Here is a 72,089-nt window from a genome sequence, read left to right as displayed (position 1 = left end):
GGAGCCACGGCCGTCGCTCTTGCGCCGTGAGAACGGGAGGTAAGTCAAAATAAGATACATCGACTTCAGCTACGGTATTCCCGTAGCTGAAGTTGCGTATCTTACATCGACCCCTCCCCCAGTGTAGACGAGGCCTTAGGGTACATCCACACTCCGAGCTGGGGGTGTAGTTTCCAGCTCGAGGAGGCTTACCCACACCAGCTCCGTAAAAACAGAGTGTAGCCCCCAGCAGCACAGGTGATGGGCAGGGCTAGCCACCTGAGTACATACCCATTATCTTGGTGCCACCGTGGCTACGCTTCTATTTTTAGCTCGGGTGTGTCTTCTCCAGCTGGAAATTATGCCTCTCCCTTGAAGTGTGGACATGCCAAGGCCTTCCTGTGCCTGATTTTGTGATCTCTAAACAGAGATCTCCCTCTCTGATGCAGCCCCAGGAGAAAAAACAGCACTTGGAGCTCATGTCTTAATTAGCCGCCAGAAGAGTCAGACCAGGTGTGAGACAAGCTGTGGTCAGAGCTGAGGGACCTTGCACCACAACACAGGTGATGTTTGCCTAAGTTCACCGAATGTGGGAACTGCTTCAGTCATAAATACAGACTTGTGGCAGAGCAGCAAAGCCACGGGGTGGGACCACGGCACCACCGAAATAGCAGGAAGCCTGGGACACAAACACCTCTGCATACCAAGCAAACAGTGGTGCCAGGCATCTGGTTTTTGACCAGAACGCCCAGTCGAAACGGAACCCCAGCACCTCCGGCCGGCACTGCCAACCAGGCCGTTAAAATTCTAGTTGGCAGCGCAGTGGGGGACCAGAGCTAAGGCAGGCTCCCTGCCTGCTCTGACTCAGAATGGCTCCCAGAAACGGCCGCCAGGTCCCTGCAGCCCCTGGACACATGGGTGGCCAGAGAGGTGCCGCACATTGTCCCTACCTCAAGGGCCGGCTCCGGAGCTCCCATTGGCATGAGGGCAGCGCACACAGCTTCCCTGGCTGCCCATGTGACAATGACTTGTTTATATTGCTCTATATACTATACACTGAAATGTAAGTATAATGTTTATATTCCAATTGATTTATTTTATAATTATTTGGTCAAAATGAGAAAGTAAGCAACTTTTCAGTACTAGTGTGCTGGGACACCTTTGTATTTTTATGTCTGATTGTGTGAGCAAGTCGTTTTTAAGGGAGTGAAACTTGGGGGTACACAAGACAAATCAGACCCCAGAAAGGAGTACAGTCGTCTGGAAAGGTTGAGAGCCACTGCTCTAGGCTACGCTATCTCCCTATTCAGGAAAGGCATTCTAAGCCCTAGTCTACACTGGGGGGTGGCGGGGGGGTCAACCTAAGATACGCAACTTCAGCTACACGAATAGCTGAAGTCGGCGTATCTTAGGTCGACTTACCTGGCTGTGAGGACGGCGGCGAGTCGACGGCTGCCACGCCCCTGTCGACTCCGCTTCCGCCTCTCGCGTGCTGGAGTTCCAGAGTCAATGGGGAGCGCGTTCGGGGATCGATTTATCCACGTTTAGATGAGACGCGATAAATCGATCCCCAGTAGATCCATCTCTACCCACCAATCCGGTGGGTAGTGAAGACCTGCCCTAAGCAAAGTCTTAAGGGCTCTCCCTAGCTTGGGAGAGCAATTACTTAAACACTTAAACCCTGACCCTCTTTTCTTTTCCTTTCTTCCCCCCACGGAATTGGAATTCTACCTAAGGAAATTGCTTTGCTGGTGGCATGAACAGCATGTGGTGCCTATTAAAGAAGAGGCGAAGAAATGAGACTATATTACTCAGTGGTGGGTTTTATTTTTTCCGGTAAAAGTGCTCTTCTGAACTTGTGGACAACGGCAGTGCGTGTGGAATTCTTTGGCAGCGCTAGCACATGCCGCTTCCACACAGATCGTTTCACTCTGAGCCTTCAGCTAACTTTGCTCCCTTCGCTTTAAATGCTACTTTCCTTGATTTTTATTTCCTAGGAGGACTTTATGGGGTGAAGAAATGGCAAAACAAGGACATCTTAATTACAGCCCGCTTTTTGTTTTCCTGTATTTCTCCTTTTGTTTTACTTGTCTCCAGACACTGAACAAGTTTAATAGCTGATGTAACTGGGAAAAACTAAAAAACAGAATCATTTGATTAAAAAAAATAGCAAAGGCCAACCTAGTTTGGCCAAACTCTCTAAAAAGCTCCATTAAAATGATCTGATGTTGGTTATGGAAAGAATTTTCAGTCGTATAATAGAAAGTTTGGATAGGCGTTATCGGAGATAGCAGAAGAATGTCAACAATGGAAAGGGACTCATCAGACTCCCATTAATTATTATTTATTCTTTGTACTATCATCGGATCACTTAGCCTAGTCATGGAGCAGGGTCCCATTGTGCTAGGTGCCGTACAAAAACCATACCATTAAAGTCAATGGAAAGATTTCAGTGGAATGGGAGTAGTATCAGACCTTTATAGCAGAGGAGAGGGAGCCACGTCTGCTGGATTCTATTCCTGGCACTGCTGATGCAGAGCATGACCATGGGCAAGTCGCCTAACATACCATACATCAGTTTACCCGTCTGTGAAATGGGATTCTTAATACTGGCCTACCAGTACTGGGGCATCGGAAGACTTCGTTAATATCTCCATCTTACACTGCCTACTATGGCTTTGGGAGAGAGCAGGATAGATCTCTGTGTTGGCAATTTACAAACTTAGGTACCTGATGTTAGGCTTCTAAATCCTTACTTAGGTATTTAAATAAATGGCCTGATTTGAAGAGGGGTTCAGCAGCTGCTGGATTAGGATCTGGGGCTGCACAGCACTTCTGAAAATCAGGCTGCTTATTTTAGTGCCAAAAAATTGATGAAGGTGCCTGCCTTCGGGTATTCAAGTTGGTAAATTCTGGCCTGTATTTAGCTCCTGTTCTGAAAGGAACTAGCGACACAAGAATTGCTAGATTGGATCAGACCGGGGGTCCTTCTAGCCCAGTATCCTAGCTCCGACAGAGCCCAGTACCAACTGCTTCAGAGGATGGTGCAAGAAATGTTAGAATAGGCAGTAGTAGGATAACCTGACCCTACAAGATGTGTCTTCCTGACCCCCACTAGTTAGAAGTCAGCTGAAGCCCTGAAGCATGAGGGTTTCACGCTGAGGTCATTCTGATCTCTTCCAGAACTGAGTTTCATGGTCACAGGCCAGTAACCAAGAAAGCTCCACCTCCTGCACACACAAGTCTGACTGTGGAGGCTGGCCTTTCCATCACCCCAGTGGAACATATCTGTCATGAAAGGCAATGATCCTGCAGGGTGAGGTGGTCCCTCTGGGAACTTGGGCCAATCCTCTGGAAACCTTTGAAGGTGAGGCCCAAAATCTTGACTCTTTAAGACGTGAAAAGTGCTTTGAGATCCTCAGGCAGGGCCGGCTCTAACTTTTTTTGCCGCCCCAAGCAAAAAAGAAGAGCGCTGCCCTGCCAACCGCCCCCGCGAGCGCTGCACCGCCGAAACCCCGCCCCCGAGCACCACACTGCCCGAAGCCCCACCTCTGAGTACTATGCCACCCAAAGCCCCGCCCCCCACCGCGCCATGCCAAGCCCCTGCCCCCCCGAGTGCCATGCTGTGCCAAGGCCCCGCCCCCCCTCTGAGCACCACACTGCCCCAAGCCCCTGCCCTGCCTCCGAGCGCCACACCAGCCCCCGCCCCCCCGCGCACCACGCTGCCCGACGCCCCACCCCCCTCCAAGCGCCGCACTGCTCCAAGCCCCCACCCCCAGCACCGCACCACGCCCCGCCCCCCCGAGCACCGTGCTGCCCCCCCCCGAGCTCCCCGCCGCCGAAACAAAAAAAAAACCCTCCAGTGCTGCCCCGACGAACCAAAAAAAAAAAAAAAACCAAGCGCTGCCCTGTCCCAAGGTGCCACCCCAAGCACGTGCTTGGTCGGCTGGTGCCTGGACTCAGCCCTGTCCTCAGACAGAAGGTTCATTATAGGTGCAAATTATTACTATGATTTAATTAACATGCAAATATTTTCATCTTAAAATTATCCTTTTTCAAGACTTATTAAGAAAGAAAGAAAGAAAGAAAGAAAGAAAGAAAGATCTCATAGGGAGCAAAATAAAAAACAGTGAAATTCAATTACTTCTTCAAATGTGACTGCCTGAGGCATTGCATTACATGCTTTACTAAGATCCTGATACCTCACAGCCACTGAGGTCTCGTATAACAATGGAAAACTTCCCCAAACAGAGGGAAACAGCTTATTATGGAGAGAGCAAGCAAAACCAAATAAGAATATTGATCAAAGGTCCAGGAGAACAATTCTAATAGAGATCAATAAGAGGCTGGTGGAAGTGGAAAGCAGGGGGTGGATAGCTGCTGATCAAAGCTTGGAAACACTGTAAGGAGGGGGAACCCACTTAGGAAATTGTTCCTGCCCTGGCAGCAGGCAGTTCTTCTCCTGTCCTCCTCGCAGTGGGAATGAAAATATACCAAAGGCATTATTCAGAAAAGAGGGGGGGATCGTGTTTTCCTTCCAGTACAATTTAACAGGAGTGCTCCCAAATAGTCTTTATGCTATAGCCAGGATGTGCCTGTGGTAGAACACCTCAGATGTCATGGTGTGCCCACTGTTGATAATTTATGAACAGCCACCAAATATAGCTATAAATCTCTCTATAATAGTAAAGATTCCATTTGTTAAAAAAAAAAACCCTGTGTTAGAAGCCAGTTTGCTCGGCTAAGCACTTGAAAGTCAGGAAGTACCTGGTTAAGGTTTTTATTATGAGAGATGAGCAAAAATTTTCATCCAAGCCTTTTTTCGGTGGAAAATGCAGACTCGGTGACACGGAAACATTCAGCGAGTTCATGTCAGTTTTGCCAAATTGTTTAGGGGAAAAAATCTGAAAAACAAAAACTGTTTTAAACGTTTCTGTTTTTCAGTTTGAAACAACTTTGTGTTTAAAACTGGTCCTTTAACTGAAAAGTCACCAACACTGAAAAATGGAAAAAAAAAATTGAAAGGAGATGTTTTGAAAAGATTAAAATGAAAGAGTTCCTTTGAACTCAAACTAATTATTTTTCAACTTTTCAATTTGTCAATAATTAAAAAAAAATTTGTTCTCGGACTGACCCAAAATACGCCCCCCCCAAAAAAACTTTTCAAAATTGCCAACGAAATGAAAAATCCACTATTGGCCCAGCTCTGATTATTATTGTTGTTGTTGTTTCTATTGTCGTAGGGCCTATAGATCTCAGTCATGGCTCCATCGTGCCAGGTACTGGACGCTCCCGCTACCCCAAAGAATCTCAATCTAGTATTTAGACAATACACAACCGGAGACCAGCCACACGCTGGTTTACATAGCTGCACAAGTGAGTGACGGGACGTATGGTGTTCCTTTCCTTGCATGGGCTGCCCGTATGACAAGCCACAGTGCCGCTGTTCCCCCTCCCACATCGGTGGGCAGGGAGTGAGTGGAACTTTGACCGTGCCACACCCCTACGAAGGGCCAGCCGGCTCATTCAAGGTAGCATGGCGCGGAAAACTAGCTGTGCCAGGAAAAGGGCTGGCGCAGATTACTCCACCCGGAAACAGCCCCATCTCTGTTCCTGGGTCAGCCTCGTTATGTGCCGCCCGCCCCCTTACTCAGGGAAGGGAGCCAGGCGCCAATCTAGCCCCAGATGGGGAGGAAGGGTGAGGACAAGACAAGAGGTGAGAATGCGCATGTTAAGTCAAAGTGATCTCTGTAGTCCCCAGTGGTTGCTGGCTATCTCACTTCACACCTGCTCTGAAGGAAAAGCCGCTTACAGCTGGATTCTGTCACTTTTTGCCTGGCGCTGGAGGAGGTAGGGTGACCAGATGTCCTGATTTTATAGGGACAGTCCCACTTTTTGGGTCTTTGTTACATAGGCTCCTATTACCCCCCACCCCCTGTCCTGATTTTTCACACTTGCTGTCTGGTCATCCTAGCAGGAGGAGAGATTCAGGGCCTTTATTCCACAGCCTTAACATCGCTAGTGTTAATCTGAAATATGTGATGATCTATGCCCAGAGTTGTCTCCTTTCAGACCAGCACCTTCCAGGCACTGTGGAGCTCCAGAGCAATTTGCTTCTTGACCTCTTAAACCCCGTACATTAAATTAAATCAACACTCTGGCTCTACCAGCCTGGCAGTGGACCAGCAGTGGGTTTACACCAAGAGCCTCCGTTAAACTGGCATTCTTGTTTTAGCAGGGGCGGGGGAGAAATCAAGATGAAAAATAGAAAATTGGCTTCACAGGCTGAAGTTCAGCTTGGAAATCAAAGCTGACTTCAGGATATTCAAACAGCACCGGTAACGCCCTTCCATTTTACTGCATCTCTGTGGGTTCAGCTAGTGGAACCTGCTGCAGCAATCTGCACCGAGCCTGTTCATTGTGTCAGTGGGGGAATGGTTTTTTTTCATTAAAAAAAACCCAACCCAATCATCATAAAGAAAAGGCAGAACAATGCACAGGGCTTCTCATCCCGCACCATCCCCGGGTGCTGTGCAGAGGGTATGTAAAGGGATCTCTGCGACTGAAATGCAGCCGTTCTGCAATGGAAGGTGATCACCACTCAGGGCCAGTGGCACCAAGCAGTAATGCTGTAGGAGAGGAATGAGGAATACAGTTGAGTGAAGCATCTGCAGTGAAGATTATATTCAATAAATTCAGGATGCAGTACTGCAAAGGGTTACATGCATGCAGAACTATAGGCCCACGAGTAACTCCCTTGACATGCTCGGAGGCAATGTGGCCTAGTGGCTAGGACACAGGCCTGGGAGTCAGAAAGCACAGGTTCTATTCCCAGCTCTGTTTGTGAGCACTTGGTTACTCTTTGCCCACCTTGTCTATTTGGAGTGTACTATGTATGTGTACAGCGCCTAGCGCAATGGGGCCTGTGTCTGGTTTGGGGCCTTGTGGTGCTTTGCTGTGAAACAAATAATAATGAATTCACTCCTCCAAAACACAGAAGCTGGCAAGTGGAAGGATTCCTGGGTATGTTTGGGGGACAAGGCTGGGGTGTGCATAGGCCCCCAAAGATCCATAACTATCTACATAGCCCCTGTTTAGAGCAGCCCAAGGGTTTGCTGGGGACTAGGACAGGATGCAAATGGGGCATGAGGGTGGCAGAAGCTAACTGGTTGTTTGCATTTCAGCCCATCTCCAGGGATGAATTGCACCTTGGATGTGGCGTATAGTAAAATGGTCATCAAGGCATTAACAGGGTGACTCAGAGTATTATGAGTTGAAGCCATGCAACACCCCCTCCCTTACTGCCTGTTTAGTTAGTGTGCGTTTTCCCTACACGTTGTGGGTGTCTAGTTGCATAAAGCAGCACGTTCCCAGCCTGTGGCACTGTGGATCGAGGGCATCTCTTGTGCACCTACCACCACCTCTACAAAGTTGGCAAGGAGGAAAATCACAAGAACGGCAAGTTCTGGGGAAATTGAGGCTTTCAAGGCAGCAAACGAGGATTGGCAGCGAGATATCGAAAAGCCGGCACCACAGAGAACAATTTTTCTTCATGTCTATAGCAGTAAAAACCGTCTCCCTCTTATGGAGTGTGTCACAACGTCAGAAGCCAGAGCCAGATGTTTAGAAGACCTGCAAAAGATCTTAATAGAGCAAAGCCAAATATTATGGTAGCAAGTTTCATAGCAGACTAAGGAGGCAAGGTGAAAGTGCAGCTGTAAATGGTGGAGTCTCTGTCTCTTGAAGTCTTTAAACCATGATCTGAGGACTTCAGTAACTCAGCCAGAGGTTAGGGGTCTGTTACAGGAGCGGATGGGTGAGGTTCCGCGGCCTGCAATGTGCAGGAGGTCAGACTAGACAATCAAGATGGTCCCTTCTGGCCTTAAAGGCTAGGAGTCTTCGAGCTGTGCATGTGACGGAGCTAAAAAGAATGTCATTTGACCAGCATCCGGAGCCAATGCCCCTCCCACCATGAAATCCTTATGGCTTTTGGTTTGAAGGTCGTTCACACCCTACCACCGTGAGTTTCAACCTTTTTTCGTTTGCGGCCCCACCCAAAAATTTTGAATGGAGATGTGGACCCCTTTGGAAATCTTAGATATAGTTGCTGGACTCCCAGGGTCTGCGGACCACGGTTTGAAACCCACTGCCCTCGCATCACAAAGGGGCACTGATTCAGTGGGAAGGAAGGGCGCCCCCTGCTGAGCTGTGCTCAGATTTGTTCCAAAAAGAACTCCCCTTGCGCTGCTGCTGAGTGGAACAACATCTTCCAATTCAAACTAAGTGGGACAACCAGCAGGAATTCTCTCTAAAGCGAGGTGCCAGCATGCAAGATGAGCCGTCTTGCATAAAATCCTTGGAAAATAAACCAGAAGAGTTGAATGGGAACCAGAGAAGCAGTATTTTCCCTTGAACCAGAACGATAATTTTGTCCTACCTATTGAACCTGAACTGGAACTGGTCACTGGTTAAAATAAAGGTTCTGCATCTTTTAAGCTCAATATTTTAATAAACAACTGTGATCTTATTTTGAGTATAAAACAAGACATCAAACAGGCCTGTGCCAGCTCCCAGAAAGGCCTTGTCCCTGTATAAGGAGCTGAGAATGAAACTAGAAGGAGGCCAGCCCACAATAGTAGAGCAGGAGAAGGGAATCTTGGAGAGCTGCCTGCACACGACATGACGCAACCAGGGCCCCTAGAGTTAAATGAACCATCTCAGAGACTCCTCCTAGGGGAGAGAAGAGGTGAGATGCTCCCTGGTCCCAAAAGTTAAAATCATAGAACATAGAATATCAGGGCTGGAAGAGACCTCAGGAGGTATCTAGTCCAACCCCCTGCTCAAAGCAGGACCAACACCAAATAAATCAAAATAACTCCTCAAGCCCCAGGAAAAAGGAAATAGCTCCCCAATCCTCCTGCCCTTTAGACAGGCCTCCTCCCACCAACCCCAACCCCTGGGGCAGGTCCTCCTCCAGTTACCCCACTTGAGGCAGGGGCCCCCAGGCTCCAAACTCAAATTTATCCTCTCACCACAGAGGTCCAGTTTGACGGAGCGACTATGAGAAGATGTTATTTTAGTTCACTCGAACAAATCGTTCATAAAAAAGTCATTGGGTTTATTTAACAAATACAAAAACCCAAAGAAAAGATCATGTAAAGTTAAAAAATAAAGAGTCAAAAATCAAAATAGTGTCAATTTTAAGTTTCAACTCTCTTTTCTTGAATTTACCTCCACTAAGATTGAAATTTGATCTGAACTGGTTCGAAGTGGGGGAGGATTGGGGCGGTGGGGCTGGGGGTGGGGAGGCAGGGCTTGAACTGGAATGGAACCCAAACACACTGAATGCAACCTAACCTGAACCAAAACAAAATAAATACCTTTTTCGACTCCCTGAAACAAACCCACCTATAGGAAAGACTGCTAAGTAAAGGTGACCTAACGTAAATTCTCTGCTGATGCAGCTTCAGTGACTTCAGAGGAGCTAGGCCAGCCAACCCATGAACCATTGTAGTCAGGTGTCCTTGAAGCAATTCAGTTTTACTCAGCTTCTTACACCACCCATCATCATTGCATCTGAGCAGCTTCCAAGAATGCATTAGGCAATGTGTCATGGTTTATTCCTTCCCTCTCCTACCCTTTTCCCAGAGGGCATTTAAAAGATGGTTCGCCAGTCTAAAAGGATTGCCACTGGGAAACACATGATCAAGGTATACGGCGTGGCAACCCGTGTTTTAAACACAACTATGGAAACAAGCCTATAAAAGCGACAGACGCATAAGCACTGATATTTGCAAATGATTAAGGCGCAAGCGTGATCTCAGACCTGGGAGATACGGTTCCGTTGTACTGGTCAGATTTCAAATGGAATATATTGGAAGCCAAGCAGCCGGCCTTCAAATAAACCCCAACATCTAGGAGACGGGGGAAAGAGAGAACTGGAAATTTCCATCTTGGTTTTTAAAGTGAAAATCAATGTCAATCAATGGGAGAAAGCAGCAATAAACACCATATCCACCTGCTGTTTACAAGGGGTGTTTTCCCAGTGGTGTTATTCAGCAGGAGACCTGTCAAAATAAAAACTTGTGCTTGGTGCAGATTTCAGTGCTCTGGTGACATCCTCTGATAGTATTTACCTAAATCACAGAGTGCAAAAGTGCACTGAGCAACAGGAAGAAAGGAGAGTCTGTTTGACAAAGCGATTGTGAGACTGCTTGCTCCTTTTGTTTTCAGCATAGGTGGCAGATAGCAGGATTTCTCAGATCGGGGCCCGTAAAACGGCCTGCGATACATATTTGTTTCTGGCTAATGTGATGCGTTGATTTACACAGCCCCAGAGACATGCAGGCAGTAAAGCTGACAGATCCCTATTCAAAGGGTGGACACTGTCATGGCCAAATCTGGATCACTTTAGTGGTGTCAATGGACCCCTTGCAGGCCATGGGAGCATTGGAGAGCATCTGATGAGCCGGGTTTATCCATCAGGGCCCAATTCAGACCCCATTGGGTGGATGGGAGTCCTTCCATTGACCCCAGTGGGTTGGTTCAGGCCTCAGGGCCTGATTTTGCAATCACCCATTTAAGTGATCCTGATATTTTAATTGGTTTTAGCCATGTCAGGTTCTTTTGAGCTGGTAGACCAAGGCTTGTAACATTGCTGGAGCCTGTAAGCAACATGGGCCCAGCTAGGGTGACCAGACAGCAAGTGTGAAAAATCGGGACGGGGGTGAGGGGTAATAGGAGCCTATATAAGAAAAAGACCCAAATATCAGGACTGTCGCTATAAAATTGAGACATCTGGTCACCCTAGGCCCAGCTAACAGCTCAGGCACTGTCTCTTCTTAATCCTTGCTGTCTTTATCCAGTTTGCTTATCCGGACCCATTGTGTTGCCTTCCCGTTAGCTTCCTAACAGCTCTGCTGCTAAACTAAAAAACAACCCAATAAGCCAGTGTAGCCACAGAGTAACTGTCCCAATGAGCCAATCACATACAGTATTCAAAGCTTATCACAGCTCAGCCTCGCACCCTTCAAAGCCTCATCCTCTCTGCTAAGGGCTGAGGTACCCATCAGTCCTGCACCATTCCCATCTCTTGTAAAATCGGAAGATGCCAAGGGAGACTCAACCACTTGAAACAGAGGCATGGTGTCTCCTCTCGGCACCCCTAAACATCCCTGTTGAAAAGCAGTCGCCACTGCCTGGCAATGCTATTTCCACTGGGGCAGGTCTCAGCACCCAGAATGCAGTGCAGTTCCAAACCCTTTGAATTTTATTGCTCCCATAAAAGCATTCCCTCGGTCGTTTTAGGATATATGACCGCCCTTGGAGGTGTTCAATAAAACGCTGTGTGGGTGGCAAGCTAGACGAGCTTTGTAAAATGTATGTAATTTATGGCATGCAGATAGAAGGGACTGGCTGGCTCAAGGGGTTGGTAAATCAAATACAGGACAGGTGTTCAACTCTAGGCAATGTGTAATAGAAAATGATAAGAAGGATCACGTTTGGAAGTGGGCAAAATGCCAAATATTGTTGGTTCTGCCTATAAATATGTCTTCAGAATTGTCACCAGGTGAAAGACTGTCAGACACCAGGGAGGTTCCAGTTCTTCACCATTCAAGACTACGTCCTAGGGACAAGTTCTAGATAACACAAAGTTAAAACAAAGCCCCTTCTTTTAGATACAGCTTCTCAGAGTAATAAATATCCACTGTTTATGCTTCATACCTCAACAGACATCCAGAAGTTACTAAGGAACTAGAATGAGGAGTACTTGTGGCACCTTAGGCCTGGTCTACACTGGGGGAGAGGGGGATCGACCTAAGATATGCAACTTCAGCTTCTCGTAGCTGAAGTCGACGTATCTTAGGTCGACTTACCTCGCGTCCTTATGGCGCGGGGTTGACTGCTGCCGCTCCCCCTTCAACTCCGCTTCCGCCTCTCGCCAAGCTGGAGAACAGGAGTCGACAGCAGAGCAATCAGGGATCAATTTATCATGTCTACACTAGATGCGATAAATCGATCCCCGATATATCGCTCACTACCTGATGATCCGGTGAGTAGTGTAGACGTACCCTTAGGGTACGTCCATACTACCTGCCCGGGTCGGCGGGTAGCGATCGACTTCTCGGAGTTCGATATATCGCGTCTCATCTAGACGCGATATATCGAACTCTGAACGCGCTCCCATCGATTCCGGAACTCCACCACCACGAACGGCGGTGGCGGAGTCGACGGGGAAGCCGCGGACTTCGATCCCGCGCCGTGAGGATGGGTAAGTACTTCAAACTAAGGTACTTCGAGTTCAGCTACGCTATTCGCGTAGCTGAACTTGCGTACCTTAGTTCGAACACCCCCCCCCAGTGTAGACCAGGCCTTAGAGACTAACAAATGTATTTGGGCATAAGCTTTCGTGGGCTAAAACCCACTTCATCGGATGCATGCAGTGGAAAATACAGTAGGAAGATATATATACACCGAGAACATGAAAAAATGGGTGTTGCCATACCAGCTATAAAGAGACTAATCAGTTAAGGTGGGTTATTATCAGCAGGTGAAAAAAACTTTTGTAGTGATAATCAGGATGGCCCATTTCCAACAGTTGACAAGAAGGTGTGAGTAACAGTGGGGGGGGGGGGAAATTAGCATGGGAAATAGTTTTACTTTGTGTAATGACCCATTCACTCCCAGTCTTTATTCAAACCTAATTTAATGGTGTCCAGTTTGCAAATTAATTCCAATTCAGCAGTTTCTCACTGGAGTCTGGTTTTGATGTTTTTTTATTGGAACATTGCGACTTTTAGGTCTGTAATTGAGTGGAGTAATAGAATTACAGGCCAGCCAGAACAATTCCACTATAGAATTCTCTCCCTCTTCTCTCTCTCTCTCATTCACTCCTCCCTCTATCCTCCCTAGAAGACAGTTCAGTATGAAGTGTCAAGGTTCAGAGTATGACGACCCTCCAGTCAGAGGCGTGACTGCAGCACTGCTGTGGCTTCACTGCTGCTGTTGGTCAAGCTAGCTAGATCAAAGTTGGCATGGGTGTGTCAACATGTGTGACACTCACACCTCTCTGATTGCGGCGTTGACATACCCACCTTGCGCCAGCCCCCTGAGCTAATGTTCACCAGCATAGCTCCACTGTCGTCAATGGAGCTAAACTGATTTATACCAGCTGAGGCTTTGTACATCTGCAGAGCTGGATCGACGCAGAGCCCAGGCTCATCGTGATTCTGAGAGGGTGTCCTCCGAGGGTCCCAAAATAACCATCAGAGCTTTCACAAGGTGACCCTGCACGCATCGGGATGACATTGCATCTGAACTCATTCAGGGAGGGGAGTTCATGAGGCTAAGTGACTGGCCCCTGCATTTGGAAGGTCGTTCCCAATTCTCTTGACATTCCGGGAGTCAGACTAGAATCCGGCTCACTTTGAGGGGCTAATCGGCAGACAAAGCAGTAAACACTTAATTTTGTCACTACATTAAGTAGAGGAGACTTTGAATACATAGAAGGAGGCTGAGCAATTGAGTGATAAGTTACAATATTTAGAGTCACTTGGACCATAATCATATTTAAATGATGACCAGTTTTAAGAACCTCATTTTCTCATCTCATCTGAATGACAGCACTTGCTGTCCAAAAGGGGGGACATATTATCAAAGCCAATTTTCAGAACAGACCTGTGCTGTATAGACACATACAGACAGGCATTTTACTGGGAAAACTATGTTGGTTAAGGGTATGACTTGGGATTGGTTTTTTTTACAACATAGTTATGCCAGTAAAAGCTCTTGAGTGGGTCATCAAACTGGCATAAGCTATACCAGTGTTTAAATAGAAGGATTCCACCAGGCTAGTACATCACTGTATCTGTATCAGCAAATAGAACTGGGCAAAATTGTTCACAGACACACACAAATTGGCAAAAAAAAAAAAAGCAGATTCAGTGACACCAAAATGTTTCACAGATTCACGTCAGTTTTGCCACGTTGTCCGTTAAAAAAGAAAATCCAAGACAAATCTAAACATTTTGTTTTGACTTTTTCTAAACAAAAGTGTTTGATTTTTCGGTTGCAAATGTCTTCTGGTTTCAAAATGTCCTTGAAGTTTATCTTAAAAGATTCCAACACATTTTAAAATTGGCCAAATCAAAATGAGACAAACCTCTTCATTCGACCCAAAATGAAATATGTCTGGACTTTCTGAGCCAACAAGAATGTTCGGTTTTGGTCAGACCCCAAATTAATTTTTTTCCCTCCAACTTTTTGAAATTGCCAATGAACTGAAAAATCCATTTTTCACTCATCTCTGCCAGCAAAGCTCTTTAAGCGCAGGCTTCGTCTTAAAGAACTGATTCATTTTGGTTCCTTGGAATGCTTCCTTTCCTTGAATGGAGTAGCGAGGAGGAGCATGTCTCACTTGTCTGTTTCAGAGTAGCAGCCGTGTTAGTCTGTATCCGCAAAAAGAACAGGAGTACTTGTGGCACCTTAGAGACTAACAAATGTATTTGAGCATAAGCTTTCATGGGCTACAGCCCATTTCTTCAGATTCACTTGTCTATGTGTATGTTCTACAAACCAAGAGACGAAAATGAGCCTATTGCACGTTCAGGTTCAAATGCTAAACTGGTGTAAATTATTGAATCTCCTTGGATTTTAATCACACAGTTTACTCCAGCTCAGGATCTGTCCCCCACCCCATTTATTGAGGTTGCAAAGCTCTGTTGAGTAATTTCCTCACACTTGAAGATTTCTTTGATTGCCGTCATCTCACCAGTAAATCCATGGGGGGGTTGACATTGCAGGGTGCGGTGTGTCTCCACAATAGGGACTTACAATGACAAACGGACACTTGTTTTCCTGGAGGGAAGACAGAACACAAGCCAGCAGCTCACAGAGGGAGGCAAAGAAGCTGACACTACACAAAGGGAATGGAGTACCAATGGAGGAGAAAGTATCTAGAGAGCATCAAATGGGATTACTCCTCAGTTGCTAGAGCAGAACCAAATTTCCTAGCCTGTATGGGCCTGATCCAAAGCCCACTGGAGTCAGTAGGAGTCTGCAGTATAGATTTGAACTGAGAGGAGGGCAAAACTTACCCTAAAGTCTCTAGCACTGAGCTGCCTCTCATTGGCGTAGATTTTAAAGTGGATGGAAAGGTTATGGGTAGGGCCCTACCAAATTCATGGCCATGAAAAACACCTCACAGACCCGTGAAATCTGGTCTCCCCTCATGAAATCTGGTCTTTTGTGTGCTTTTACCCTGTACTATACAGGTTTCACAGCGGAGACCAGCATTTCTCAAATTGGGGGTCCTGACCCAAAAGGAGGTTGCAGGGGGATTGCAAAGTTATTTTAGGGGCGTCACAGTATTGCCACCCTTACTTCTGCGCTGCCGTCAGAGCTGGGTGGCCAGAGAGAGGCAGATGTTGGCTGGGCACCCAGCTCTGAAGGCAGAGCCCTGCCAGCAGCATTGCAGAAGTAAGGGTGGCAATACCAGACCATGCCATTCTTACTTCTGTGCTGCCGCTCTGCCTTCAGAGCTGGGCTCCCGGCCAGCAGCCGCCGTTCTCCTGCTGCTCAGCTCTGAAGGCAGCACCGCTGCCAGCAGCAGCACAGAAGTCAGGGTAGCAGTACTGCAAGCCGCCCTACAATAACCTGGGAACTACCCCCCCCAACACACACACACACACACACACACACACATATATACAACTCCTTTTTGGGACAGGGACCCTACAAAATTTGCAATTTTTAAAATCCTATGACCATGAAATTGACCAAAATAGACCATGAATTTGGTAGGGCCCTAGTTATGGGCCATTGAGGGACTCTGCACTCAAATAGATGGGCCATAGTTTAACACCCTGCAATAAGATAGGGGGAGGTAAAGGTATTTCCATTTCTGACTGTCCCATCTTAGCCCTAGTGGTCTTGGGCCTGCATCTCATTTGCATTAAGTATCGGGGGTAGCCGTGTTAGTCTGTATCCACAAAAACAATGAGGAGTCTGGTAGCACCTTAAAGACTAACAGATTTATTTGGGCATAAGCTTTCGTGCGTAAAAAACCTCACTTCTTCAGATGCATGGAGTGAAAATTACAGATGCAGGCATTATTGCTGTCAGTATATTTATGCCTGCATCTGTAATTTTCACTCCATGCATCTGAAGAAGTGGGTTTTATACCCACGAAAGCTTATGCCCAAATAAATCTGTTAGTCTTTAAGGTGCCACCAGACTCCTCGTTGTTCATTTGCACTAAGGCCGCTTCACACTGCTTTGGCAGCATAAATCATCTTTACATCCATTTTAAGGATCCTTACCAAGACTAGGGCAGAGAAAATCAGCCTTAGTATAAACTGAGGCTCAGGTCCCTTGTCCCTTTAAATCAAAGGCAATTTCAGGGCAGCATAAATACAATTTGCGCTCCCTTTAACGGCCCTTTACACTGCTGGAGAGGTGCATAGTGTAAAGGCGCAGGAGTCTTCTAATATTTATCCTTCGCAACGGAAAATTGCCTTTGCCCTCCTGTGTTTTACAACGGCCCTTCTCTTGTACGTGCATTACAGAAAACGTGTCAACACCTTGCGGCTGGTTTGCTAAATACTTTAGATTGATAGGAAAGAGTCACGATTGTTTTTTTTTTAAATCTAACTCCCTCACCCACCCCTCCAAAAAAAAATACATCCAGTTGTTTTAAAAGCGGTTCCCTCTTCAGTTTTCCAGTTAAGCCATGTCGTCGCTAGGGAAAAGGTCAGTGTAAATCCTAGAGTCCCACATAGTGTTTAATTCAACCTGCTAACTCATGTATCAGAGGGGTAGCCGTGTTAGTCTGGATCTGTAAAAGCAACAAAGAATCCTGTGGCACCTTATAGACTAACAGACGTTTTGCAGCATGAGCTTTCGTGGGTGAATACCCACTTCTTCAGATGCTAACTCATGTGACTCCTACAAACTGCCTTGACTTCACTTGGATTTTACCGCATGTTAGTTAACTATAGATTCATAGAGTTTTAAGGTCTGAAGAGAACATTAACTCATCTAGTCTGATCTCCTGTATATTGCAGGCCATTAAATTTCACCCAGTTTGCTAACTCATGTTAAGAACACACCTTTTTTCCTAGTGAAGACAAGGCCATAGAGACTCAATGATCTGGATAAGCACAAATAAGCTGCCCACAGGTGAGCTAAACCTTGGCTTTCTGGGCTAGGATTTACGTGGTTTTAGGAGCGTGTTATATAACCATGCTCATAAAAGCTCCCTTTTCACACCAGCCAGGGAAGCCATGTTAGAACCGTGCCAGCAACCACGGCATCTAACCTCAGTTGCAGCTAGGCCCATTTCTGAGCCAGCATGGGCAGAGCATCAGTATAAAATTTCAAGAGGTGCCAATGGGTGTGGGTGTCGGGGGGAAGAAAGCATTGGAAAAGCAGACGAGATAGCCCGAGAAAGGCGGAAGAAGGATGTCATTAAGAAATAAAAGCCACTAACGGGAATTAAGGGGGATGTTTTTAGAACTTAAGAGGGGGAAAAAAAACACCAAAAGAACTGAACATCTCCTGGTTTGGTCGAGAAGCGCTGCACAAAGACGGCCTTTTTGGAAGAGGAAGACAAAGCGCAACCTTTTTCTGGAATTCGAGGATAAAGACGTCTCTTTCTGGGAATTGTTTACACCTGGACACCAGGGAGCAGACTGAACAGCCAAAAAAGACTGAGGTAACTTTGAAAAAATCCGTGCTGGGACTGTGGGTTTTGTTTTATATTATTTGTTTATTTAAATACGTAAAAAAATGAAGCAGCTAGTGTATGGAGAGATTGAGCTTCGGGGGACCAAGGTACGTTTTTAGGTTAGTGGTAGCACTATTTATCATTTTAAAGACAAATTTGATTACCCTGATGGGAATTCACGTCTTCGGGGAAAGCTGCCCAGTTGTCATATTAATCATTGCGTTTAGTGTTTTCATTAGGATTTTGGTTTAGTTTGGGATATTCATTTTTCCCCCCTTTAAATTCAGCTTCCACTTGCCCGGGGGCTTTGGCCTAGTAATCTTTACGGAATGTTTTTACTCCATTCCCCTCCAAGTCAGGAGTTTTATGAAGGTGATTACCTGTTAGTGCTGCTGTACTTCAGGGTCTGTAACTCTTTCCACGATCAGGGACCTACATTCAAGTGCTTCTTTCTTGGAAGAAACTTAACGCCAGATAACACTGAACATTTACTGTATCAGCTCTGGAGCACAGGGTATGTATGTGCGTGTTAGTAATTCAAAGATTTTTAGAGGCCAGAAGGAGCCATTGTTATTAGTTATTAATGATTAATAATAATTTATTTGTATTCCTGTATCACCTAAGAGCCTCAGTTATGGCCCAGGACCCCATTATGCTGTGATCTCTATTATTATCTAGTCTGACCACTATGCTCAAGTGAGTAGGTTCCATTGAGAGTATTGGAACTAGTCACCTGAGCAAAGCTCATGAATTCACAGACAGGACCATGCTGATTGTCTGGTGTGGCCTCCTGCATTACACAGGCCAGAAGTTTGCACCCACGAATTCCTGCATCAAACACAAAAAACTTCTTGCTGAGAATAATTAACCATTAAGACAACTTATCAAGGGATGTAAAGGAGTCTCCATCACTCTAAGTCTTTAAATTTAAATCTAAGTTTGAATGTCTTTGGCTATGTCTACGCTATGGGGGTAAGTTGACCTAAGTTATGCAGCTCTACCTATGTGAATGACGTAGCTGGAGTTGACGTAGCTTAGGTCGATTTACTGTGGTGTCTACACCATGCTGGGTTGATGGGAGATGCTCTTCCGTCGACTTCCCTTACTCATCTCGTTCCTGTGGAGTACCGGAGTCAATGGGAGAGCGATCTGCAGTTGATTTAGTGGGTCTTCACTAGACCCGCTAAATTGACCCCTGGTGCATCAATCGCCACAGCGTCGATCCCTGGTAAGTGTAAACATGACCTTTCTAAAAGATATCCTCTAGTTCAACCACAATTTATTGGGCTGGATGCAAGAATCACTGGTGAAATTATCTGGCCTGAGTGTTATAGAGAAGGTCAGACTAGACAATCATGATCCCTTCTACAAATCCATGAACTTTCCTCAGATGACTACATCCATCAACCTCAATGGAATCCACTCACCTGAGCAAATTGACTCACCTGTGTGTTTGCAAGATCAGTCCCAAAATCAGGCTTGAATAGAATGACTCATCTGAGCCAAATCAGATGTATATTTGTGTATGGAAGTCAGGGCCCTTTAGGCTGCAAACTCTACAGGGATGGAACCATGCCTTTTTATTTTGTTCAAAAACTTAAAATTAGAGCTGGTCATAAAATTTTCAGTGGAACAGTTTTCCACCAGAAAATGCAGTTTTGTCAAAATTGAAACATTTCAAAAGAGCGTGTCCATTTCCAACTAAGGTTTAGCTGGGAAAATGTTAAATTTTCTCATTTTGGTTTGATAATGTTCAAATGTTTTATTTTGATAAGGTTAAAAAAATAGTTTTAACTTTATCATTTAGATTAATTTTGGTTAAACTTTTATTTTATATTAAAATATTAATATTCATACTAGCTAATACTTATATGTTATATTTGATATTAGATATTATAATATATTATGAAGTTTCAACATTATCGGAATGAAACATTTTTATTTTAGCCAAATGAAACAAATCTGACATCAAAACAAAATATTTCAGTATCTCGGGCAGTAGCCTTTTGCCTCAGTTTCTCACTTTTTGGGGTGTGCAAGTCCAAAGGGTCAATGCCCTTTCAACACTCCTTTGCTCTTTCCCTCTATTGCACCCCACTCATGGTTAGTTGTCTGAGATCAGCAAAGTCCCAGAATTCAGGAGCCCATTCACCTCGGTTCACTCGCCTCCTGCTGCTTCCCGCAGCTCCCATTAGCCAAGAATGGCGACATAAACAAAACGTCTCGCAGCCCACCAGTGGATTACCCTGATGGGCCGCGTGCTGAAGGTTGCCGACCCCTGACCCAGGCAATGTAGGTGTGTCTATGCAAATACAGTCTGCTCCTGAGGTGTTTTCCTCCAGTTCACCAGGGGTGAGCTTATTAAGACCCTGGCTTACATGCATCTTTAGGCACCTAAATACCTTTGTAAATCAGGCTCATAGGGTGTGTCCACACTGTATCTGGGAGCCAGTCTCCCAGCTCAGGTTGACAGACTCGTGACAGCGGGGCTAGTGTGCTTGAAAATAGCTGTGTAGACATTGTGGCTCAGGCTGGAAGGCTTGCGAGGCCAAGGTCCAGCCAGACATCAAAGCAGTATCTACACAGCTGTTCTTAGCTACAAGTGCAAGTCTATGGAACCGGAGTGAAAAACTCACTCCCAGACGCAGTGTAGATGTAACCAGCGTGTAAGCTGGTCAGTATCTTCTTTTTTACCCTGTTCCATCAAATGAAGACAAGAGGTCACTCCGTAAAGTAACTAGTGGATACATTTAAAAGAAATTAAAGGAACATCCCTCCAAGTAGAGTGGATAAGTCAATAGCCTATAAATGTTGCATGCTAATCTAAAACTTGTGTGCACCTCACAGTGGTGTTGTGAGGATAAACACATGAAATATTTTTGGCGCTCAATAATAGGAGGCATATGCAGAGGTGAAAGTAAGCCAGTACGGTCTGGTACTGCGTACCGGCAAGAACCAGTACGCCAAGCCAGACTGGACTGGCTTCCGTGGTGGTGATTTAAAGGGCCCGGGGCTTCGGCCACGGCGGGGAGCCCCAGGCCCTTTAAATCCCCACCGGAGCTCCGGCAGCCAGGCTCGGGCAGGAATTTAAAGGGCCCAGAGCTCCGGTTGCTGCGGGGATCCCCGGGCCCTTTAAATCCCTGCCAGAGCTCTGGCAGCCGGGCTCAGGCGGGGATTCAAAGGGCCCGGTGCTCCGGCCACTGCAGAGCGCCCCAGACCCTTTAAATCCCCACCGGAGCTCCGACAGCTGGGTTCCCGCGGTGATTTAAAGGGCCTAGAGCTCTGCGGTGGCCGGAGCCCCGGACCCTTTAATTCACCTCTGAGCCCCAGGGCTCCCAGCTGCCTCTGCAGCTGGTAGCTCTGGGGTGATTTAAAGGCCCCGCCTCTTCCGGTTGAGGCCACGCCTCTTCCAGGTGAGGCCACATGCCCGCTCAGGACTGCGGCGTACCAGTAAGTCCTTTAAGTTACTTTCACCCCTGGGCATATGAAGGACCTTAGGCAGCTAGCTGTAGAATCACATACTAAGAAGTTTTTCTCCAAACAGTGTACAATGGAAGGCTGGGAAACTAAGGGAGTTGGGTGCTCAAATCCTACTGAACTTCAGTGGGAGCCTAATTCCCTTAGGGGCTTTTGAAATTCCCTTCCTAAATATACAAGACAAAGAAGGGAAGTATTTGACTTATGGGAAATTAAAGCACAGAAAGATTAAGTGGCAGACCCAGCGCCACAGACAAAGTCTGGGGAACACTAGGAATAGAACTTCACTCATCTGGGTCCCAGCCCTGAGGTTTAACCACAATACCGTCTTCCTGTTCTACTGCCCAGGGAGCCTTTGACAGCTGTTTTTATGCAGGGTTATCAGCATCTGAAGACCCATTATTAAGTTACAGTTTGTTCATTTATAGCACGTTAAATGTTTGTGTGTTAATTTACAGTCAAGGTCATGTTGATAAGAAGCATGGCTGAGCAACCACTCATGCAGATAAAATTAAAGGGAGCTTGGATAATTAAAGGCATGTGCATTAAAAACATCACTGACCAAATTCATCACTGGTGTGGCTTGCCACCAGGACGCCAGTGATGTCACACAAGTTTGATTTAATTATCACTTTTTTAACACAATGATTGATCTTCCTGGTTTTGAAAACCACGCTGACTGTGAATAGAAATTGTGTTTTAACCAAGGCCTTGCACAATAATAACCTCATTAAATTTGATTCCCAATTGTACCTCATTCTTAGCAACAGGGTTGAATCTCTTATTTCCTTTTTTCATTGCAGCTGCTAAGAGTTCTATGTCAAGATGGATTCCCCCCCCCTGTAGTAACTCCCACATTCATTTTCTGATTAGCTGTGACATCTGTGATACACCCTATGGATCTGTAACCCATACTGGCTCAGAGTGGCACTCTGTTCCACTCTAGTGGTGGCTAGGTCAGCTAGAGATTGATGAACCTGCTGCAACCTTGACTAAGAGAGATATGTCTTTTAGCTCATGCATTAAGCTCAAGTGGTCCCAGGTTTGATCTCTGCTGCCGACACCCCTCGTTGGGTTACACGTGTGTTATCTCCCCTCTACTAGCTACAGCAAATGACATTCGCCGGCTATGTATCTATCTGAGCTACACAGTGACATCACTCATCTACTCTGTCAAAACCAAATCCAGACCTCGTTAAAGCCAGGGGGAGTTTTTACTTTGATTTCAGTACAACCGGGATCTGGTTATAAGTCATAGTGAATGCTTTGACCTTTTTTGGTTACTGTGGCTGGTAATTACAGTGCCTTCTCCCTGAAGGCCATTGTGGCATCATAAAATGCTCCTTCCAGTTTTGGATTTCTTCTTCTTGACTTCAGTAATTTGCTTCCTGTGCCTATGGAAGATTTCAACAGATGACCCCTCACCCACAACCCATCTTTCAGAGTGCTTTGATACTACTGTGATGGGAACTGGTCCAAACCCCTCACCCAGACAGAACAATAGCCCATGCACATGCCAAGTTTATAAAAGGAGCTTGGAAGAAATGAAGGAGAAAATGGAGGAGATAGGTCAGTAAAAATAGTTGGCCAATTCCTCAGCTGGTTTAAATCGCTGTAGCTCCATTTAAGTCGGCGGAGTTATGTCAATTGACACCACTGGAGAACACCAGCTCAGCGCAGATTTCAAACATTTAGACTTGCTCTAAATCAGGGGTCCCCAACGTGGTGCCCGTGGGTGCAATGGTGCCCGCCAGGGCATCCATGTGCGCCCACTTACTGGCCGCCGGACAAGCAGCTGCCAAAATGCCGCCGAGAAGTGCCAACGTCAAGAAGCGCGACCGCCAAAATCCCGCCGAATTTTGGTGGGATTTCGGCGGCGACGCCTCTTGATGACGCTCCTTCACGGTGGCATTTCAGTGGTGACGCCTCTTGATGTTGCTGCTTCACGGCGGCATTTTGGCGGCTGCTTGTCCGGTGGCCACAGTCCTCGGTGGCTAGTTGTCCGGCGCCCACCCCACGGAAAAGGTTGGGGACCACTGCTCTAAATTCTCTCTCATTTAGAGATCAGGATAGGATGGGAAAGGGGATATTTAAAACAAGAAAGGACAAAACACTGGAGCATACACTAAAAAGAACAAACATGCACTGGCACTGTGTGATGTGGTAGAGGAGACCTAACAGGGCTTTTCCATCTCTAAAGAGCAAAGAGGAACTAGGGAATTATAGACCAGTCAACCTAACTTTGATAGCCAGAAAGATACTGGAACAAATGATTAAACAATCTGTTTGTAGGCACTTAGAGGATAATAGGGCAATAAGTAATAGCCAATATGGATTTGTCAGGAACAAGACATGCCAAACCAACCTTCATTAACAGTGCTATGGACTTAGTAGATGGGGGTGAGGAAGCAGCCGTTGATGAATCTTGATTAACAAGACTTTTGACACAGCCCAATACTACAGTGTCATAAGCAAAGTGGGCTAGATGAAATTGCTATAGGAGGGGATCACAGTTGGTTGAAAAAACATATTCAAAGAGTAAATATCAATGGTTTGCTGTCAAACTGGGGGGATGGGGTCCTGCAGGCATCTTTCCTGAATCTGATACTATCCAATATTTTCATTAATGACTTAGATAATAGAGTGCAGAGTATGCTTATAAGATCTGCAGATGACTCCAAGCTGGGAAGGGTGGTAAGCACTTTGGAGGATGGGATTTGAATTCAAAATGGCCTTGATAAATTGATGAATTGGTCTGTAATCAACAAGATGAAATAAAATGAATGGGGAATAACTGGCTAGGCAGTAGCACTGCTGAAAAGGATCTGGTGGTTATAGAGGATCACAAATTGAATATGAGTCAACAGTGTGAGGCAGTTGTAAAAAAAGGCAAATATAATTCGGGGATGTATTACCAGGAGTGTCGTATGTAACGTCTGTATGTACGCAAAGTAATTGTTCTAGTCTACTTGGCGAGGCCTCGGCTGGAGTACTGTGACCCGTTTTAGGTGCCACATTTTAAGAAAGATGTGAACAAACTGGAGACAGTCCAAACAAACATGATAAAAGGTTTAGAAAACCTGACCTATGAGAAAAGGTTAAAAAAAGGGGCATGTTTAATTTTAAGCAAAGACGACTGACGGGGGAGCTGATAACAGTTTTCAAATATCCTAAGGGCTGTTATAAAGAGAATGGTGATCAATTGTTCTCCGTGTCCTCTGAAGGTAGGGCAAGAATTAACCAGCTAAATCTGCAACAAGGGACAGTTAGGTTAGATATCAGGAAACAAATTATACGGGTAGATAAATCCTGGAACAGGTTGACAAGGGAGGTCACAGAATCTCCACCGCTGGAGGTTTTTAAGAACAGGTTGGACAAACACCTGTCAGGGATGGTCTTGGTGTACTCCGCATGGGGGTATTGACTAGCTGACTTCTTAAGGTCCCTTCCAGTCCTCTAAACTCACACCAGCCATATTCGTTACACCAGAAGAGCTCTGTGTAGACTTGAAACCTTGTCCTTCACCAACCAAAGTTGCTTCAAAAAAAGATGTTGGCTCATCCACCTTGTCTCGCTAATATTTGAAACAGGACAACATCAACGCAAACTAGGTACCGTTTAGTTCACACCAGCACATTGGAGGGCTCTAATGTTCACACTTCCATAGTCCAGACTGCAGTGTCATTAGGCAAGTCCACAGTAAAGCAAAATATCCCACAAGCCGGATCAGTCAAAGTTTGACACATACTGGACTCCTGGACGTATATAATAAACCGGGTCCATCTTAGTTTTACTCTTCCTGCAGCAGATAATTTTTTCCAAAATGACATTTTTTTAAGTCCCTGATGGGATCCAAAATTTACTTGCAAAGCATATTCCATAAAACTGGGCAGACAAATCATTAAAGAAAGCCATCCAATTTCCTAAATGGAAATAGAAATGACTTAACAATATTTATTCATCAATGAGTTCTTAGAGGTTGGGTGCGATGAGAAGTAACAAGAAAACACCCTCTCGACAGCTAGGTAAATAAGCTTCTTCCTCTGCAGCTACCAACATTCATGGCATTTGGGGTTTGTTTTTTTATTTACTATGTAATTTATGGTTAAAAATTGTTGCAGAGCATCAACATGTGACATGAATATTGAATAAATACCAGTCTTCAAAGTCGTGTAATTTTAGATGCATTTGAAAGATGCCAGCATTTCGCAACTGGAACAGTGAAATCACCACACTCGGGTTGGTTAGATATTTAAAGTAATTTTAGAGCTGCTGCAAACAGCCAAGTAGACAGTCTTTGGAGACAAAGACTGAGACCCTCAACTGCTCTCTGCCCCCTTTTATGCCTGGTGGGGGTCTTAAAGCAGAGTTACTGTGGAAGAAAGTCTACGGCTGCCTTCTTACAAGGAGAACCGGATGATTTTTTTCTCAGCAAATAGTTTCTTCACCCCAAAAAAATGCATTTTTCAGTCAAATAAAACTATTTGTGACTTCAGGTTACATACAGTGAATAGTTTTGGCCAAATTAAAAAAAGAAAGAAAAACAACAGTTGAAAGAGCTGAAACAGTCATCTTGACACTTTCAAAACAAGAAGCTTTGCCTTTTCGTTTTGAAATTTAGCCAGATTTGTGCGGGGGGAGGGAATAAAAGGGGTTAAAAATGTAATGACATGAAATGAAAAGACTGAAACAACATTTCATTTTGGGTCAAAACACATTTTTCTTTTCAGTTTTTCATTTTGGCAAGGAAAACCTAAACCATTTCAGATTGGGGTCACCCCCAGATGATGTTTGTCTCTCTGATTTTTTTTTTCAGTTTGGCCACAGAGTGGGATCCACTGTTTGAGACCGTTTTGACACCTTCCATGGGCTCCCGGATCATGGCCCGGATCCTGTGAGGTTCTGTGCCACACTGTGAAAGGTATCAAGTCTTCTCAACTCTCACTGAAGTCAGCGTGAGTTGAGGCAATTGATGGCCTCCCTGCATCAGGCTCATGATGATGAAACGGTTGAGCAAATAACTAAGGAGCTTCACGGAGACTAAAAAAACCCAGATGTTCAAGACGTGCCTTTGCCAGACTGGAGCACACAAGTCAATGGACCAGTGGATGTTTACACATCCATATTGGGAGTGGAGGGAAGATTTTAAACTACCCCAGTCCACTCCTTACCCTGCGCACTTCCCCACATGTACACCCACTCAGACCCAAGCAGACAAAAGCCATCTTTGTACTGTCACTTGCTGGAAAAATGAGTCTTGCAAACTCGACAGACAGCACATGGCCCCTCAGCCATGCTCAGGTGCATTTGGAGCTCTGTGATATAGTTAAGCTGGTTTGTTTGTTTATTATTTAAAACAAGACAGGAGCCCTGGGATGGAAAGACAGTCTAGTGGTTTGTGCACTAGCGTAGGCTGTGGGAAACCTGGGTTCTTGCTCCGCAACAAATTACCCATGGGGCAGGGCACTTAGTTTCTCTGGGCCTCAGTTCTTTACCTATAAAATGGTGATAATAGCAGGGTGTTGTGACAGTAAATGCATTAAAAGACTGTGAGGCACCCAGATACTCTGGTGAGGGTCACGTAACTGCTGAAGATAGATGGACTGTAGTACGCTGAGTCTGTTTTGCACATAAACAGAGGTTTCCAGGGCTGTGAATTTGGCACTTTTTGCCAGCATTATAATCACACTTGGAAAAAACCCACCAGGATCTTGTACAGGTGGCTTTGGAGGGGTTTTAAGCATAATATTAATTAAGGAGTAGATTGTGCCTTTAGGTTAAGCACTGAGCAAGGGGCAGTATGGAAGCCGCACTCCCCAATAGGCACCCCCGGAGATGCTGTGTGATACCTGTCTGAGTCACATTCCCCTCTCTGCTCCTTCCTGGGAGTTACTGATTTGTTGCTGATCCGTAGCAGCATTAAATTACTGGTAGCCCAGTACTAGCCCAGCTGTGCTGGTGAGCAAGTGGGGTCAGGGTCCCAGGGAGGAATGGAGTCACGGTTCTACCCATTCCCTGACCACCTGCTCCAAGGAGGAAGGACGCTGGCACATTTACACCTGTAAAACTGGGGTGTAAAAGGGAGGTTCTTAACCCCTTGTCTGGTTGCAGAGTCCAAGTCACAAGGCAGCCTTGAATGAATAAAGGGGGGACGGCTCTTTGCAGCGGGGAGTAGACTCACAAGGGTTGTCTTTCCTGCCTGCCCAAATCACAAGCCAATTGAGTCAAAGATCCAGGGCACTATTGAGATGCTCACTGCTCAGCTACACAGGCAGATAACCAACCGCCCTGTTCGCACACATCTGACGCAGGAGGTGACTGACAGGTTGAATGGCAAGTACAACCCATGCGACCGTTGGCATGTAAGTGGAACAGCTCAATCCCTATTCAAAATAAAAGCAATGAAGGGGACAGAGCGGAGGAAAGCAAAACAAAAATAAATCATTTTTGGCTCTAATGAATCAAAGACTGTTACAATCAAAACAACTTTCCGTCTGCAGTCAATGCCTTTGGGCCTCATTTATCAAAAATTATACACCAGCTGTAAGAGGCGGAGGTCACATATTTGCTGGAAGCTGCAAGGAAAATCTCTTCTACAAAGGAGGCCAACTTCCTCCTAGTGGCAGAGGAAGCTGGCTGCACAGATGTAGGCCATGTGGCTGTAGGAAAGAGGCAAGGTGGGTGAGGTAAGATCTTTTATCGGACCAACTTCTGCTGATGAAAGAGACGAGCTTTTAAGGTCCACAGAGCTCTTCTTCAAATCTGGGGAAGAGAATCAGAGTGTCACAGCTAAATACAAGACCATCCCAGACAGGTATTTGTCTAACTTGCTCTTAAAAAATCTCCAATGATGGAGATTCCACAACCACCCTAGGCAATTTATTCCAGTGCTTAACCACCCTGACAGTAGGAAGTTTTTCCTAATGGCCAACCTAAACCTCCTTTGCTGTAATTTAATCCCATTGCTTCTTGTCCTATCCTCAGAGGTTAAGAAGAACAATTTTTCTTCCTCCTCCTTGTAACCATTTGTTGTGGGGGCAACGACTCACCGGCATGGCGCCTCCTGCTGGTCATCCTGGGAATTAGCTCTTCCAGCCCAGAGCACCCTCTGCAGGCCAGTGTCTCACTTGCCGCTGGCCCCCGTGTCCCTCCTGGACCCCGGTGCTGCTCCACATCAGGCTTCTGACCAGCAGTAACCCACAATTTGGGTGTCCCCACCCAGGGGGGCCCCAACCCTCTATCCCCACCTTGCCTCAGTGGCTACTGCCAGTCATCATCTAGCCCCCGCTCACTGGGTCAGACAGCAGTCTGTAAACCACTCATCATCAGCAAGGGGGGTTGGACCAGCTGTAGGGTGACCAGATGTTAAGGGGAAAATATTGGGACCGCCGCAGGGGGGGCTTTTTTTGTTGGTGTGTTTTTTTTACACTCACCCGTCCAGGAGTTCGGCGGCAATTCGGCGGAGAGCCCTTCAGTCACGGATGGTCTTCGGCGGTATTTCGGCGGCGGGTAATAAACCCTGCCACCAAAGACAGAAGCATCTGCCGCCGAAAGACCGTCTGCAACTGAAGGACTCTCCACCAAATTGCCGCCAAAGACCAGGAAACAAAATATCGGGACAAATGGCGTCCTGACCATACTCTGGTCGGGACATGGGACAAACCCCTCAAAATCGGGACAGTCCCAATTTTATCGGGACGTCTGGTCACCCTAACCAGCTGCCTTTGCCTATCTCTGGGCTGCCCCTCTGCAGCCCCAGTACCCTTTCATAGGCCTCTAACTCGGCCTTCAGCTTGGGGATTTGCTAGGCTGGAGCTCCCCAGCTCCCTCTGCCCTTCCCCAGCACTGCTCTACCTGAGGTACCCTCCTCAGCTCTCAGGCAGCCAGGCCCTTCTCTCTCGGAAGCTAGAGAGAGACTCCCACAGCCTCTGGCCCTCAGCCCTCTTATAGGGCCAGCTGTGGCCTGACTGGGGTATGGCCCCAGCTGCGGCTGCTTCCCCGAATCAGCCTAGCTTTTCCCCACCACAGCCCTCTCCAGGGCTGCTTTTAACCCCCTCAGGGCTGGAGCAGGGTGACCAACCCGCCACACCATCTTTTATGTACTTGAAAACTGCTATCATGTCCCCTCTCCATCTTCTCTTTTCCATACTAAACAACCCCTTTTTTTTTTTCAATCTTCCTTCATAGGTCATGTTTTCTAGGAGGGTTAGTGGGTAATAGATTATTGTAATGAGACATAAAACCAGTATCTCTATCGAGTCCATGATTTCTGGAGTCTAGCAGATTTATGAATTTAAGCTCCCAGGCTCATCTTTTGATGGTGTTGTGCAGGTTTCCTTTGAGGAAGAGGACTGAGTGGTCAGATATGGACTGATCATTTTGTGAAAAGTGTTCGCCCAGGGATAATAGGATGTTTTTGTCTTTTATCAACTTTTTGTGTGAGTTCATTTGAGAGTGTGTGGTGATTTTTTCATTTTGCCCACATAGTTGTTACTGGGGCATTTGATGCTCTAGATGAGGTATACCACATGTTGTGATAGGCATGTGTAGGACCCATGGATCTTGAAAGGTGGGTTGTGTGGGATATTGATCATTGTAGCAGTGGAGATATGGCTACAGGTTTCTCATCTTTTGTTCTGGCAGGGTCTGGTGCCACTTTGAGTTGGCGGGTCCTAGTCTGTGGGAAGCTTGCTTCTGATGATGAGCTTGGCAAGATTGGAGTTGAGGATCCCAAGATACACAAACGATGGCACCAAGACAGACCCATCATATCTGGCCATGACACTCTTACTGAAGGCGTATTGGGACTCACAGAAGCCATGTTCAAACCACTCACCACACAAAGAACACTTTTCCTCCAGGATACAACTGACTTCCTCCAGAAACTCAGCAATATCAACAGCCTCCCTCAGAACACTGTACTTGCCACCATGGATGTCACTTCCCTAGACACCAACATCCCCCACAATGACAACATCGCTGTCTACCTCAGATATCTCGAAGACAATGGACAACCCTCAGATCTCCACTCCAAACACATCACCAAACTCGACCATGTCATCCCTCACCCAGAACAATTTTACATTCAACAACAAACACTATGTCCAAACCTGTGAACAGCCGTAGGTACTAGGATAGTTCCTTAATATGCCAACCTTTTCATGGGGCACCCTGAGAATTTCTGAAAAAATGCAACACGAAACCGATGATATACCTGATATACATGGATGACATGTTTGTCCTCTGGACAGATGACCTAAATTCCCTCATATATTTCCACCACAACTTCAACAACCACTACCCATCCATTAAACTCTCTAGAACATTCCCACACCAGCATCAACTTCCTGGAGACCATGATGAGCTTCAAAAACAGAACCCTTCACACAACTATCTACAAGAAACCCATGAATCACCACACTTACCTCCACTGATCCAGAAACTACCCCAACCACACCAAGAAATGTGTAATCTACGGCCAGGCACTCAAATACCACAGAACATGCTCCGAGGAGAAAGTCCAGGATAAACATCTTAACACGCTTAAAATCACCTTCACTAAATAAGGACGCTCTACCAGAGAAGTAGATCGCATCATGGAATGGGCCACCCTAATTTCCCAAGAAAACCTGCTTCAATACAAGGGGGGAAAACAAACAAGGACCGCACACCACTAGTTGTCACCTACCACTCCACACTGGGTATCCATACTCCATATGGGGCATCATCAAACAACTACAACCCATACTTGATGGGGGCCACATCGAGAAAGAAATATTTCTGAACCTTCTCTTCCGGCCTTCAAACAATTCCCCAGACTTGTCAAGCTCATCATCAGAAGCTCACCACAGACCAGGGGACACCAACTCAAAGCAGCACCAGACCCTGCAAGAACAACAGATGCAAAACCTGCAGCCATATCTCCATTACGACAATGGCCATTACTCACCTTTCAAGATCAAAGTAGTATTCCCCCTTGGCCCTACACATTTCCTCCACACTCAGGACATTATCCTCTCACTGTATCCTCAAATCCACAGTTACAGCCTTGCCATCTTGGATGAAAGCTATATCTGGCTTTCTGAGATCACTCACTTTTATCAACGAAGGCATTTACAATCCTATTATGCCTTTTAATTCTGGCAGCCTTGTTCTTTTGACACTGGCCAGATATGTGTAGAATTGTTTCTTATGCCAGGCTGTACCAGATAAAGATAGAGCGTGCACCTTGTCGACCACTTAAGCACCCACCAGCTTTTAATTTTTTTAACCTCCAGGTTCCTTGCATTGAGGTAGGTGAGAAATATTTTAACTGTCTTTTTGACAATCACGTCCAAACTATGAAGAACATACACAGGTAGCCCGCATAAAGGTAAATTGTAAAACAATCTGGGTAATATAAAAACTTTTAAAATATCGAAGCGCTGTGCTAGTTTAAGACGAGCGCTCTAGAGTTTATTGTACCAATTGACTAGTTTAACTGAAAAGCTGAATCCATGATTCCTTTCTAAAGGTATGTCTACACTACGAAATTAGGTCAAATTTATAGAAGTCGATTTTTTAGGAAGCGATTTTATACAGTCGATTGTGTGTGTCCCCACTAAGCGCATTAAGTCGGCGGAGTGCATCCACAGTACCGAGGCTAGCATCGACTTTCGGAACGTTGCACTGTGGGTCGCTCTCCCATAGTTCCCGCAGTCTCCGCCACCCATTGGAATTCTGGGTTGAGCTCCCACTGCCTGATGGGACAAAAACGTTGTCGTGGGTGGTTTTGGGTACATGAGAGCAACAGCAGACAATCGTTTCACCCCTTTTTTCTGCGCAGACGCCATACCACAGCAAGCGTGCAGCCCATTCCGCTCAGCTGCCACTATTGTGTCCTGGGTGCTGCTGGCGGAAGACAGTGCAGTAGGGCTGCAAACCATCATCACGCTTTTGCTGCCACTCTGGTCTCCTGCTCTGGCAGCAGATGGTGCAATAGGGCTGCAAACCATCGTCACGCTTCCGCTGCCACTCTGGTCTCCTGCGCTCCTGCAGACGCCATACCACGGCAAGCATGGAGCCCGCTCAGATCACCGCGGCAGTTATGAGCATTGTAAACACCTCGCGCATTATCCTGCAGTATATGCAGCACCAGAACCTGCCAAAGCAGGCGAGGAGGCGACAGCAGCGCGGTGACGAGAGTGATGAGGACATGGACATAGACTTCTCTCAAAGCACAGGCCCTGGCAATTTGGACATCATGGTGGTAATGGGGCAGGTTCATGCCGTGGAACGCCGATTCTGGGCCCGGGAAACAAGCACAGACTGGTGGGACCGCATAGTGTTGCGGGTCTGGGATGATTCCCAGTGGCTGCAAAAATTTCGCAAGCGTAAGGGCACTTTCATGGAACTTTGTGACTTGCTTTCCCCTGCCCTGAAGCGCAAGAATACCAAGATGAGACCAGCCCTCACAGTTCACAAGTGAGTGGCGATAGCCCTGTGGAAGCTTGCAACGCCAGACAGCTACCGGTCAGTCGGGAATCAATTTGGAGTGGGCAAACCTACTGTGGGGGCTGCTGTGATCCAAGTAGCCAATGCAATCAAAGAGCTGCTGCTATCAAGGGTAGTGACTCTGGGAAATGTGCAGGCCATAGTGGATGGCTTTGCTGCAATGGGATTCCCTAACTGTGGAGGGGCGATAGACAGAACACATACCCCTATCTTGGGACCGGAGCACCAAGGCAGTACATAAACCGCAAGGGGTACTTTTCAATGGTGCTGCAAGCACTGATGGATCACAAGGGACGTTTCACCAACATCAACGTGGGATGGCCAGGAAAGGTACATGACGCTCGCGTCTTCGGGAACTCTGGTCTGTCTGAACAGCTGCAGCAAGGGACTTACTTTCCAGATCAGACAATAACTGTTGGGGATGTTGAAATGCCTATAGTTATTCTTGGGGACACAGCCTACCCCTTAATGCCACAGCTCATGAAGCCGTACACAGGCAGCTTGGACAGTAGTCAGGAGCTGTTCAACTATAGGCTGAGCAAGTGCAGAATGGTGGTAGAATGTGCATTTGGACATTTAAAAGTGCACTGGCGCAGTTTACGGACTTGGTTAGACCTCAGCTAAACCAATATTCCCATCGTTATTACTGCTCGCTGTGTGCTCTACAATCTCTGTGAGAGTAAGGGGGAGACGTTTATGGCGGGGTGGGACATTGAGGCAAATCGCCTGGCCGCTGATTACACGCAGCCCAACACCAGGGCGGTTAGAAGAGTGCAGCAGGGCACGCTGCACATCAGAGAAGCTTTCAAAACTAGTTTCATGACTGGCCAGGCTACGGTGTGAAAGTTCTGTTTGTTTCTCTTTGATGAAAACCCACCCCCTTGGTTCACTGTACTTCCCTGTAAGCCAACCGCCCTCCCCTCCCCACTTTGATCACCGCTTGCAGAGGCAATAAAGTCGTCATTGTTTCAAATTCATGCATTCCTTATTAATTCGTCACACAAATAGGGGGATAACTGCCAAGGTAGCCCAGGAGGGGTGGTGGAGGAGGGAAGCACCGGGTGGCGTGATGGAGGAGGGGAGGAGGGAAGGGGGGGAAGGACAAGGCCACACTGCACTTCAAAACTTATTGAATGCCAGGTTTCTGTTGCTTGGGGTGGAGTGGTTGGGTCCCTGAAGCCCCCCTTTCCCCTCCCCAACATTCTTGGGCGTCTGGGTGAGGAGGCTATGGAACTTGGGGAGGAAGGCGGTTGGTTACACAGGGGCTGCAGCGGCAGTCTGTGCTCCTGCTGCCTTTCCTGCACCTCAACCATACACCGGAGCAGATCAGTTTGATCCTCCAGTAGCCTCAGCATTGCATCCTTCCTCCTCTCATCACGCTGCCGCCACCTCTCCTCTCGCTCCAGCCATCTATCCCCTTGCGCGTCCCTCCTGTCCTCGCATTCATTTTGTGCTTTCCTGGACTCACATTGTTTGCCTCCACGCATTCTGCTGGGCTCTTTTGGTGCGGGAGGACTGCATGAGCTCAGAGAACATTTCATCGCAAGTGAGTTTTTTTCGTCTTCTTATCTGCGCTAGCCTCTGGGACGGAGATGATAGGGGGAGCATTGAAACATTTGCAGCTGCAGGAGGAAAAAAACGGAGAGTTGGGTTGAGCATTTAAAATGGGTTGGCCAGTTAAGAGGAGGGGCTGCAGGTTTTGGGTTAATGTGCAGCACAAACCCAACTAAAGCCCCCCTCACACCCAATTTTCTGGGATGATCACTTCATCCCTCCCCCCATCACGTGGCGAACAGCGGGGATGATTTCTTTTCAGCCACAGCTAGCCACACAGCCCAGCAGGAATGGCCGCCTCTGAATATCTCCTTAATAAAATTCCCCTATTTCAACCAGGTGACCATGAATGATTTCACTCTTCTGAGGATAACACAGAGAGATAAAGAACGGATGTTGCTTGACTGCATTCCAGTAGCTTTACTGGCCGTGAATACATGCCAAGTCTTCAGGGAAAATTAATTATTAAACACGCTTGCTTTTAAACCATGTATTATATTTACAAAGGTACATTCACCAGAGGTCCCTTCTCCGCCTTCAAGGTCCGGGAGCCCGGGTTGGGAGGGTTGGGAAGGTAATGTCTCCAGGGTGATAAACAGTTCCTGGCTGTTGGGGAGAATGGTTTCTCCACTTGCCTGCTGTGCGCTATCTTCAACCTGCTCCTCCTCCTCCTCGTCCCCAAAATCCTCATCCCTGCTGCATGAGAATCCCTTGCAGGAGTCCACGTACAGGGATGGGGTAGTTGTAGGGGCTCCCCCTAGAATTGCAAAGCAGCTCATGATAGAAGTGGCACGTCTGGGGGTCTGACCTGGAGTGGCCGTTTGCCTCTTTGGTAGGCTTGCCTGAGCTCCTTAAGTTTCATACGGCACTGCTGCGGGTCCATTATAGCCTCTGTCCTTCATGCCCTTGGAGATTTTTTTCAAATATTTGGGCATTTCATCTTTGGGAACGGAGTTCTGATAGCACGGATTCGTCTCCCCATACAGCGATCAGATCCAGTACCTCCCGTTCGGTCCATGCTGGAGCTCTTTTGCGATTCTGGGACTCCATGGTCACCTCTGCTGATGAGCTCTGCATGGTCACCTGTGCTGATCAGCTTGCCACACTGGCCAAACAGGAAATGAAATTCAAAAGTTTGCCGGGCTTTTCCTGACCACCTGGCCAGTGCATCTGAGTTGAGAGTGCTGTCCAGAGCAGTCAAAATGGAGCACTCTGGGATAGCTCCCGGAGGCCAATACCATCAAATTGCATCCACACTACCCCAAAATTCGTCCCAGCGATGTCGGTTTCAGCACTAATCCCCTCATCGGGGAGGAGTATAGAAATCAATTTTAAGACCCCTTTAAGTCGACAAAAATGGCTTCGTCATATGGACGGGTACAGGGTTAAATCGATCTAACACTGCTAAATTCGACCTAAACTCCTAGTGTAGACCAGGGCTAGGGCAGCAAATACTTCTCGAACTGTCCAGGTTCAATATAATCTTTAGGCTCTAGACCTATTTTCCAGTTGTCTTTGGGATTAACTTCATGTGTTTTGTACTTTGGCAGGATATAAAGTCCCTTGTCTTTTTGATAGTCACTTTAAGGCTGGTATATGGACAGAATTAGTTCAAAATTCCCAAATTATCCCTGTATGGCAGTTACTAATTATTACAATATTGCCTGCAAAGTCTAAAGCAGTGATTTTCCTACCTCTAACCACAAAATGACTTTCTTCTTTTTTCCAATTTGGACAAGAAAAGACCCATGGCTGTATTCAATAACATTGTGAATAAAGGATCTCCTTGCTTAACCCCACTATGGATTGGTATTGGCTCAGTGGAATCTTCGCCACCCTGAATCGTTGTGGAACAATTATTATATAAATCCTTAATTTCAATAAATTCTTCACTGATACTGTAAAAGCAGCAAAGAGTCCTCTGGCACCTTATAGACTAACAGACGTATTGGAGCATGAGCTTTCGTGGGTGAATACCCACTTTGTCGGATGCATGCATGCATTGATACTAAATCTTTTTTAAAGTGTAAATAATTTGACCATGCCCAATTGAACCAAAAGCCTTGCCTAAATCAACAAAGGTTACATCAACTTCATCACCCTTATGCTTGACTCCCTTGGATCAGATTATTTAAAATTGAAATATTTTCTTCACGACTGGGCAAAGCTATGAATCCCTTCTCTCTTTTGCAAATCCGAACTGAGCATGTCAAATGGCCTTCAAGAAGTTTAAAATAGATCTTCACTGATAATGGCTTAATGGTAATCAGTCTTCAGGAGGAGAGGATTAAGAGCTCATTAGGATCATGCAAGTTTGGGATTACGATGGTTCTACTTATTTTCAAATGTTCAGGAATTTGAAGATTTGAGAACTGTAAATTAAAAATCTTAGTAATAATAGAAGGATTTCTTGATCTTTGCAGAAAGGATTTCAGAGATATTTCATGCACAGCTGGTCTCTGAAATCTACTCTATTCGATATTTTAGGTAGGTTGCCTAACAGAAGACCCCCATTGGAGGAAGGAGGGAAAAGGGGGACCTACCCCGAAGAGGTTATCGTGGAAGGAGATCCCAGTCTCATCTCAATCCCCCTGCCAGGGCAGAGCCTCCTCACACACCTGCTTGTGCCCAAACAGCAGATCCCGGCCTATGTTCCTGGGACCTCAGCTGCAGTGTCTATCCCATGAAATTCCAACACTTAGCCATGATGCTGCTGTGATTTTTTTTTTAAAACCATGATTTACACAGGGCTGTAATTGTCACTCATACCATGAGGCCACCAGGAACTCCCCTGGCTCTCCAGCTTCCTTTACACACAGCTGCAGGGCCTAGAAATGATCCTAACAACTCATCTGTAGGACCATGAGCAACCAGCAGCCTTTGCGTTTGCCTCACCCACTATCCGTGCACAGGTTCGCCCTACTCTCCTGTCACATCTCCTATGAGCCTTACCATCACCTTCACCAGGTGCCCCTGGCGTTGGCGTGTCTCTGCTTTCAGCAGACAACACGCAGTGAACGTAAAAGCCCCAGCAACTCTCACAAAGGACTCACACCTCACAGCAGAACTCTTCGGGCCATTGCACTGCCAGGAGGCTCGCACTGGCGCTGCTCAGGAGCAAATTAAATGCCTGGGTGCGTGTGCCACAGGGCAATAAATTCTAACAACTGCATCAGCTCATGTCTGGCGGAGTCTCAAGCAGAGCTAAAAACCACAGACTCGCCTGTTACTAGGAGACTTTCTTTTTTTTTCTTCCCAGGTTTTGTTCTTTGCCAGACGGCTTAAATGGGCCGGGAGTGCAACTGAGTGCTGAATAACGGCCATAAACACTTTGAGCCGTCTAGACAATGGCGTAGGAACTAGAAATTATGGTTATATTTCTGCTCTTGAACAGCATGGAGTTTTCAGGCCTGGTAGTTATGTCAAAAATTAGACTCCTAAGGTGGAGATTTTCAAAGGTGCAAATGAGAGTTGGGCCTACGGCCCATTGAATCGCACACCAAAAATCTCCCCCGACCTTTTCCAAAGTAGCTGGGGTATTGGGGGCACCCAACCTGAGCCCCTTAAAGGGGCCTGATTTTCAGAGGCTGGGTGCTCAGCACTTCGTGTAACTAGGCCCCTGGAAGGGGTCTTAGGTTGGCATCTGAAAGCCAGGCCTTGAAAATCACTAGTCACTTTGGAAAAATTAGGGCTTAACACCCTTTTTATTTAGATGCCTAAATACAGATTTAGATTTTAGGCACTAAGCCCCTAGACAACCATGTAAATAGATGCCTGTAGCCAGTGGGGAGGGGTCGTCTGCTTGGCTCTCTTTGCAGCTTTGGGGTCTAAATCTATATTTTGGCCCCCATGGGTGGCCTGATTTTCAAGGCTACTAAGCACTTCTTAATGTCAATGGGAGCTGGGTGCTCAATTCCTTTTGGGATCAGGTCATTAAACAGAAAGGGCCTGTGGGTATAACCTTCATCCCCACTGACTCTGTGCAAAGGTTTCCCCGAATGTCGAAGCAAAATGTCGCTTTTCCACAATCACCAGTTCATTGTATTAACTAGAGCTGCCAACTTTCTAATGGCACAAAACCGAACACCCCTGCCCCTCACCCCAAGGCCCCCCCCATGCTCCACCCCTTCTCCGAGGCCCTGCCACCACTCGCTCCAACCCCCTTCCCTCCATCACTCATTTTCCCCCACCCTCACTCACTTTCACTGAGCAGGGGCAGGGGGCTGGGGTGCGGGAGGGGGGTGAGGGCTTTGGGTGCAGGCTCCAGGTGGAGCCAGAAATGAGGGGTTCAGGGTGCGGGAGAGGGCTCCGAGCTGGGGATTGGGGGGACTCCGGGCTAGGGCAGGGGGTTGGGGTGCGGGAGAGAGTTTGGGGTCCCAGCAGCACTTACCGTGGCTCCCATGAAGTGACCTCCAGGTCCTTGCAGCCCTAGGCGGAGGCCAGGGAGGCTCCATGCACTGCCCTCACACCCACAGGCGCCACCCCCGCAGCTCCCATTGGTCGCGGTTCCCAGCCAATGGGCTTAGAGGCCGCAAGGACCTGGCAGTCACATCCAGGAGCCACACGGAGCCAGATCAGGCAGGGAGCCTGTCTTAGCCCCGGCCCCCTGCTGTGCCGCCGACCGGACTTTTAACCACCCAACTGGAGCCGCCAAGGTCCCTTTTCGACTGGGCATTCCGGTCAAAAACCAGACACCTGGCAACCCTTGTCTTAACCTCGGCATTGGATGGGAACACACTTTATCACCTCTTCTGTGTTGCTTCTTTGGCATGTGCTTTCATGCCCACGTAAAGCAGTAGCTTCCTAGGCAAAGAAGGATGGTCCAGCGGTTGGGGACTAACTTGGGAGACCCCCAGTTGAAGTCCATCCTCTGCCACAGGCTTAATAGTGGGTGACCCGAGTCTCTCTGTCTCAGTTCCCCATTTCTACAGTGTGGATAATAGCTCTGACCTTTCTCCCGACATGTGTGTGAGGATAAATACACAAAAGACTGCGAGGTGCTCAGACGCTACAGCAATGAGGCCCCGATAAGGATCATAGATAGATATACAGGAAATTCTAGCTCCTCAGACGTCATAAGCCTCGCACGATTTTATGTTCCCTGCTTCCGCCTCTCTAAATTTTCAATACCTCTTTTCAAACATGCCCACAGCAGGGGCACAGCTAGAGAACTTTTTAGTGACCCAGCCAAAGGATACGTTGGTTTGGCCAAAATGTAGGACATGTAGTCCACACAATCAAACGCTTTTTAACAGTCAAGTAAACTGTAGAGGTGAATGCTTGTTAAAATTCTTTACTCACTAGAATGTTTGAGGAGGCAGCTTTCAAGGAATGGTTAACTTCAACCACCAAATCCAGTGTGCCAGTCCCTCAGCTGGTGCAAACAGACATGGCTCCATTGAATTCACTGGAGTGGTGATGACTGACACCAGCTGAGGATTTGGATTTAGTGACTTTATTTTAGTTTAAAAATAAGGGCCTGGTTCATCACTCCATTACATCAGTTTCACGCTGTTGGAAGAGCCTGGAGTGTCTGTCTACACTGCAATAAAACACCCGCAGCTGGCCCGTGGCAGCTGACTCGGGCTTGCAGCGCTTGGGCTGTGGAGCTGTAAAATTGCAGTGTAGACGTTTGGGCGCAGGCTGAAACCCAGCAAGGGGGGAGGGAGGGTCCTGAAGCCCAGGCTCAAGCCCACACATCTACATTGCTATTTTTAACCTGTAGCCTGAGCCCCACGAGCCTGAGTCGATTGACCCAGCCTCTGAGACTCGCGGCCGTAGGTTTTCCTTTGCCCTGCAGACTTACCCTTTGTGTCCTAATGTAACCCACACGCCTCCTGGGTGTGGTGTTCTGGCCCTTCTAGTGGCTCCAAGACCACAGAGAGAGCGAAATTAATGAGTCTGTTCTACAGTCTGAGCTAACAGGGGTATGGCTTTTAGCTCATGCAGTAGAGCAGGGGTAGGCAACCTATGGCACGGGTGCCAAAGGCGGCACGCGAGCTGATTTTCAGTGGCACTTGCACTGCCCTGGTCCTGGTCACCGGTCCGGGGGGCTCTGCATTTTAATTTAATTTTAAATGAAGCTTCTTAAACATTTTAAAAACCTTATTTACTTTACATACAACAATAGTTTAGTTATATGTTATAGACTTATAGAAAGAGACCTTCTAAAAACGTTAAAATGTATGACTGGCACGCGGAACCTTCAATTAGAGTGAGTAAATGAAGACTTGGCACAGCACTTCTGAAAGGTTGCCGACCCCTGCAGTAGAGGCTTGAGCATTTAGCTCCAAAGGTCCCAGGTTCAGTCCTGACCGGGGTCTGTCTGCGTTACACTAGCACAATGGAACTTGGAGCTTGGCTGGCAGCTCTAGATTGTAGTCTAATAAAATTATTAAGAAGAATATACATGGTAAAATAGTCTTGGATTTTGCAGGATATTTTAATTAAACATCGAGACCACGTGCTGCTGTTTCAGTTTGATTTGATAGATGTACTTTGCCAATGATTCTTCTAATGTAAATTCCCTTTCCCCCGGCCCACCCCCCACGATGAATGCGGCCATGTTCTCAATTCTACATCCTTTTGTCCTGACGCGTGACTAGGTTTGAGCTCAGCAAGCATTTCCTGGCAAAGATTCACACTCAGGCTTGGCTTTGCCCATGTTTCAAACGAAACTTTCTATGTTCCTTTAGCTGCTACTTTAAAGCTAATGTTTCATGGATGTGATTTAAATTTATACCGACGTGCATGAGTTAGGACTTGATCCAAAGAGCATCGAAAGCCATGGAAAGACTCCCATGGATTACTTTAATGGGTTTTGGACCAAGTCCTTAGAGACCAGATGGAAAAGCTGCTGTGATGCTGTTGTTATTGTGATTCCCATACACAAAGAGCAGCTCTATTCTTTCACTCTCACGGACTTTCACGGACTTGATTAAACGAAGCAACAAATCCACCGTCTCCACGAGATGGGAGCGAATGAAATGTTATGTTCCGGTTACAATACAAAACTCATCATTTCACAGAGACAGTCTCCAAATACCAGACCAGGGTAAGAACCCAGTAACATTATCTGGAAATCAGGAACCCATGGCTAAAACAAGGGGAAGTGGAGCTATTTTGGTCCTACGGGGTGGAGAACTTGCTGTAATTCTTAGGGCTTGTTTACACAGAGACACTCAGGAAAATTAGTCCAAATTAATTTTTAATGAGGAATAGCTAAATCCCTGTGTGACTTCTCTTATTCAGAATTAAAGTGGCTTTAATTTTATTTAGCTTAATTCACTGCTAAATTGAAGTACGCAAAATCAAATTAAGGCCACTTTAATTCTGAAGACGTGTAGCCACACCAGGGTTTAATGCAGTTTAATCAATCCACTTTAAATTCACTTTTACTTAATTTGGATTAACTTTCCTGAGTGTCTCCGTGTAGACATGCCTTTATTCACATAACAGCACGTACATCCTCTGATTAGGGGCATTTTAGAAGTGCTTATAGAGAGATGCACTTACTTTAGCAATCGTTATAACTGATTTGCAATGTCCTTGTAACAAAGTGGGGGGAGCCTTCCTTAAAATGCTGCTGTGTAAATGTCAGTAAAACAGGATGATGTGAACTTGTGACTCAGTGGACAAATGTCTGTCAGTACTGAGTCTGCTCTTTGTTGCACCAGTACAAAACACAGGGTAGTGCCACAGAGTTACCCTGGATTTACACTGGTGAAGATAAGAACAGGATTTGACCCTTAAACCATGCACCTGGAGCATGCAGCTTTTTTCCTCTGCTCAACCTTTGCCGGCAGAATGAGTTTGCAGGCTGAAAAAGGTTCAGTTCCAACTAACTTAGGTTTGAAACAATGCTGAGGTGCCTCTGCATTTCTGGCATCTGGCTGGACCCAAAACGTTGCCAGAAAGGCAAACCTGGGGGTATTTCCAGACCAGCCAAAATCCAGAATTATTAAATCTTGCAAGAGATCCAAAGCGCTTAATGGCCTAATCATGCAAGCTGCTCAGGCAGACCCTTGGGCATGTCCAGCGTTGCAATGAAATTAATGGAATTCTGCATGAGTCTGCTCAGAGCACCTTGCAGGATCCAGGCTTAAAAATTCAGGAGAAAAAGAGCACAGCCCTGGATCATTAGCAAAAGGAGAGCATTTAGCTTGGGAAATCTTATCCTTGGGGATTAAGTTCTCTCACTCGATAATTACAAGACTTAGTGGGACATTTGTTGTCATACTTATTTAGCCAGACAATGGGTGCAAATGTTCATCCTCATGATTTTCTAGCGCACAAAGAGAGCTAATTACACAGGAATGTCAATGCAGCAAAGCGGGTCTCTGCCAGCTGGGGAGCTAAATTCAGTTTGCTGTCAATTTCAGATGAAATAAATTGCAGCAAATTTTTTGCTGGTGAAAGGCGATGAACTGACAGCTCTGGGGACTGGAGCATCATCAGATTTAGAGAGGGAAAAGATCCTCTAGCCCAGGGGTCATCAACCTTTCAGCAGTGGTGGGCCAAGTCTTCATTTATTCACTCTAATTTAAGGTTTCGCATGCCAGTCATACATTTTAACCTTTTTAGAAGGTCTCTTTCTATAAGTCTATCATATACCACTAAACTATTGTTGTATGTAAAGTAAATAAGGCTTATAAGATGTTTAAGAAGCTTCATTTAAAATTAAATTAAATGCAGAGCCCCCCGGAGCGGTGGCCAGGACCAGGGCAGTGTGAGTGTAGGGTGACCAGACAACAAGTGTGAAAAATCGGAATGAGGGTGGGGGTAATAGGAGCCTATATAAGAAAAAGCCCCAAATATTGGGACTGTCCCTATAAAATCGGAACATCTGGTCACCCTATGTGAGTGCCACTGAAAATCAGCTCGTGTGCCTACCCCTGCTCTAGCCTGTTGTGACTCATACAGAAATTCAGCTCCCTCCTACGATACCTCGGAGCCCAGCCCTGCTTCTATTAAAGTCAGTGGGGGTTTGGCCATTTGTGTGTGTGGGAGCAGGATCGGGACCTTAATAATCAAGCCTCTGCACCGGAGCTTGCTGCAGCCCTGCCCACTTTCCCATTCAAACAGAGGAGGATTCTGCTGCAGTGAATGACGCATTTGTGACCTCCAAGCTCTGTTATCACACCTGGGAATGAAACCACAGACACTAAAATCTCCAGCTGGGGCAAAGCACAGCAGCAAAACCGCCGAGCAAAACAGGGGAAGCAGGGCCCATCACACGGCTGCCTTGATCATTTGCCATCACAAACCGGCTCGGAGTTAAGGTCCCCCAGTCTTGATCTTCAGAGTCTTCAACGGACTGGGATACTGGGTCCTAACATCTCTCCTTCCATGTCCAGACCATCTCCTGAGCTCCATGGTGACTTGGAAGCGGTCAGCAAGAGGGAGATTGCAGCGGGTGGAAGACACTGCATTCTCAGGGGCCTGGCCCACAGCTCTGGAATTCCCTCCCACTCACCTCACCGCTGTCAGGACACAAAACCAGAGCCCTCTCCTTGCTATTGCTTTCCCATAGTGATAATGCCGCAATAATACATACAATAAACTCTCTTCCAGTGCAGGGGCAGAGGAAGCATATTAGAGAGACGGCCAGTATTTAGTATTTGTCTAGACTAGGCAATTCACACCCGTGTAACCACACGTATCATTATATGGTTTGTATTACAGTTGCACCTCAAGGACCCAACTTAGATCAGGGTGCCATTGTGCTAGGCACGGTCACAGGCAGAACAAGAGACAGTCTCTGCCCCAGAGACCTTACATTCTCAAAGGACAAAAGGTAGGAGGGGAAACTGAGGCACGGGGCGGGCAAAGCACTCATCCAAGCTCACGTGGCTGGTCAGTGTCAAAGCCACGACTAAAACTAGCATCTCTCAAATCCCTGCAACTAGACCGTGCTACTCCTTCACCAGTGATGCAAACGTCTCACATAGACAACACCGCACTAGTACAAAGTGAGGCTTGCACCGGTTTGAATTACCTGGCAACTTACCAACATACAGCTCCTCTGTGATGTACTCTGCTACACCAGCGTAAAACAACTCTGTATAGACTGCACTCCAAGAGAATACGATGTTTAATGGGCACACAGATATTGCAGCAAAAAGTGTAATGTCAGTACACCAGTGGGTTTAGCTGCACACGCTCTGACCCGCAATGCTGTTTGAGTTGCTTCAGCACACAAAGCAAGAGAGCCTGAGTTCCTATGGGGTTAGAGCTCACCCAAGCCAACTGAAAAGTGTCCTGTAAAGTGCTAAGCGGTAGGGTGCCAGGGATTTGATTTCAGTGCACCACCCATTTACATCCTCAGTGGCCCCTGTTTACAGACATAGCAAATTAGCTCCTCTGCTTTCATCAGCTGGCATCACCCTATTGAAGACAACGGAACTACACGGAGTTATACAAGCTGAGGATCTGGCCCACCTTAAAGTTCATTTTAATGCAGATTGTCCCAGAGGAGAGACACACACACACACACACACACTGTGTTCTCTCATGAAGACCTTCATTTTTATTATTGCTGATTATGTTGTCTGGTTATCAAGAGTATCCAGAGTTATCATAATCAATGATAAATATTTTGGAAGTGATCAGCTCTCACGCTTCAGGGGATCAAGCCAGCCTCTAACTCTGGGAGTTCAAACTGAAACTTAATGAGAGAGGCAGGGTTCTTACACCTTCTTTTGAAGCAGCTGGTGCTGGTCACTATCAGAGACAGGGCACCGGACTAGATGGGCCTAAGGTCTGATCCAGTCTGGAGGTTCCAATGTTGTTATCCAGTGTAAATAAAAGTCATGCATACCGAAAATACAGGGTTGTTCTGAGTATGGAAAAAAATATATCATCAGGCAGTCTCTGATGCAGCAGAGCTGCTAGTCCCAGGCCAGCAAGGCTGTCTCGATAAACTGATGGATCTAGTTCTTACTTACTTACCTACATGTTTCCAGGACACATCACATGATCCATTGTCTACAGCCAAGCCCTAAGATACAACCACACTTGCTCCAATCCCTCAGACAAACACCTACAAGATCTCTATCAAGTGTTCTTAAAACTACAATACCCACCTGCTGAAGTGAAGAAACAGATTGACAGAGCCAGAAGAATACCCAGAAATCACCTACCCCAGGAAAAGGCCCAACAAAGAAAGTAACAGAATGCCACTAGCCGTCACCTTCAGCCCCCAACTAAAACCTCTCCAGCGCATCATCAGCGATCTACAATCTATCCTGGAAAACGATCCCTCGCTCTCACAGATCTTGGGAGACAGACCAGTCCTCACTTACAGACAGCCCCCCAACCTGAAGCAAATACTCACCAGCAACTACACACTACACCACAGAAACGCTAACCGAGGAACCAATCCCTGAAACAAACCCCGTTGCCTACTCTGTCCCCATATCTACTCTAACGACACCACCATAGGACCTAACCACATGAGCCACACCATCAGGAGCTCATTCACCTGCACATCTACTAATGTGATATATGCCATCATGTGCCAGCAACGTCCCTCTGCCATGTACATTGGCCAAACCGGACAGTCTCTAGGTAAAAGAATAAATGGACACAAATCAGACATCAGGAATGGTAACATACAAAATCCAGTAGGAGAACACTTCAATCTCTCTGGACATTCAATAACAGATTTAAAAGTAGCCATTCTTCAACAACAAAAACTTCAAAAACAGACTTCAAAGAGAAACTGCAGAGCTACAATTCATTTGCAAATTTAACACCATTAATTTGGTCTTGAATAGGGACTGGGAGTCGCTGACTCACTACAAAAGCAATTTTCCCTCTCTTGGTATTGACACCTCCTCATCAATTACTGGGAGTGGACCACATCCACCCTGACTGAATTGGCCTTGTGAACACTGGTTCTCCACTTGCAAGGTAACTCCCTTCTCTTCATGTGTCAGTATATTTTGCCTGTATCTGTAATGTTCACTCCATGCATCTAAAGAAGTGGGTTTTTTACCTACAAAAGCTTATGTCCAAATAAATTTGTTAGTCTTTAAGGTGCTACCGGAATTCTTGTTGTTTTTCTAGTTCACTGTGTTTTTCTTCCTCTACAGGACTGTTTATTATAGATGGTAATTTCTGCAAAACATGATAGGTCTCCAGCCACAAGACCTAACGCTTTTAGAGACAGCAGTGGACCCGGCTTTTAACATTGGGTTTCAGTTAAATTGCACTCCTCTGCATTCCCGGGAGACACATTTCAACTCCAAAAGGAACACACTATTTATTTGCAAAATCCCCTAACTATCGACCTGCTAAATTTCAGGTTAATCGGATGTTTTAGTAGTTGGAAAGAAAGAAAGAAAGAAAGAAAGAAAGAAAGAAAGAAAGAAAGAAAGAAAGATCGATCCTGCATTTAAAAGATTTTGGTAGACTTATAACGAGACAATAAAAAACTAGAAATTCTAAGCCTTTAAGTTCCTCCCATGGGGTTTATTATATTCAAGGCTATACATTTGCATTAAAAGTACTTTATAGCTCCACTTGTTGTAGAGTTTGCCTGGCTATATATCCTTTCTTTGTTATGCCGGCACAGTAGTACAAAGTGTGAGCTTCTCTGATTCATCTCTGTGAGGCAATTAAAGATGGCTATTTACTGTTAATATTTTTAACCACTTCCCTCCCCTAGCTTTACACAGCCAGGCTGAGATCTTCAAAGCCTTTCCTTTTGAGATGGGGTGACCAGTACTTGGCACCGCTTTCCCGTGGAGGCCGCACCGTTGATTTACACAACCACATTAGAATAGTCTTTGTATTATTCATCACCCCATCCGTTATAGCTCCGAACATCTTGTTCGCGTCTCTCACTGTGGCTGCACATGGAGCAAAACCTAGAGGATTTGGAAATCCCATTCCCATTCATCTTTTAAAACCTCAGTCCCTAGCCAACAGCAACTCAGATTTATTATTTTTATTACAACTGTGCGGGGGGGGGGGGCAACTGAGATCAGAGGCCCTTTGTATTAGGCACTGTGTAAACACAGCGAAAGATGCTCCCTGCTGTGAAGAATTCCCTGTGTGAACAGACAAGATAAAGACAGGAGGAGAAGGGACTTGCATATGGCCACACAGCAGGTCCATGGCAAAGCCAGGAACAGAATTCAGATGTCTTAAGTCCCAGGATTGTGCTCTATTCATTGAACCATTCTGCCTTTTCCAATGTATGTATTCCTCAGATGACCTTCTGATGGCCCATGTGTTGGCAAGGACCCTCACGCTGCAAGTATCTGATGTTTCAAATAATTTACTATTCTGCGAAGGTCTTTTCTGCTAATGCAGCTCCCACTTCCCAGAGCAGCCCTGCTGGTTCTCTCCCCCTGGTAAGTCTCCAGCTCATTTCAAATCTCCTCCACAGCCTCCCTCTGGTTCCGATTTCACCCTATTCTGCATTATTTAAACGCTGCGTAGCACGTCAGGCCGTACTTCCTGTGAAAACGAGTCGCACTGCCCTGATTATTCACAAAAGGCTGGATCGTAACCGGACAATCTGCCCCGAATATGGGGCAGCATGTAGCTACACCGGCCCAATAATAATAATAATAAGTCACAACTCAGACTTGTGATGCAAAGTGGATTGAGCAGACCAGAGAATCCAGCCCCCCGTGAAACTTTCTCAGTGTCACACAGGGACCTTCTCGCACATGGAAGAGTGGAAGTGCCAAGCTGGTGCATAAACCACAAGGCCATCCTTCCTTTCAGCCTCGCGGCTCCATCCCACGAGTACACAAACAAGCTCTGCACGTATTCTGTGGTCTCCCTTACGCCCCACCCCGGCCCGGCACCGAATCCTTGCTTTTCCCCAAGCTAGTAGACACTGGCGCTTGGGGCAGGTAAAGCAAACAGGCAGTTTTCAGGCCAAGTTTCACAGTCCCTAGTAAAACGGCATCGCTTACAACGAAAGGCCAATGCAGCTTTTAACAGCCTTGGCTAGTTTTGTGCCAAGGTCTCTGTCTGGCGCTGGTTTGCGTGTGACAGTGTTACCCGCTCCCAGGTGACATAGCTGTGGGGCCATTTGAGGTTAACACGCACATCCCCAAGGCCCTGGTTGTGTTCTGCCCTGGTATCAACACAATCAACTGACTCCTTTCCGCATCAATTTGCTGCCTCTGACTCTTGGCTTGCCTGCCGCTCGCTCTCCGCAGGTTTCTTTCCCATGGGACGCATGGGATTTGAAAATAAATACACGGCGTTATCTGCAAAGCGCGTTCGCCTGGCTCTTCAAATGCATAATTCCTCTTCTTAATGGGAAACGTCGCTCTGCCCAAATAGGAGACCTGGCATAGGACACAAATCTCTCTCCAGAGGAGACCTGCTGATTTCAAGGAGCGAGGATCTTCTCTGATAAGCACCAGCCAGCTTCCCTCCCTGTCACAGCTCATGCAGCCTCGGGCTGCCCTCTGTTGGCATTTTACAAGGTTGACATTTGCTTAATAAAGACTCTTGGCCTCTTTGCTGTTTGGGAGACAGATTCCACCCTCCCACCCGCCTTGCCTCCAGCCCCAAAGGAACTGGAGTGATCCCCTGCGAGGGTGTGTGCTACTCACCACAGGACGGCGCCTCCTCCTGGCGGCTCTGGAGATTAGCTCTGCCAGGCCGAAGCCCCTTGTCTCTCACTCGCTCAGCCTGCAGCCCCCTCTCGCTCCCGGAGCTGCTGCTTTCTCTTCATGTCTCAGTCCGCCGGCCAGGTCGCTCAGTGGTTTCCCCTTCTGGGAAAGTCCTTCAAAGTCTCCACCCGCAGTGTCCGACAGCCCTCACACCAGTTGTCCCAACTCAGCCATTCCTGCCACGACCCAGACAGCCGTCCAGTTCACTGCCCCGCCGGTGCCACTTCCCCAGTGGCAGGTAAGGAAACCCGGGCCAGCCTTCCACTCTGGGTTCCAGCCCAGGGACCCTACAACACACGGCCTAGGTCTGTTCAGTCCCCACCCTTCCTACTCTGTGTCCCACAGGCTGCCTTCTCCACCCCTATGCCCCTGTCTTACTCCCTCCCTCCGTTCCCTCCTTCTCTCTCTACTACAAAAAGGTGATCACTAACTTCCTCCCAGCAGCCTTTTCTGCTGCCAGCTTCTTGGATTTACACGAGCCCAGCCCACTTCTGCTCAGGTGAGCTTCTCTGTAACCAAGGCTCTCTGCCCAGCCTATACCTCCCTCCTTTGCTGCTTCATTGGCCAGTTGGGCCCATCTGGCCCAATTCAGAACCAGTGTGGGGAACACACCCTATCACACCCGGTCCCAATTCAAAAAAGGGCAACAAAAACTATTAGGGGTATGGAACAGCTTCCATATGAGGAGAGATTAATAAGACTGGGACTTTTCAGCTTGGAAAAGAGACGACTAAGCGGGGATATGATAGAGGTCTATAAAATCATGGCCGGTGTGGAGAAAGTAAATCAGGAAGTGTTATTTACTCCTTCTCATCACACAAGAACTAGGGGTCACCAAGCGAAATTAATAGGCAGCAGATTTAAAGCAATCAAAAGGAAGTATTTCTACACACAATGCACAGTCAACCTGTGCAACTCTTTGCCAGAGGGTGTTGTGAAGGCTACGACCATAACAGGGTTCAAAAAAGAACTAGATACGTTCATGGAGGACAGGTCCATCAATGGCTATTAGCCAAGATGGACAGGGAGGGTGTCCCTAGCCTCTGTTTGCCAGAAGCTGGGAATGAGCAACAGGGGATGGATCACCTGATTACCTGTCCTGTTCATTCCCTCTGGGCAGGGGCGGCTCTACAAATCACGCTGCCCCAAGCAGCGCGGAGCGCTGTGCCGCCCTTCCCCCCCCCCCCGGGTCCCCTCTCCTTCCCGGCCGGCGGGCATCTGGGGGGGGGCGGCTTTGCTCGGGTGGAGCCCGCATGCGCGGCGGCAGGTCAGGGCCGGGGGGCCGGGGACGCCGCAGCCGCCCGCGCGGCTCGCCTGGGGAGAGCCGAAGGCGGCCGCGCGGCGCACGCGCGCATGCGCAGGGCGCCGAGGTCCCGGGCTCCGGGGCCCGGGGACCAGCCACGCAGCGGCCGCGAGGCCCACCAGCCTCCAATGCCCCCCCCCCCCCGCGCCGCCCGCTGCGGCGCTGGCCGCTGGTGCCTGGCCCCTGCCTCTGGGGCACCTGGCATTGACCACTGTCGGTAGACAGATACTGGGCTAGATGGACCTTTGGTCTGACCCAGTGTGGCCGTTCTTATGTTCTTATGGCTTCGTCCTGGCGCCAGCCCAGTCCCCTCCCTCAGGGCTAGGCTCAGAACTGCTGGCAAGGGAGAAGAGTCACTTCGGGAGCTCAGGCCAGGTATAAGGGGTGACTGCTGGCATCAAGAAAGGACTCAGCCCAGGAGCCTGCCTGCTCTCTGTGCTTCAGGCAATGCTCTCTCTTCCCCAGTGGCTCGCACTTCCGCAGCTGTAAGGCTAGATGGTGCCATCAGACACCCCTGAGCAAGAGATGGGGTATAAGTTTCTCTGTCCCGGGAGATGCCGTGACTCAGACAGCCCCCCAAGGCACAGCACCTCCCCTGCTTCCCTCTGGCTCTGCAAGAGACGTACGTTACTGCAGGCATTTTAGGAGTGCTGCTTACCTCCCCAAAATGTGCATGGCCAATGATGAGTGGGGGGCAGGGACATAGTTATGGTTCCACCCACTTGCTCTCAATGGGCAGCATCTGGGTCAGCGTAGGGGCTATATTCTGCCCCAGACTAAAGATCCAGGTAGGCCAAGCAAGAGGGTGGAGCATGATCTACACTCCCCTGCTTGGGCACGAGAAACAAGGGCACAATCTCGCCCTTAAGAAATGTGATGTTCCCGATGCCCACACAAGCAAGTTAGATAAAAACATCGAATACTCTTGCTGGAAGGTTGCAACATCACATGACTTTCTTTCTTAGAATCCAGAACCCAACCACACAAGAACCCAAAACCAGAGAGCGAGGAAACAGGCTGCTCCCTAAGGGAGAGAGGAACAACTTACCCCCACCTTGTTCTAAACTGGCTCTTTGCAGGCTGACTGCTGCTAGCTAGTCCAGATTGCACGCTTCCCTACAGCCCCTCTTCGCCTGCAAGCAGGACAAGGCCAAGCCCTGAGAATTTAAAGTGGCAGCACACCATTTTAACACAGTCTGCAATACAACCCAGGAAAGAGGCTGGTTCCCTAAGGGTTACGATCATTCTCTCTCTATGCGAAAGGCTCCTGCTCTCACAGACATCTGCTTATCATTTGGAATTGAATCCAATTTCTCCCTTTTCAAACCCTGCCAAGATTTTCCTGTCATCTCGGGAGGGGGGTAGGGAGGGGGGGATTACAGTTTGATGTCTGCTGTGACCATTTAAATAAGTCAGAGTGCCCCACCCCCACCCCTGCCACACACACACGCACCCCACCCCCATTTGAAGCCTGAGGCACTTTGCAAAATCCTGTCACCGCAAGAGCAAGGAGCTTTTCAAAAGCCACCATGAAATCGGATGCAAAAATGAATTGGCTGGTGAGTCCTGCACCTGCTTCTCTGCCCTGTCTTTAAAGGCTGAGGACTGCAAAGCTCTGCCGTTTCACTTCCTTACCGATTTTTCCTTTGTCTTGCACAAGCTCATACCCAAACGGGGTTTTCTTTTGATTTGAAGGTTCGAGTGACATGAAACAAGTTGTGCCTGGTGGATTCACAATCACCCAGGACTTTCATTAATAGCCTGGTTTCTGAGCAGGCAACGGAGCTCAGGGACATCTGGAGAAGGATGATTCTTCACTGGAAGAGACGGGGGTTGGTACATAGACTCGAGGGGGGTTCGATTCTCCACTGCCTTGCCCCTTGTGCGGTCACTTACCCCTGTGCAAAGTGAGTGTGAAATGCAACCAGATCAGAACAGGCACATTTTACACTCATTTTGTACAGGTGCAATTGACATCTCAAGGCACGAGACAAGGAAGGATCAGGCCCTGAATATTCATCCTTAATAAATAACAGCAAAGCTACACAGGGTTAGGAACTGTTGAACCTTGGGTCCTGTCCCGGGGCTCCAGAATCTAAACTTTGTTGTGCAGGTCTGAGTCCCACCAGCTGTATCCCAAACTTCCCAGCGCCCTCCCAAAATGTGGCCATTCTAACCCTTTGTTTGTGGAGCAGCGTGGGGAAAACTTGGCTGTCCACGAGCTTGATTGTCCAGAGAACAAAGAAAGTCAGGCTGTGGCATTGTGGGATACTTTTGGCAGACTCCCAGATCATGAGTCCAGTGGGGCTGCGTCTACACTACAAAACAATAAGGCTTGAACCCTGGGTCCTGGCTTGACTCAGGCTCAGATCCTCCAGCCCCAGGGAATCCTGGGACCCTAGGTCCGAGCCCTGAATTAACACAATTTGTGTGTAGATGGCAGGGGGATTAGGCTTGAGCCTGGGTTCAAACCCTGGGCTCACACTGCAGTGTAGACATACCCCACATGTTGCAATGTGATTTACCCAACATCTCCCCTGCCTTTAGTCAGTCCCAATCTCTGTGGCCCTTGCTGGGAAGGAGAGTGATCCTGCCCCAGTTTAAATCAATTGCAAGGAGTCATATTGATCCCAGCGGAGAAAGCCCGGAGCCCAGAAAGGGAGCCATTTCAACCATCGGCTTGGTGACGCAAAATGACTCATCACCCAAGACATGGGTGTTTCCTCACAGCCCACCCACAGTGACATTGCAGCAGCTGCCCGCTGACGAGACGAGGGGAAGTGGCACAGCCGCTAGGTGGAGGCAGCCAGCAGGGGGCGATCCTCCTGTCCTTCCCTCCAACACCGGTGCAGAACCGGTCTGCTGACCCCGACGGCTCCCAGCAAACGGAGCCACCTAAGAGCAGGATGATGGGCAACCGCTTCTCCCCAATTCTTTTCAAGGTTGCGTCGTGCGCCCATGGTACGTTGGGCAAGGCCTTTCCTAGCCCCACTATCTGGTACAAAGGGGGCAGCAAGAGAGGAGGATTCTCTAACTAAAGGCTCTGGCTGCCATGACCTAAGCCGTCATTCAGATACTCCACCCACATGTCATGGCAGTGAGCGGGTAATTCATCCCACCCATTCACAGGTTGGAAGGTTCTTCTGTTCCAGCCCTTCCATCTTGCCGTGGAGCAGAGAGATGTGTGGCAGGTGTCCATCAAGGAATGTGTTTCCTCATCATCTGCTTTGCCATAACGCTCCTCGGGGGGAATTGTGCAATGCACGTGGGCTGAGACTGAAATTCATAAGGAAATCCAACCGATCCAGTCGCTTTTGTGTGATTCCGGGCTTTGTCAGGACCATTTTGCAAGGCCTCCAGGGAGCAGTAGTTCCAGTCTGACCTGTCACCTCTCTTTGTCTGCAATATCAAATTCAGCCCATTTCTGCATCCCGGGGGGGCGGTTCACGTTTGTGCAAAGATTGTGCACAAAAAGGACAAAGTCAATCAATTTCACATTTCTGCAGGGAAGCTTTGTTTAGAAAATGAGCTCATTGTTTTCTTTAAATTGTTCTGCTTTTTAGCACAAGATCATTGCTAGCATGTAGTGGGAATGGAAGGGGCTTGCAGGAGAAGTGAGAGGCAGCCATCCAGCTATGGCTGTGTAACCCTTCTTCCAGGTGGAGTCAGCAGCAACAAGGGACAGCTTCAATATCTAGGGGTCCTTCTTAACAGTGTAAAACAGAACTAGCTCAAGCTCCCACCCAGTAATCTGGGAAAACTTTACACACACACACGCACACACACACACACACACACACACACACACACACACACACACCTCTAAGAGGAAATACTTCCCCTCTCGTGAGTTCTGAGTATAACAAAAAAGAACTTTTATTAAAAGGGAGCCAAGCATGAGTTTGGAGAAAAACACCACAAGCATATTCAAAAGCATGTACCGATAAGCAAACCCAACCCCACAGTATGCTGGGCAGTGTCCTTCGCGTCAGTTTCCCACCTTGCGGTGAAGAAGTCTGACTCCGAATGTCCCTTTAACACATCACCTCTCCCTCTGCTGAACCCCACTCCCAGCTGGCTGCCTTGGTAGCTCATAGGTGTGTTCACAGGGGTTCACCGCCAATCCCAGAAAGGGGGCAGGCATCAAGCAATGTCGCTGTGGTCGCTGTGCGCCTCTGCAACTGGCTGTTTGCCGCTGACTCCGCTGCTTTTCTCTGTCCGAAGAAGTGGGCTGTAGCCCACGAAAGCTTATGCTCAAATGAATTTGTTAGTCTCTAAGGTGCCACAAGTACTCTTGTTCTTTTTGGTCATGTACTGCCACTTTGGGGTGCTCACTGCCATTTCTGCCATCCCATGTGGTGAGGCTCCGCTGCTTAACCCAGGCCTTTAGTGACTTCAGCTCTTGGTGATTTCACTGGGTATCAGGGAACCTCACTGCCAGTGCAGCCTCTGCCGTGTCTTTCCTTTCACCACTGTCACTACAGCAGGCGTAAGGTGTAGTGCCTAGACCTGCTTATCAGTGATTCAGCTCTAGCAATCACTGAACAGAAGCAATGACTCTTAATTGAGTCTCTTCAGCTTTGTCTTTAACAGGGCCGGCTCTATAGTTTTCGCCACCCCAAGCAGCGCACTGAATTGCTGCCACGGGCAGCGGGGGCAGTCCGTGTGCCCTTAGGGCTGCAGGCACGTTTTCGCGGCAGTGGCAATTCAGCAGCAGTTTCTATGTTTAGCTGAAGCCGCCGCGGACAGCTAAACATTAGAAGCTGCTGCCGAATTGCCACCGCCGCGGAAACGCGCCTGCCGCCCTAAGGGCACACGGACTGCCCCCGCGGCGGCAATTTGGCGCGCTGCTTGGGGGCGAAACAACAGGGACTGCCGCCCCTTGCAGCTTGGGATGCTGGTGCCTGGAGCTGGCCCTGGTCTTGAAACACAAGAGAGGAGATGGTCAAATGGTTTCTAGGACTCTTCAGGCACAGCCCCTACCCCCTGTCATCTTCAGTGGGATTTGGCATCCCTCCTCCCTGCTTAGCAAGTGAGGTTCAGTTCAGGACGACCCCCTCAGTCAGTTCTGCTGCCCTTTACTCATACAATGAGAACAACAACATTTCATCACCCCTTCACTCAATACTGACGTGGCTTGTAACCCAGCACCAGCCAAAAGTGATCATTTGGGCAAAGCAGCTCCGTCATGCTGCGCAGCTAGGCAGAGCAGGTGTATCTATGAAAACACGGTCAGTTTCTGAAGTCTTTTCCCCCAGCTCCCCACTAGATGTCAGGGGAGAGCTCATTAACCTGCTTATAGCTGCATGCACCTGACAGTCCAAATCCCACACGTGGGAAGTCAGGGGACAGTCTCGAAGGACAGCCTTTCCTTGGGGACCGAGCCAATAGCCATTGAAGCCAAAGACAGAACCCCACAGCTTAATGGCCATCAGATCAGCACCTAGGACAGTGTCTGGCCCAAGCATCTGGGCTCTCCATCACTTCCTTGGGCTGGTCTACACTGGGGGGCAATATAAGATACGCAACTTCAGCTATGGGAATAGTGTAGCTGAAGTCGACTTATCTTATTTCGACTTACCTCCCATCCTCACGGCGCGGGATCGACAGCCGCGGCTCCCCCCGTCGACTCCGCTACCGCCGCTAGCCCTGGTGGAGTTCCGGAGTTGACAGGAGCATGTTCGGGGATCGATATATCATGTCTAGACGAGACCCAATATATCGATCCCCAATAAATCGATCGCGACCCGCTGATCCAGCGGGTAGTCTGGACGTACCCTTTGTGTGACGAGAGAAGGGACTGTGCTCACTACTGGCTTGGAAAGACTATAGCAATGTCACACTAAACAGAGCAGCTATAAACGAATAGCTAAAATTATTATAAAGCCAAAAATATTGGCTATTATTTCATCTTTACTATTGCTGGTCTGTAAGTTCTTGTTATCCACATCAATGTCCAACCCCTTTTTGCCTCTGACAAAGTGGGTATTCACCCACGAAAGCTTATGCTCCAATACTTCTGTTAGTCCAAAAGGTGCCACAGGACTCTTTGTTGCTTTTTACAGATCCAGACTAACACAGCTACCCCTCTGATACTCAACCCCTTTCTGAACCCTGCTGTGCTGTCATCTGCCAGTTTCTTAACAAAACCTGAAAGAAGCTTGAACAAAATCACAATAGGTTCATATGCGAGAGAACTGGCTGAATAGGAAAAAAAAACTGCTCTCATTTTTGACTATTTTCACGAGTACCAGCCCCACATTCAGTGCACCAGGATTCATGGGGTGATGGTATTCTGACATTAGTAAAGTAGAACTCACAGGCCTCAACCAAAATTGGAGTCCATTGTGCTAGGTGCTGTACAAACACATAGTAATAGCCAGACCCTGCTCCAAAGAGCTTAGTCTAAGGCTTTGTCTATAGGGGAGGTGTTGTTACCTGGGGTTCTTTCAACCCAAAGCTCTTGGTAACTTTTACTGTGTGTGAGATGGTGTCAGGAAATAAATCAGGGGAGACACGGCCGTTTGACCAATAGATGTCTGGCACAATCAGGACAACACAAGAGTGCTTTCACTTAGAGCTAAACTTTATTTAGTCTCAAGCACTTACCCACCTCCACAACAGGTTAGTAAAACACCCCCAACCCTTGATAATTACCGAAGCTGAGTGTGGCTCTCGAGTGACACAGCGGCATCTGCCGGTGGCCAAATCTTCCGTCTGCCGGTGGGGACCTCAAGATGTATCCAGAGGGAGAGTCCAAATAAGTCCAAAAACCTCCAACTACCTCAAACTTTTTCCCCTTATTTATACATTAGTAACAGAATGCCATGTCCCTTAAAGAAAACTTGTTAAGTGAGCAGTTTCAACGGTCAAGCAAGAGGTTCCTTCTGATTACTGATTAACCAGGTGTGGGGTTTTCCAGAGTTTGCAGCTTGAGGCCTCAATAGACATTCCTGGGGCACATCCTGCTCTCCTAAAATGCAAGTATCAGCAACTTCAACACAATTCTTATCAGGAAGGACGCGAGGTCAAGCTGCCCTTTCTGTGGCACCCAAACCTCCTCCCCTCCTGCCTTGGTCAAGCTGAGACTGCTGACTTGGCTGCTTTTAGCAATAAGCAATAGTGGGTTCAGGCACTTTACTGGTTTGCCTATCTCCCCATACAGTGTGACAGGGTAAAGGGCACTCCCTAGCCCAGACCCTAAAGGGTTAATGCAGCAGACAATTAACCCTGCCCTACTAGAGGGAGGAGGGTAAATATAAAGGGCTGCCCGGGAGGCAACAGGGGATGGAAAGAGCCAGGCGTCAGCTGGGACCCTGCACACAGGTCTGTATGCAAGGTCTTTATGATCATTCAGTCTGACCTCCTGTATAACACAAGCCAGATAACTTTCCCACCATGATTCCTGGAGCAGATCTTATAGACAAACATCCAGTGGTGGTTAAAAAATTATCAGTGATGGAGAATCCACCCTGACCCTTGGTAAATTGTTCCAGTGATTAATCACTCGCTCCATTAAAAATGTGGGCCTTATTTCCGGTATGAATTTGTCTAGCTTCAACTTTCAGCCATTGGATCGTGTTAAACCTAGACTAAAGAGCTCCTTATTACGTATTTGTTCCCCATGTAATTACTTATAGACTGTGATCAAGTCACCCCTTAATCTTCTCACTCTTAAGCTAAATAGATGGAGCTCCTTGAGTCTATCACTATACGGCAGCTTTTCCAATCCTTTAATCATTCTCATGGCTCTTCCCTGAACCCCCTTCAACTGATCAACATCCTTCTTGGACTGTGGGCATCAGCACCAGACACAGTATTTCAGCAGCAGTTGTACCAGTGCCAAATACAGAGATGCCATAACCACTCTACTCCTACTCAAGATTCTCCTGGTTATGCATCCCAGGATCACATTAGCTCGTGTTGAGCGGATTATCCACCATGACCCCAAGTCTTTTTCAGAGTCACTGCTTCCCAGGATAGAGTCCTCCCTCCTGTAAGTATGGCCTTCATTCTTGGTTCCCAGATATACACAGTTACATTTAGCCATATTAAAATGCATATTGTTTGCTTGTGCCATTTATCAAGCAATCCACATCGCTCTGAGTCAATCACCTGTCCCTCTTCAGTATTTACTAATCCCACAATTTTTGTCGCAGCTGCAAACTTTATCAGTGATGAGTTTATGTTTTCTTCCAGGTCATTAATACAAATGTTAAATAGCTTAGGGCCAAGGACTTATCCCTGTGGGACCCCACTGGAAACGGACCTGCTCCATGATGATTCCCTATTTGCAGTTATGTTTTGAGACCTATAAGTTAGCCAGTTTTTTAATCCATTTAATGTGTGCCATGTTAATTTTATATCATTCTGGTTTTTTAATCAAAATGTTGTGCAGTACCAAGTCAAACGCCTTACAGAAGTCTAATAATATTACATCCAACACTGTTGCCCTTATCAACCAAAGTTGTAATTTCATCAAAAATAGGCATCAACTTAGTTTGACGGGGTCTATTTTCCATAAACCCATGTTGATTTGCATTAATTACATTACCCTCCTTTAGTTCTTTGTTAATCAAGTCCTGTATCAGCTGCTCCATGATCTTGCCCAGGATCGATGTAAGGCTGACAAGGCCTATAATTATTTAGGTCAGCCCACAGACCCTTTTTAAAAATTGGCACATTAGCTTTCTTCCAGTCTTCTGGAACTTCCCCAGTGCTCCAAGACTTACTGAAAATCAGTGTTAATGGTCCAGCAAGCTCCTGAGCCAGGTCTTTTAAAACTCTTGGAGGCAACTTAACTGGACTTGCTGATCTAAAAATATTTAGCTTTAGCAGCTTCTGTTTAACATGCTCCAGAGATTCTAGCAGAATGGAAAGTATGTTATCACCACTATACGATGAGACTATATAATCTGATTTTCCCCAAATACAGAACCGTCAGAGAACCTGCAGATATAAAACCCCCGCTGACCTCACACCTCTAGTTGTCACCTACCACCCCACACTGGAACCCATATGGGGCATTATTAAACAACTACAATCGATAATTAATGGGGACCCCACCCTGAAAGAAATCTTTCCAGAACCCCCTTTTCTGGCCATCAAACAAACCCCAACCTCTCCAAGTTCATCATCAGAAGCAAGCTCCCCATAGACCAAGACCCACCAACTCAAAGTGGCACCAGACCCTGTCAGAACGACAGATGCTCGCGGAGGGCAGCAGAAGCGCTTCAAGAACATACTGAAAGTACATCTTAAAAAAGGGAGGCATCAACCCAACACACTGGGAAGACTCGGGGCGGAACAGAACACAGTGGCGTCACACCATACACCAAGCCACAGCCCACTTTGAGGAGAACAGACGTGCTCATGAGACTTGCATCTGAAGAAGTGGGTATTCACCCACGAAAGCTCATGCTGCAGAACGTCTGTTAGTCTGTAAGGTGCCACAGGATTCTTTGTTGCTTTTACAGATCCAGACTAACACGGCTACCCCTCTGATACTTGACGCTCATGAGATAGAGAAGCGACAAAGGAGGAAAGAAAGGGCACAACAGTCCAGCCATCAACTATGTCTCCTCCACCTGTCACTTCTGTAGGAAAATCTGCAGGGCACGAATTGGGCTCCTCAGCCACTTAAAATCTCACCAACGAACCCCCTTGGCAGATGTCATCCTCCCATCGAGGGATAGCCGAAGAAGACGACTTTGCATTTATCAACACACCTTTCAAGATTCATGGGTCCTACACATGCACTAGCAGAACATGCGGTGCACCTCATCCCAAGCACTAAATGCCCCAATAACAACTATATGAGTGCAACCAGGCAAGCATTACACTCTCAAATGAACTCACACAGGAAAACGATAAAAGGCAAAAATCACCTCTCAAGTGTAAGTGAACACTTTGCACAAAGCGAACATTATATCTGGCCTCTTAGTCCACATCCTCAAAAGAAACCTGCACAACACCTTCAAAAGATAAGCCTGGGAACTTAAATTTATAACTTTGTTAGACATTAAAAATCCTGGACTGAACACAGACACTGGATTTATGGCCTATTACAACCGTCTGTAACCCACTAACCCCCTTTTTTGTCCTATGACTGCAGAGGTGTAAACAGGCCACTTCACTTTGAATGTTGAAGTTGGTCCAATTAAAAAAAATATGAGCTCATCCACCTTGTCTCTTTAATATACAAAGAAAGTTTTCCCAACCTGCAAAAAAATTGTTATTCAAAAATGTTCCACTCTCAAATTGGGACAAGAAGTAAAAATCTTAAACATTTTCTTAAACTGAAAACCAAACCAAAAGGGAAGAAAAAGGTTAAATCCAAGTATCGGGGGTAGCCGTGTTAGTCTGTATCCACAAAAACAACAAGGAGTCCGGTGGCACCTTAAAGACTAACAGATTTATTTGGGCCTAAGCCTTTGTGGATAAAAAACCCACTTCTTCAGATGCATCTGAAGAACATACTGAACATACTGAAAGCACATCTTAAAAAGGGAGGCCTCAACCTAACACACATGCATCTGAAGAAGTTACATCCAAATGCTTCATTTCAATAACCTCAAAGTTTCAATTTTGATCATGTACCGTTGTTACTACAATCAGCTTACGTTTTGAAACAAAGTCATTTTGAACCAAAAAATGGAATTTTTCATTTAAAAAATGTGGAAGCAGAACTTCACAACGATTTCAAAAACGTGTTGTTCAAAAGCTTTTTAGAGTTGAGGAATTTGTCAAAACAGACTCCCAGGAAAAGTTTCAAGCTTCATAAATTGGCATTTTCTGACCAAAAAAATGTTTCACTGAAAAAAAAAATCCCAACCAGATCTGTGACAGAGAAATGAGTGAAACCCACAGCTAGCTCTTGTCCAATGCTTCTATCCACTAGAGCGTTCATGCATTGGGTCACTGTAATAAGACAGATGAGCTAGGCTGACATCTGTAATGCTACTGATACGCTAATGGGAGAGCCCTGCTGTTTCATCTCCCCGAACAGAATGGCAAGTCATTTGCATACAAGCCAGACTCCAAGCCATTCCCAAAACCCAGGTCTATGAAATATATTGTAATCACAGTACATGGCAGATGGAAGATTTGCTGCCGCGTGTGTGGCTGTGATAAATGAAAGCTGGCGAGGGAATGATGCACTATTAAAGACTTGCATTCCTGCGTCATTCCACTCATTACCCTTTTGATTAATTTTAAGTGCATTTTGTGCTGATGAAAAAGTGCCAGACTGATAGTGTTGGAAAGTAAGGTCCTTACAGCCCTGAGACCACTACCACGTAAGCTGCCCCACCGATACGCTTCAGTGCTGGTTCATAGGGGTCCCATACAGTCTCTGTTCCACTGGACTTTCTGCTGAGACAACCAACAGAGGGACCAACTGGTGTCAGTAGTGGTGGTTTGATGAGATTGGCTTACAGTGTCACTGATTATAGTGTATAAATACCTTCACAGTGTAACAATACCGGGTACCAAAGGGCTTTTTAATCTCACGGAGAAAGGCAGAACAAGAACCGATGACTGGAAGCTGAATCCAGACACATTCAAATTAGAAATAAGGCACAGCTTTTTAACGGTGTGAATAATTCACCATTGGAACACACTTCCAAGGGGAGTGGCGGATTTTTCATCTCTTGAAGTCTTCAGATCAAGACTGGATGCCTTTCCGGGAGACACTTTAGTCAGATTGGGCTCAATACAGGCATAACTGGGTGAAATTATATGCCCGGGTCTACAATACAAACTTATATCGGTATAACTATGTCATTCAGGAGTGTAAAATTCACACCCTTGAGCGAAGTAGTGATACCAACCTAACCTCCGTTGTAGACAGTGCTATGTCAACAGGAGAGTTTCTCCCGCCGACACAGCTACCGCCTCTCGGGCAGGTGGAGAATGTACACCGCTGGGAAAAGCTCTCCCTTCGGCACAGGTAACGTCTTCACTAAGTGCTACAGCAGCGGAGCAGCGCTTTAAGTATAGGAAGCCCCATGACTTGAATTATACAGGTCAGACTAGATGATCTAATGGTCCCTTTTGGCCTTAAAATTCTATGTTTTGAGCCCACCAAATTATCATAGAATATCAGGGTTGGAAGGGACCTCAGAAGGTCAATTAGTCCAACCCCCTGCTCAAAGCAGGGCCAATCCCAGCCAGGGCTTTGTCAAGCCTGACCTTAAAAACCTCTAAGGATGGAGATTCCACCACCTCCCTAGGTAACTCATTCCAGTGCTTCACCACCATCCTAGTGAAAAAGTTTTTCCTAATATCCAACCTAAACCTCCCCCACTGCAACTTGAGACCATTACTCCTTGTTCTGTCATCTGCTACCACTGAGAACAGTCTAGATCCATCCTCTTTGGAATCCCCTTTCAGATAGTTGAAAGCAGCTATCAAATCCCCCCTCATTCTTCTCTTCTGCAGACTAAGCAATCCCAGTTACCTCAGCCTCTCCTCATAAGTCATGTGTTCATGGCTAATAATTTTTGTTGCCCTCTGCTGGATCTTTGCAATTTTTCCACATCCTTCTTGCAGTGTGGGGTCCAAAACTGGACTCAGTACTCCAGATGAGGCCTCACCAATGCTGAATAAAGGGGAATTTTATCACATCTTCACATCATAGACAGCTGCAGCAGCACAGGAGCCAGCAACAAGAGCTGTAAACAGGGGAGTTTCAGTGGGAGTTTGTGGGGGAGACTAAGAGAGCTAGGCAGAGGAATAGACAGGCTAGTGAAGGGAGTGGGTGCCCGTTGGGGGTTTGTTTTGCTGTGGGTGGTGGTTTGCTTTGGTTTGTGTTTCCTGGACTAACAGGTTTTAGGTGGGAAGGCTATGACCGATACAGAGGCAGCAGTGAAAGACACAATGAGGATGACTGGATGTGGAAGCTGCGGCATGTACATGATCCTGGAGGGGGTACCTGAAAACAGTTTCGTCTGCATGAAGTGCCGCCTGATAGAGCTGATGGAAGAAAAGATCTGAGGACTGGAGATGCAGATGGAAACTCTGGTTGAGTTTAGAAGGGGATTCGAGCAGATGATGGAGTAAAGACATGAGGAGGCTGAAGGGAAAAGACTTGCAGATGGAAGCAGGACCAAAGAATTCGGAGGGGAGACTGCTGGGTGAGGAAAGTGGACGGTGGAAGCATGTGACTAAGAGAACCAGGCAGAGGACAAGACGGGCCAGTGAAGGAGCAATAGAGCTCAGGAACAGGTTTGCGGAGTTTGAAAATGAAGAAGGGGCACAGCAGGTGGTCACTGAAGGTGAGAGGGCAAGGAAGAAGAAAAGAGCAGCTAGTCCTACAGGAAGAGGGGAAGAGTCAATGGAGACAACACCAAATATGAGCCCCAGGAGGATACGGGAAGGGTTGCGGAGGATTGCAAGGGTGAATAGGAATCGAGAGGACTTGCAGCCAGTGGGAGCAGGGGATAGACCGGAGAATCACACTGTCACCAGGAAAAGGCAGGTCTACGTGATTGGGGACTCCTTACTGAGAAGAATAGACAGGCCTGTAACTAGAGCTGATCCGGAGAACAGAAGGGTGTGCTGTCTGCCGGGTGCTAAGATACAGGATGTGGACCTGAGGCTGAAAAGGATCCTAACGGGAGCGGGAAAGAATCCACTGATTGTCCTTCATGTGGGAACAAATGATCCAGCTAGATTCTCGCTGGAACATATCAAAGGCTATGCCAGGCTGGTGAAGACGCTTAAGGACATCGAGGCTCAGGTGATCTTCAGTGGGATTCTGCCTGTTCCTAGAGAAGGGCAACAAAGGTGTGACAAGATTATGGTGATGAACAGATGGCTCAGGCAGTGGTGCTATAAGGAGGGCTTTGGGATGTATGGCCACTGGGAGGCATTCATGGACAGAGGACTGTTCTCTCGGGATGGACTTCACCTGAGTAAGGAGGGAAATAAACTTCTAGGATAGAGGCTGGCACAACTGATTAAGAGAGCTTTAAACTAGGAATTTGGGGGAGATGGTTGGGAGATGTCCAGGTAATCTCCACACCGGAATTTAACATTGAGAGGGAAGAAAACAAAGTAAGAAAGGATACAGCCGTGGGTATGAGAATGGACATAAGGAGGAAGGGTAGTGTAGATACCAGTCTAATAGGTGATACTGGGGGTAGAATGTCTGGGCCTAATCAGGTAAAGAATGTCAGTGAAGCCAAACAGCAAAAATTAAGATGTTTGTACACCAATGCGGGGAGCCTAGGTAACAAAATGGAGGAACTAGAGCTACTGGTGCAGGAAGTGAAACCGGATATTATAGGGATAACAGAAACATGGTGAAATAGTAGTCGTGACTGGAGTACAGGTATTGAAGGCTATGTGCTGTTTAGGAAAGACAGAAATAAAGGCAAAGGTGGTGGAGTAGCGTTGTATATCTATGATGAGGTTAACTGTAAAGAAATAAGAAGGGGTGGAATGGATAAGACAGAGTCTGTCTGGGCAAAAATCACATTGGGAAAGAAAGCTACTAGAGCCTCCCCCGAGATAGTGCTTGGGGTGTGCTACAGACCGCCGGGATCTGATCTGGGTATGGATAGAGACCTCTTTAATGTTTTTAATGAAGTAAACACTAATGGGAATTGTGTGATCATGGGAGACTTTAACTTCCCAGATATAGACTGGAGGACAAGTGCTAGTAATAATAATAGGGGTCAGATTTTCCTGGATGCGATAGCTGATGGATTCCTTCACCAAGTAGTTGAAGAACCAACAAGAGGGGATGCCATTTTTTATTTGGTTTTGGTGAGTAGTGAGGACCTCATAGAAGAAATGGTTGTAGGGGACAACCTTGGTTCGAGTGATCATGAGCTAATTCAGTTCAAACTAGATGGAAGGATAAACAAAAATAGATCTGGGACTAGGTTTTTATTTCAAAAGGGCTAACTTTAAAGAATTAAGGAAATTAGTTAGGGAAGTGGATTGGACTGAAGAACTTGTGGATCTAAAAGTGGAGGAGGCCTGGAATTACATCAAGTCAAAGTTGCAGAAACTATCAGAAGCCTGCATCCCAAGAAAGGGGAAAAAATTCATAGGCAGGAATTGTAGACCAAGCTGGATGAGCAAGCATTTCAGAGAGGTGATTAAGAAAAAGTAGAAAAAGCCTACAAGGAGTGGAAGATGGGAGGGATTAGCAAGGAAAGCTACCTTATTGAGGTCAGAACATATAGGGATAAAGTGAGAAGGGCCAAAAGCCATGTAGAGTTGGACCTTGCAAAGGGAATTAAAACCAATAGTAAAAGGTTCTATAGCCATATAAATAAGAAGAAAACAAAGAAAGAAGAAGTGGGACCGCTAAACACTGAGGATGGAGTGGAGGTTAAGGATAATCTAGGCATGGCCCAATATCTAAACAAATACTTTGCCTCAGTCTTTAATAAGGAGCTTAGGGATAATGGTAGGATGACAAATAGGAATGAGGATAAGAAGGTAGATATTACCACATCCAAGGTAGAAGCCAAATCTTGTTGGCCGCAGTGCTGTTGATTGTTGTCCGGTGGCAGTAAGGTTTTTCTCAACAGTCCAGTTACTTTATACATTTTGCTCTGCCTCAACACACCGATGGGCAGTTCTTAAAACATATTTGGGCAACTATCGTGTGTTGAAATCTCTTTCTAATACTCGCTGGGAGGCACATGCAGTGGCAACAAGTGCAATTCTGGAGTCCTACTTAAAGATTGTGGATGCATTAGAAAGTATAGCTGAAGACCAATCACAAAAGGGAGAAACTATACGAGAGGTAGAAAACATTGCAAACAAGATGCAAGAACTAGAGTTTGTATTCATGTTGACCACGTGGAATGAAATTTTACAACCCTTTTACCACACAAGTCAAGCTCTCCAAGAAAAAGAATTGGATTTGAAAACATGTGCAGACCTCTGTCAATCATTAGCAGACCACTTACACACTTTGAGGAATGATTTCGAAAGATTTGAAGACATATCAAAAGAGATCTTGCCTGATACTAACTACAAAGAAGCCCAGTCCCGCAAGCGAATCAGGAAAAAACAAGCAAATGATAGCAGTGCAACAGAAACAGCATTGAATCCTAGAGACAAATTTTGTGTATCTACTTACTATGCTATAATTGATACACTTGAAGCTCCTATGAAGAGGAGAGGTGAAGTGTACAAAGAAGCATCAAGTAGATTTTCTTTTCTAAACTATATGGACTTATCTGACAAACAATATTCACAAGGTTCCCAAAAGCTAGTTGACTCATACCCTGTTGACTTGAACATGACTCTCTGTGGAGAAAAATGGCAGCTCCACCGTTATATGCGCAAAGTTTAATGAAACAGGAAAAATGAAATTCAGTCACATTGATCTTCACGACACAATATTGAAAGACAGAATACAATGTGTATTTCCAAATGTAGAGATCGCACTACATATTTTTCTAACATTGATGATTACTAACTGCTCCGCAGAATGCTCTTTTTCTCAGCTGAAAAGAATAAAAAACCCTCAGAGAACAACGTGTCAGGACAGACCTGATTCACTTTCCCTATTGTGTATGGAAGTGGACACGCTTTGTCGAGTCAGCTTTGATGAACTTATCCAGAATTTTGCAATCAGAAAATCTAGAAAGAAGCTATTTTAATTTCAGCATACGTGTAAGTTTTGTGTCATTTCGAAAAATAAAATTTTATTTTATGGTATAGTATTGTTTTTATTTTGAATTACATATGGGGGGGCACCATAATCTTTTCAGTGCTTAGGACCTCTAAAGGTCTTAATCTGGCCCTGGGGAGCAGTGTTTAGTGAAGTCAAGAATAGGGTGACCATATGTCCCGATGTTATAGGAACAGTTACAATATTCAGCGCTTTGTCTTATATAGGTGCCTGTTACTTCCCCACCCCCATCACAGTTATTCACACTTGCTGTCTGGTCACCCTAGTCAAGATGGAGGAGGCCACCATTTTGATGACTGGGCAAATGGATCCAGGTCTGAAGGTGAGACAATGGGGAGGCAGGCTTAGGGGTCTGCTGGGATGTCAACATGGAAGCTGCGGATGAGAGCAGAAAATTGTGAGGTGAGGAAGAAGGAAACTGAGTTTTTTTCTAAAATATACGATCACGTTCCAGCTGGAAGTGTGTGGCGGAAGTTCTCTGGCCTGTGCTCTGCAGGAGGTCACGCTAGGTAATCACAACCGCCCTGTCTGGCCCTGGAATCTATGAAAATCAGGGCAGGAAGGAGTCAGGTGGGCAGCACAACAGCAACATGGAGGGAGAGAGAAGGGGAAAGAGGCTGGAAGTGGCAGAGGAGAAGCCTGATATTCCAAACAGAACACAGAGGGTAGAAAGGAGGTGATTGGGGGCAAGATGTGCCCAGGAAGGAGACACTACCAAATACATCTGAAGCTCTTGGGATCTTGAACCGTGTCTGGAAAGACATTTCCATGTATCTTTGCAGCCTCTTCTGTGGCTCAGAGAAATCTCTCCCAGTTTCTTGCCAGCAACTTTCATGCCATGAAGGCGTTACATTCCTATCCACTCTTTACCTGAGGAGATACACTAGCTGATTTTCATGCCTACTAAATATATTTCAGACACCTTATCTCATTTATAGTCCAGGTCTGAGCAGCTGCCAAGAGCATTATTTTGAATGCTCTGGTGGCAAAAACATAAAAAAGACATATTTATAGGAAAACCATCAGATGAATCAGATAGCGAGAGGAAACATTGAAGAGATGCTGGCATCCCTGAGAGACAGAAAGGCAAAGCACAGCAATTGAGAGAGAGATACGTCTGCTTTATTGCTGGATTGGCTGCTGGATTTAACCATCAGACAAAACTTTTGATGATACCTCAGAGAATTTTGCACTCCAGATTTGCAAAGCTGTTCATATAATGGGAAGTTTTGTGACCCATTAAAAAGATGCTAAAACTATATATATCCATCCACTCACTGCTCCATCCATGATTATCAGGGTCCTGATAAACTGGATTCCTGATAAACTGGAGTTGGTTCTAAGAAGAGCCAGGAGAATGATTAAAGGATCAGAAAACATTCCTTATAGTGATAGACTCAAAGAGCTCAATCTACTTAGTTTAACAAAGAGGAGCTTAAGGGGTGACAATTACAGTCTATAAGTATCTACATGTGGAACAAATATTCTTCAATCCAGCAAAGAAAGGTCTAACATGATCCAATGGTTGGAAGTTGAAGCTAGACAAATTCAGCCAGGAAATAAGGCGTAAATTTGTAACAGTGAGAGTAATTAACCATTGGAACAATGTACCAAGGCTTGTGGTGGATTCTCCATCACTGAATATTTTTAACCCAAGATTGGGTGTTTTTCTACAAGATCTGCTCTAGGAATTATTTTGGGGCAGTTCTCTGGCCTGTGTTATCCAGGAGGTCCGACTAGATTACCACAAACTGGCCTTGGAATCGGGAATAGTGATAACCATCCTCCAAAAAAATTGCTGCTACAGTTGACGGCAGTTTGTTACATCGATAGCCACCAGTGGCTCTCGCTCACAGCCAATGAAATAATACTCTGTAGTTCTTTAATATATTTGCATGCCAGGATGGTGGTGTGACGAGAGCCGATAGAATACCAGATTTTGCAGTTTGGTGGCAATTTTGAAAAGCAAAAAGATGCAAATTTGTTTTGAGTTGGACCAAAAATGAAAATTTTCATCCAATTAAAAAAAGTTTTGTTTCAGGTCAAAGAAAATGTTTTGATTTGATAAAATTGAAATGTTTTGTTTTAATTTTGACCATTTTTTAACTTTTTGGGGAGGATAAATTAAACTAAAACCAAAAAAGAGTTGTTTCAAATCAAAAAATATCAAAACTTTTCGTTCAATTTAAAAAAAAATCCCTCCTAAATGAACAGTTTGGGGAAATGACAAATTCATGAAATATTCTGGTGTCTGCATTTTTCACTGAAAAAAAAAGTTTCATCTGAAAAATTTCACCCAGTTTTAGTTGTGATTTAGTCACTGGGTTGGTATTCGAGCAGTCTAGGGCCTGATCCTGTGAAATTCAGTCAATGGGAACCAGTGGGGTCAGAGCATTGGACAGGGAGTCATAAGAACAATGTTCTACTCCAGGCTTTGCTAATGACCTACTGTGTGGCCTTGGCTAAGACACTTCCCCCTTCTGTGATTCTTCTCTCTCTCTCTCACCCTTTGTCCATCCCATCCATCTAGACTGCAAGGTCTTCAAGACAGGAACTGTGTATGCACAGCACCCAATGGAATGGAGCCCCCATTAAAGTTGGTCAGAATTTTTCATCTAAATGTTTTTTCGTTGGAAAATTATGATTTGTCAAAACTGAAACTTTTCACGGGAACCGTTTTTGACAAGTAAAGTTTCTTGGGTCCAGGTTGGAATTTTTTGGTCAAAAATCATAGAGAGAGACCCTCACTCTCCTGGAAATAGCCAGTAACCCGAGAGTTAGGGCACTCATCTGTGATGTGGGAGACCTACGTTCAAGTCACTGGTCTGAAACAGGCAGAGCAGCAATCTGAACTTTGATCTTCTACTTTCCTAAAGGCATGTTCTAACTACTGGGCTATTGGCTATTCTGGGGTAGGTAAGTCTGTTGCTCTGGTTTTTCACCTCAGAGGGTCTTGGTTTCAGCCTGATGCAGGAAAGAATATTTTTGTGAAATCATGAAAACTTTCACAGGACAGGAAAAAACATTCCTGCCCAGCTCTATCCCCAGTTTCGGCTGAGGCCTCTGGATGCTATTGTAATATAAGTCTTGGGCACTCAGCTTCTTACCCCTGTAGGAACATATTTGTCTGACTGGCCCCAAATCTCATGGCAGCTAGTGCTGGTGGGCTCAAAGCTATAGACGCTTATATAGGCTGTAGTATGGACCTTGTTTCTCCAGTGCCATTGCTCATTGCTTCTTGAGACAAGTGGCATCCACAGCTCTTGGAACCGATCGCTGGGGATTTGCTGCGGGTTTCCCTGCCCTTTGTCACAAATTGCAAAGTGCAACTTTTAATATTTGCTCATGCTAATTCCATGGAGAAGATGGAAAATTAAATAATGCTGCTTGCTGTAAATTCAATGAACATATTTCACATTCCAGTCCCAGTGCAGAAAGCTCTCTTTCTTTCTCTCAGCTCAGCTGTGCGCTACTCCATTTCCCTCCTTAGGCCAAGAGAGCTCCGTCCTTCTGCAGGGAACGGGGACAACATACCAAGGGTTGATTTTATTTACTAAAAAATAAACAGCAGTGATGAAACAACTAAAGCATGCCAGGCCCCCCCAGGCATTAAATGTTGAGCTGAAGGAGAGATTAGTCCTCGAAAACCTTGCTAGCAGCTGCAGCACAGATAATGCACTCAGTGTTTCGATCCTGACACTAACAGGTTGAAGAAATGAGATAGTTCATGGTTCTAGATAGGAACAACTACTTCCCTAGTGCACAGGAGAAACTTCCAGTAGGAAATATAATGGCATAGTCCAGCCTTGCTATTTTTTTATTATAGGACTGCAGCCGAAAGAGAATTTAAGAGGCTTGATATCGATAACAACGCAGTCCAGCTAACAGGTGACTTGCAACTAGGTGGAAATATTGGGCACTTCTCCCTTTTTCTTTGCTTCTTTATACGTACTTCAAAAGTCCAGTTTTCCCCTTGTTTGTTTAAAGTTGTTTTCAGCTCATTTTTGTGCATCAGAACCTAAGGGCTTGTCCATCTTGGCAGACTCTATGGTGAAGTGGATGGTCCTTAGGAGGGTTGTGGCCACCCACGTACCACGTGAAGCCAGATTCACTGAGATGGGGAGTGGCCTTTCCGTCGGAAAATGCCAGTTTGTCAGCATCGAGACGTTCCATTGGAACATGCTGATTTTGACAGAAGCCAAACAGGACTCAGAAGTGACCTTGTTTCTGCCAGCTCCTGGCCGATGGAACCCAGAAGTTGGAAGTCCTAGGAGCTCCAGCTCCCAGACTCAAGACTCATGTGACACAAGCCCTAGTCCTAGGCAGCTCACATTTAAGGTTCCCAAAGCTCCTCAGCAGTTCATCTTGTGAGCTGCCACAGGGGTTCCTGGGAAGCTGAGAAGCTGGATCCCCACCTGACCAGTTTCTTGGCTGCCAGCTACATAACTGGAAAGCCACCCCAGAAAAAATTCCAATAATTGTTTTTTTCATACCGCAATGCAAACAAACGTTAAAGATCTCAGGATCTTTCATGGGATGGAAAATCCCATTACTGTTCTAATCCTCAGTCAAATTGTTTAAAGCTTTGTTTGTTTTTTGTTAACATCTGTTTCAGGGTTAGCTCAGTCATCATCTGAACGTTCCTGGCTTTGAACCCCAGTGACTAGCTGGTCTCTGGCCAATATCAAAGTCACAATGGTTCATGTAGGGACCTTCTAAAGGTTCCCACCATGGCATAGTTGAAGCATGCTCAGGCATGAAGCACTGAATGAAATGTTCATCGTGCCATTTCAGAACAATATTTTAGGCAGTCTTAGCTCCTGCGGCAGTGAAAGCAAATGATCTGTGTCATATTTTCAGCTTCGTTACCCACATTGATGAGCTGACCTTTGGTTTGTTGCTCTCTCAAGTTTCACTGTGTCTTTGGCTCCAGTAAATCTTTCCTTCTACTCGGCCGTTCCACGGGCTACCAAATGCGAAGTCATTGGAGAGTCTTTTCCTTTTATTCCTGCTGAGTCAAACGAGTTAATGGGTTCGTCTGCACCACAAACGAAGCTGTAATTGCAGCACTGGCACGTGGAGCTTTATGCTAGCTAACACGGGTAACAATAGCTGTGAAGACTTGGCTGTGCACGCTTCAGCATGGGCTAGCCATCCCAATACAATTCTGCTGGGAACCCTGCGTACGTACTCGAGTTGTTGACCTGAGCCCAGGTCTGTGCTGCCGCATCTTCTCTGCCGTTGTTATTC

The 72,089-nt window shown here is 46.6% G+C and overlaps 2 long non-coding RNA genes across 2 annotated transcripts; both read left to right on the top strand.

Annotated features, from left to right (window-relative positions):
- The first annotated feature begins 299 nt into the window (after positions 1-299).
- On the top strand, positions 300-5,509 carry LOC120398886. Its single transcript, XR_005594770.1, has 3 exons — positions 300-542; positions 3,163-3,346; positions 5,223-5,509. It is a non-coding gene; the product is annotated as an uncharacterized LOC120398886 (long non-coding RNA).
- A 10,871-nt stretch (positions 5,510-16,380) lies between these two features.
- LOC120398944 lies at positions 16,381-48,720 on the top strand. Its single transcript, XR_005594842.1, has 5 exons — positions 16,381-16,728; positions 17,100-17,157; positions 17,553-17,692; positions 47,446-47,589; positions 48,412-48,720. It is a non-coding gene; the product is annotated as an uncharacterized LOC120398944 (long non-coding RNA).
- Positions 48,721-72,089: the final 23,369 nt, after the last annotated feature.

This window comes from Mauremys reevesii, linkage group 2 (genome assembly GCF_016161935.1).
Source record: "Mauremys reevesii isolate NIE-2019 linkage group 2, ASM1616193v1, whole genome shotgun sequence".
Classification (NCBI taxonomy): domain Eukaryota; kingdom Metazoa; phylum Chordata; order Testudines; family Geoemydidae; genus Mauremys; species Mauremys reevesii.
This window is presented reverse-complemented; position numbering and strand designations above follow the sequence as displayed.